Source organism: Camarhynchus parvulus, chromosome Z (assembly GCF_901933205.1).
Source record: "Camarhynchus parvulus chromosome Z, STF_HiC, whole genome shotgun sequence".
In the NCBI taxonomy this organism is placed as follows: Eukaryota; Metazoa; Chordata; class Aves; order Passeriformes; family Thraupidae; genus Camarhynchus; species Camarhynchus parvulus.
The window spans coordinates 5,072,878-5,144,966 of record NC_044601.1 but is presented as its reverse complement, the minus strand read 5'-3'; the positions used below and the strand labels follow the sequence as shown (position 1 = coordinate 5,144,966).

General features: G+C 40.3%; 1 protein-coding gene and 2 non-coding genes across 3 annotated transcripts; all 3 read left to right on the top strand.

The window, feature by feature from the left end:
• The first annotated feature begins 30,006 nt into the window (after positions 1–30,006).
• Positions 30,007–32,260, top strand: LOC115915416 (cytochrome c oxidase subunit 7C, mitochondrial). Its single transcript, XM_030968808.1, has 3 exons — positions 30,007–30,166; positions 31,128–31,273; positions 32,172–32,260. The coding sequence occupies exons 1-2, from the start codon at positions 30,092–30,094 to the stop codon at positions 31,242–31,244; spliced, it is 192 nt and encodes a 63-aa protein (XP_030824668.1). The 5' UTR covers positions 30,007–30,091; the 3' UTR covers positions 31,245–31,273; positions 32,172–32,260.
• On the top strand, positions 30,331–30,393 carry LOC115915834. Its single transcript, XR_004061534.1, has one exon. It is a non-coding gene; the product is annotated as a small nucleolar RNA Z39 (small nucleolar RNA).
• Positions 31,555–31,615, top strand: LOC115915833. The gene has a single exon (XR_004061533.1). It is a non-coding gene; the product is annotated as a small nucleolar RNA Z39 (small nucleolar RNA).
• Positions 32,261–72,089: the final 39,829 nt, after the last annotated feature.

Here is a 72,089-nt window from a genome sequence, read left to right as displayed (position 1 = left end):
AACACACAACAGCTACGGGGTACACTTCTGTTTCCACCTTCCATAACTCTGATCTCTCCTTCCATCACCGGGCCAACCTACAAGAGGAACAGCACTCAGTCCATTAATTCACTTTCAATTGAGGTTATTTCACTTACCCCAGGAAAAAAGTAAAACCACACAAGGTAAAATTAAAAGTCACAGACCATTCACTGTCAAACCCCATGCACTTAACAACCTCAGTTCATTATGAGGCCAGCTAATTAGAAATGTTTCATGGAGACATCAGTAGTTTTAGCATGATCTCTGAAGATTTTTTTGTGGTTGGGTTGTTGGTTGTTTTTCAATTTGGCTAGCTGTTTGAAAATATAATCAACAGGCTAAATAGAATTTCAGCTAAGATATATGCTTTAATTACAGGAACTTCAAAAAAGTTGCCAACTTGGCTTATCTGACAAAAACCTTTTCCAAATTGATTTAGAATATTCTGCCATCACCTTGTTAGTAGTACAGTTAGAATGCATTACTTGGGTCAAAAGAAGCACATGTATTCAAAGACTTCCACAGAAACCCAAAGACAAAACCATTTCAGTTAATGTAATGAGTATCTCAAGAGCTCTAGCAAATTGCCCGATACACAAAAGTGGTAAGCAGCAAAATGTTGGCAAAAGAATAATCCTTGGGGAAAATGTTTTTCTTTGCTCTTACTCATTGTCTTTTTTTTCCTAGCAGAAGATAAGCTTCTAATCTTATGTATTTTCTTAGGGAGAAAGAAACACTTCCATATTTCATTCTTTCAGGTTATGAGTTTGAGACTTGCTTCATTATTCTGAATGTTTGCAGTTTTAAGTGTCTACATCGAAAGATATTAAGGGAACAAGACAATTATATTTGGGTACTCAAGAAACAAAGGCACAAAATCATCGCTTTTCATACTGTGTGCATAGAATGATTCAGTTTTTTGACTTACAGTTTGAAATTTTGATGGAAATTCTAAAGAAGTAAAAGTAGAAGTTTATAACTGATACAGAGCAAAACAACAAAAAATCAGCAGGGTTTTAAAGTTATTTCAGACTTTGCAGTCAATCTCAGGAACGCTGAGGCATCCGTGGTTCAAACCTTGATATTTCCTATGAGATAATATACAGAAGTACAATTTTCTGGAGTGTAATTGCATAAAGCATTTCTAAAAGAGTAATAGAAGAATTTCAGGTTATCTATCAAAGGAAATCTAGTGAAAAATAAAATGCATTTGGTTGAAAATGAGGAGATTCTGTCACATTAGGCACCACTGCCCTCTTCAGTCAGGCAGACATCAATTTCATACACTTGTTCAGAGAACTTTGCCTGATAAATCCCCACCAAAATACCAAGAAGCATGAACTTTATTTTTCCTTTAGGCAATATTTCTCTCCTAATAACAGGATATGATGTGGCATTTCATTAACCTAATGAAGATAGATATTTTGCTGTAATGTTTGATTTGACACGTGGCTTAGACATATATGCACTATGAAGGCAGTGTGTATTTCTCTATGTACTTAACATATATATATATAAATATATGTATATATAGATTTCAGAAATATGGGGGTTTTTTGAGGGGAAAACTGCATCACTAGGAAAACAAGTAATTCATGGTTTTCATTCACTTCATATCTGACAGGACTAGTAAGCAATCACATAACTTCAAAGCAGGACTTCAATAAACTTGCAACAGCTGGTAAATTAACATAAAATCTTACCTGTATATTAAAAAATAAAAAATTAAAACACCTCAATACATCTTCCACAATACTCCCTGACTGGTATGCATGACTTACAATGGGAATTTTTTCCTTAAGGTAAAAACATACCCTTTGCAAGCAAAACATCTGAGATCTGAGAGTTTTCAGGTACACTGGGATGAAAAGGTAGCACTGAAAATCCAAGCAATCCAAAGAGAGGTCTGATGTCAAGAGATTCTTAGCTCAATACTTTTAAAATCATACCACTGAAGAATTGAACCTTAACTTTAAGAGAGTTAATCTTTCAACACATGGCTGCATGAGAATAAACACTAGGTAAAACATTCCTTTTAACCAATGGAAAGAAAAGTCATTTTACTTCTCAGAGCTTCAATTTATTTTCTTTTTCCTTGTTAATAAAATGGGACTAGGTTGTATTTGTTATCATAATTCTGTAATTTGCTTTTCCTGTCTCCACTTTCAAAGATGGTGAAAATTTACAAAATCACAGAATATCCTGAGTTGGATGGGAGCAACAAGAACTGCTGAAGTCCAACTCCAGCCATTCAGGTATTATCTAAAGGCATGTCATACCAAGCAGTGACTTCTGCTTGCAACCTTGAAAGAAATCATTAGAAAAAAGAAAAATAAAATTGCACAGCAGTTTACCTCCAGACTTTAGGAAATATGTCATATCTAGGATCAAAGATGAGCTGTCCTGTAGCCTGCTGAGGCAGTTTAAGCGCCACCTTTTTATTTAGTCTTCATCACAGCTGCATCTGTGTTTAATAGATTTTAAAACTGTATCTCTCTAGCTCATTTATCTCCCTTTCTCCCTATCTTCTTTCCAGTATCTTATTCCATAGTTCCAACTCCTCTCTCACTGCTGTCCCTACTTTCTCTCCCACCATTTTTTGGTGTAAAACATGGGTAGGACAAGGAAAAAGGCCAAACAGAGTATGATTCCGAGAGAGCCAACAGAGCACCAACACAAGATGGTTAGAATGAAAATGTTATTCTTTAATTGTTTGACTGAATACCCATTTGTGATTTCCATGGCAGAAGAAAGTTAACAGCATGAGAAAGCAAAATACACCTAACACATGGATCATTTTAAGCTGTAAAAGGAAATTATGTGCATTTGTACTCCCCTGCACACACCTTCAAGCAAGCCTTCTATCAATTTGAGTACTTGTACAAACTTGTAATGGGCTTTTACATTATACAAATAGTTTTGTAAAAAGAAAAAAAAAAGAGGACCAAACCTGCACTGAAATTTTTTTAAAAATAGAAATGGTAACATCTACAAACTTTTGACTTTGTGGTCCATCATGCTACACCAGTAGGAAAAAATACTCAATAAACACCCCTCCAGAAAAAGTTTTCAAACAACTTTACAACCCTGAAACCATATGAAAATCCGAAGCTTCAACATTGTAATTCATTTTTTGTAAAGACAGCACATGAGAAAAGCTTTTTTTGACATTATTCCATCTCTAATATCATTTTAGAAACCAGCAATAAAGTCAGAATCTGAGAGAAGACAGTGAACTGTGCTCTTAATCACCAGGTTTTACCTGGATCAATAGAGTGGATCTAGATGGAATTTCAAACACCCTATCTGTTTTCCTTCCTCACTAAAATTAAGTACATAGAAGATATTGCTCATATTTACTTAGGAATGCACAGGGCTGCATGAGACCACAGGAAACAACTGAGAGGGCCAGACCAATGGATAATCAGCATCATCATCATCATCATGATCATCATGATCATCATGAATAATAATTAATCCCTAAAATCAGTCTTCCTAAAATCAGTGGAAAAGGAAGACAAGGACCTATTTAAAGTTTTCACTGTTTGCAAATTGACTTTAGATGTTGACACTTCAGAAATTATAAACAGAATTGTAAAATCCTTGTGTTTTAAGAAATCCATTTTATTTTGGCTTTGCACCAAATTTTCAACGAGGTCAAGTGTCTAACTGATTCAAATATATGATTAGGTAATTTTCGCACATAGAAACATGGAATCCCAGAATGGTTTGGGTTGAAAGGGACCTTAAATCCCATCCAGTGCCACCCCAGCCATGGCAGGGACACCTCCCACTGTGCCAGTGTCCAGCCTGGCCTTGGGCACTGCCAGGGATGCAGGGGCAGCCCCAGCTGCTCTGGGCACCCTGTGCCAGGGCCTGCCCACCCTGCCAGGGAACAATTCCTCATTGCCAAGATCCCAGCCAGCCCTGCCCTCTGGCACTGGCAGCCATTCCCTGGCTGCTGTCCTTCCATCCCTTGTCCCCAGTCCCTCTCCAGCTCTCCTGGAGCCCCTTCACGCCCTGGAAGGGGCTCTGAGCTCTCCCTGGAGCCTTCTGCAGGAACACCCTGAGGTCTCCCAACCTGGGTCCAGAGCAGAGGAGCTCCAGCCCACAGAGCATCCCTGTGGCATCCTCTGGACTCTCTCCAGCAGCTCCATGTCTTCCCTATGTTGGAACCTCAGCTGCCAGTGGGGTCTCACAAAAGGGGAGCAGAGATGGAGAATCACATCCCCCAGCTTTCTACTCACACTGATTTTGATGCAGCCCAGCACATGACTGACAATTCTTATCCAGGCAATATTTGAAATTAGCTGTAAAAAAGAATTGGATGCTTTTCTGAAAGCCTATTTTCGTCCTTTATCTCAAAACATCCTTTTGGCCTATCTTCATCATTCAGTTTTACAGATTTCTATTATCATCTAAAGTCTCATTCACTCTATGATCAATATCTGTTCTTCTAGCACTAAAATTGAAAGCAAATTTCTTCCTGTGCTACAAGTGCACCCAAATACCAACACAGATGCATACCTGTGACCAGGAATGACAACAACTTTTCCTCATTGACTAAGGATAAAAATAGGTGTGCACACACACTTTATGTAAAATTTCTCTTTTCTTAATATTTCTTTTTACCTTCCCTTTTAATTATATTTTCTTTCAAAATGATTATTGCAACAAAGACTAGTTTTTATTTATGTTATTCACTAAAAACATAATGAATATGGTGACACTCAAGTGTCACCTGAGTGACAAGTGTCTCTGAGAATGTGTTTATGAAAAGCCAGAAGCAGCTTTAGACATGCCAGGTTTTTTTAGCAGCAACCAAGCGACAAAACCAGTGACTTGGAAAGCCCTGCACAGAGAAATAAAAGCATCTACTGCACTAACAGGAAGGGTAGAAGGAGTCAGGAGGCAAGAGAAAGGTACTCATGATACACTAGGGGGAATTAATGTTGTTTTAAATGACATGACAGTCCTGCACCGCAATTTCTGACCCTGTCTGCTTTCTGGAAACTGGGCAGAAGCAGCACAGGTTAACAGCAGCTCTTAACAAATGCTGCCTGCAGAATTCCGACCTCATCACACACTTGGAAGAAAAATCTTTAACCCAAAAGATCAGTGTGACATTTCGAGCAGAAAATCCCTTCATGGTGATCACCCAAACTCTACACGTATCTTTCAATTCACCTTTCTGTTTCTTGCTGGCAGCATCAGAAGCAGCATTGCAAAGAGCTGACAATCCTTCCTTTCAGGGGAACAAAAGAGAACAAAAGGAAAACCAGACAAGTACTTACCTCTGTGTCCCTGAAAATACAAAATGTGAAGCCAGGGAAAGATTATAGTGAACAGGAATACATTTGTTCAGGAGGGAAACTATAGAAATGTGAAAACTTGTTAACAGCTGCATCAGAAAATTCGTCCTGGCATACACATAGAACAAAGGCAGCATTGGTGAATGGGTCAGCCCAGGTTTGTCTACAGGAAGAGAGAAAGAAAGCCCATGTTTGATATCTGGCTTCTCAGAGGGTTCATTCATTCTTTTAACTAAGAAAAAAGTAACCAGGGAGGCTGAAAGTTGGCAGGATGGGGTTAAAGAGATGCCAATGGCTCTCTGATATTGCAGTGTGGCACTACTCCCAACACAGCATCAAGGTAAATATAAACCATATTTTTTTGCTTATATCAATGTAAAATAGCAGTGTTGGAGCTCAGTTCCATCTTGCTCCTGACCATGTTTTGCAGAAATCTGCTGCAATATTCAGCTGAGTGCTCCAACTTTATGTCCAGCTACAAAACCCCACAGTTCTGCCAGAGGCTGTTACTGACACAGATCCATTGGTGCAACCATATCTAAGCACAGGTTTGCTTCTTCAGCTTCCCCCAGCTCACCTCCAGTTGCAAAGATGTGTCTTAGAATTAGGAGATGCTGCCACTGATGGGAAGGGGTATTCTGAATTACAAAAGGATCTCAGCCATGCTCTGTTTAGAAAGGGATGCAGCAGGACACCAAAAGGGGCAGAGTAAGTTGAAGTCATGCCTGGTACAAACGTCAGGCAGAACACAAATTAGCTCAGACTGCTGCTAAATTCAGGTTCCACTTCTTTTACAAGCAAATCTCCCAACAGTGGAAGGTTTAAGAGTAATGGCTTACCTGAATGTATGGACATAACCCATTGCCTCCATGAAATGGCTGCATATATTTGATCACAGACAAGCAGACCACCTGTACATCACATAAAGAGCTGAGTTAGAGCATGAGCAGGACACTTTCTCTGAGACTCCTGCACATCTGTCATCTCAGAAACCCACAAACAGAAAAAGGCAAAGCAACAGAGCTGCTTTTAAGTGGCGCTACAGTCAAAATAAGCACTAAAGTAAGGTCTGTTTAGCATTTCTGACATCATCAGTAAGAACAGCAAATGAGTTAACTCACCAAAAGCAGACTGAATGTAGCTGGGCCACAGCCAGTGACTGGTGGAGTAGTAAGAATTCACCTCCAAATCTGTGAGCAGATTCTAAGACTTTAAAAGAACAAAACCAGCCTTCCTATGAACTGGTTTAGATTCATCAGTCCATTCCTCTAATGCAGATGAGATCCCTACTTTAAAAAGTGTTGTCCTTTCTCCCTAAAAATGTAGCCACACCTTTGTCACTCTCCCTCTTAGAGTCAGAACAAGAAAACAAAATTAGGGAAAGATGTGCATGTGCTGTAGCTGGAAGGTGCACTGTTGGAATCTTGGATACTGAGAATTTTAAACTTTCTGTTTAAAAGGCACACACCCAGAAGAGAACACGGCATTTCTGAGGTTGTGGAGAAGGTTTCCAAAATTGATTGATAGCACTGGGATTACAGGTGTGTAGTTGGTTAGAGGTGTGTAATATCACAGGGTGGAAAACTTAGAGTTTGGGGTTTAGAATATAGAAATAAATATGAAGCAAGATGGAGATTTTAGGGTGGAGACAGATTGTTCTTCTTCACCTCCTTCTCCATGGGTTTGGGTGGCATTTTGTAACTGGGCAGAAAAGTCTGCATTGCAGCTCTTTGGGATCAGTTATTAGGTTAAAAGGGAAAATAATCCAGGTGTCAGTTCTTAATTGGATAATTTAGTCTTAAAAGGCCTTGTAAAAAGAGATTGTTGGCCATTTTGTGCCTTGTGATGAAAGGCTGCAAAACTCACAGTAGAGACTGCAACACTGATAAGAAACAATAAACAACTGAGCCTGAAAGCGAATTATAGTTTCAAATACCTTCAATCCCAACCTCAACAGAAGTAGAAGAAACAAGCAGAGAACCCACAGTGGTACAGCCATTTCCAAGGCAATTTTAAACTACTTAACCTTTGGTACACCTGGCAGAGAAGGGCTGACACAAAGAAGTGCAGGTGGGCCAACCACCTGAGTGCTTGCAAATTCCAGGGTAAATCTGGGCAAGTATAGAGGGGACAGGGGCAAAGTTGTTGCATGTACCCAGTTTCACAAACTGCACTCAAAGAGGTGAATTAAGTTTGTGTTACCTTTAATTGAACACCAGGTGCAAGGCAAGGGCTGAGCTCACAGTACATTAATATGGACAAGGTAGCTTTGTGTTGCAGGAGGTTTGTTATTACAGGTAAAAACAAGGTAAAAATTGAGCATTTAGAAGTAAAATTCTATCAGACTTCCATAAATCAACCTGTTCTAACTAGAAAAAATTAGTCATCTGCTTTAAATGTGAATGGAAAAACAGTTCCAAACCTATTATTTTCTTTCAAAAGGAATTAAAATTCCTTTGTGTCTTCAAAAAAAAAGTTATAAATTTTATTCTAGAGTTATCTTATACTCTTACCAAAGCAACTGGTATGACTGAAAACCATTTACATTATAGAGAAAAATATGAGAAAAACATGGACCTTTAAATATTAATAGGCTTGACTTTGTGATGTTTTGAAAGAAATCTGTTGCCTAAATATAATCTATCATCATATCTTTGGGAGCCTGGAAACTCCATATGGTAACTGACATATGTCACTGGGAAAATAAATAAATCTGGACGTTTCCTTTTGCTCCACTGAAACATGATTGATGCTGTTGTTTACAATCAATAAGGCTAAAAAACCAAAAATATGAAGGTGTTTTAAGATGCAGAGCTGAATAGCACTGCTCTATTTCAATTTGTCACTATGCAGAAGTAAAAAAGCTCTCTCCTAATGAAAGGGTGGGTTATTAGCTCAAGCACTACGCCTGGCTAATAAACATAATTCTCAGACCAAATTATTGTCTTCACAGAGCTTTCCTTGGTCCCATAGAGACACAAACACTTGGCTGAGGCTCACTCAAGAACAGACAAAATGCCCCACTACATAGCTGAGAAAAATCTGATTTTAAGATCTCAAGTAGTCAGTGGGTACTTTCCAGCAAGTTAGTTGTGTTTAACTTGTTTATATTTTTTCTTCCACTTGTTTTTCTCTCAAGCAAATACTGTACATTGCAAAAGCCCAGGGACCAATGGCAAGCTCTTCCACCGCTCTGGCAGGAACACAGCCCTGCAAAGGGTGAAGTAAGAAATCACAGCATGCTGAAAAGGATTGTGAGTTTTAAATCAGTCAGGAGGGACAAAGAAATGAGTCAGTGCTCCATAAGTCACAGAATTGAGGAAGGCAAATGGAAGCAGTCTTAGAGGCCACCTAAGGCACCACCTCGCCCAAGAGCAGGGGAAATGGCATGAATTTTCATACAAAACTTGTTTTACATGTTCTTAAAATCTCTTACAGTTGTTAAAACAGAGGGCCTGCAATTATGTGGCACCCTAAGTGATCTCTTTAGAGAGCTTGTTAATTCCCAAGCAGTGGCAAAACAAAAGGTTACAAGAGGCTTTAAAAAAAAGTTTAAAAAAAAACTGCAATGCAATGAAACCAGCACAATTTTAACTCTCTGGGCTTCTATTTTTCTTTTAAATAATTCCCAATTTGTTTTTTTAATTTTTTGGGACACCCTGAGTCAGGATATCTACTCAAACTACAGCAACCACTGATGTCAAGAACTGAGAAGTATCCAGATGATTTATGTTTCACGGTCAATTGGGTGTTTTAGGAATCTGAATCTATATTGTGAATGAAAAAGTTAGATTCTTACTTAAATGCTCCAAACCAAACTCTCTGTGTCCTTACAGAGCTCCACATTGGTTTAGATCTGATCTTGTCAGCAGTGGAAATCTTCCAGCTTTTAATACTCAGACTCTTTAGCAATAACAGTTGCCACCCCTGCATGCCAGAGAATTATCCTGTTTGCCTTCCTTCCTCCAGTGCTGCCCAAGATCATCCTCAATAGCGTGGCAGCATGGAATAGAACCCATCCAGCTTCTGGTCCCAAGCAAATTCTCCAGAAAGGAAAGAGGAAGACAGCAAACACATTCAGAGAAATGAACCTGTGCAGACATAAGTGCTCTGTGCACATGAGTGGAAAAGAAAGAAACTAGATTTTTTTTATTATTATTACTATTACTATTATTGGGGTTTTTATGTTTATGTTTATGTTTAGGACAAGGATTAACGGTCATTTTTTACACCAACAGAGAACATGTTTCTGAAAAAAACTGCAGCTGGGGCCAGGGTGGGAAATCTCTCCAGATAATTGCAATTGTCCCATTTGTGATATTCCCCCTCTCCGAGAATCAGTGCAGTTAACAGGGACAGGCTTCTGTGATTCCATGCATGACTCACACTGATGCCAAGGAAGCACTCTCTGCCAAGCAACATTCACTTATTTCCCAGCAAACTCATTTAAGCTCCATAAAATGTGCATCCACTTCTCCCCTTTGCAGGGGGGAAAGAATGAAATATTGAGATTGGTTTCCAAACCCATTGCTTTTCATTCCTCCCTCCTTTTCTCCCAGTGCAGGTGATGAAAGAGCATCATTCCCGGCTGTGTCTCGTTCACCAAAGCGTTAAATAAAATCGTAAAGTCAACTTTCTCGTATGATGAAACAAAATATAATGCAGATGTCATGTGTCTAGCTAATCTTACCTACACGATGCTGCCCAAGCAGACACCACCACTCACACATGAGGGGAACACATTTCCAAAGCATTGCCTGAGCTGTTTAGTATCATTGCCACTTCCTCAGGCATCCAGGTTAGTGAACAGGCACAGCTCAAAATCACACCACTGAAAGGATCAGAAATTAAACTGATGAACAACCCTACTGGCTGCCTGTCTCACTGACAGGGGATCAAGGATTCCACCTCAAACTTTTACCCTCTGTAACATGTAAAATATATTTTTAATCTTAGTTTACTATTCTTAATTTCTTTGGCAATTGACAATAAATTATGCTTCCTGACAAGAAGTTACAGATTAAAATTAAGGAGAATTAATCTGCAAGTAATATTTTAAATCCAAGGAATCACCTCTAGAATGAAGTCCTACAGATATTTCAGAAAATTATTGTTTGGGGTAAGATCTTGCCAGTACTGGCAAAATTCCCATCACTTCTCATCACAAAAGGGTCCAGGACTTCAGTTTATTCCAGTCAGTTTGTCTCCAACATCTGCTGGTAGAATTACTTGACCCCAAAACAAAAACAAAAAAACAAACAAACAAAAAAAACCAAACAAACAAACAAAAAAGGGCAGTAATTAATAGTTATCTCTACACTTGCAATCAATTTTCACCTCTTAATCTGTCAAAATTCCCTTGGTGTCAGTAAAATCTTTTGAAGGTTCAGACTCCTAAACTAAGAGATCACCAGAAATTTGCCCTGCATACGTTGGATGAGTTACCATTTAAATCCTCAGATTTCTGGGAGCATTTTGCAGACAACATGATAGGATTTCTTTCTCACTTGAAAATAAAAATGAAACAAAACAAAAACACACAAAACCCCCCAAAATAATCCAGCAAACCAAACAAAACCTTTGCTACATTTGGGAAACCTCCAAGAGCCCATTCAGATTGCAGACAATACAAATCTCACTGCCAATCTTTACTTTTGCAAATAAATTAGTGAAATCCTTAATGACTTTGCAGATCCTCTATGCCTTTACTCCAGTTTATACACAAGCATGATTTTAAGAAGTTTATAGCAATGGAAAATTTCATACTTAATGGAAGTGTAAGAATGTCAATAGCACACTCTTGAGAAAGAAAACATCCATAAGGAAGGACATGGCAAAACATGTGAATGCTTCTTCAGGCTAGTAATTTCTGTCACATCCTTAAAAACAGATTATTTGTGTCATGGGGCAATTACATTTGTGTACTAACAGTTTTGATGTCTTCCCTCCAGCTGAAGTAATCTGGCTTTTTTCTATTTTCTCATTTTTCTTGCCTTCTTCAAGAAAAGCTTCCTCCTTTTCATGCTGTGCCGGATCTCATTTTCTAGTCTTTTGTTTATTTTTCAATTCATTCAAACTTCATTTCTAGAAGAAAAAGACAGTCAAATGTATATTATCAATGTCATGCTAAGACAGTAAAGCTGGTCTACAAAACATAAACACTTAAACACATCCCTGATGTTGAAAATATTTAAATCTAAATAACAGCTTTAAAATGTGTAAAGGCAAAAAAAGAGCATCATTTCAATAAATTAGCAAAAAAGGAGCCATTACAGTTATAAAATTGCAAAGCCTAATTTGTTTAACACAAATAAGCCAAACCAGCTGCAGATATTGTAATTTACAAGATCCTCAAGTGTCCAACATCTTTCTTTGCTATCTAGTTTCACAGAATATAAATCTACATTTAAAGAAAGGTAAAAAGAACAGCAATAATTATTTGTTATCTTTTTTCTCTGTCCTTGCTGTTAATTGAATTTCCTCTGGCTAAGGCTTAGGCTGGAAACAGCAATTCAGTCACACTTAATTTTAATGAGAACTGTGATATGTAAATGCAAAATAAACAAAAAAAATACAAATAAGGATTTGGGCATTTAAGGATAGTTGGGTGATAGTATCTTCTCTCTCCATTGCCTTAAATATTAATTCCCTCTCCATTATAAGAGTTTAATTTTTATTGCCTCTCACACTCTGGCATTTCTTTACTTCCTCCTCCTTCCTGAAAAAAAAAGCTGATAGAAAACAAAATTAAAAAAGGTTAAAATGACCAAGAAATTTCTCCGACATTTACCAATTTTGTACCTGGTTGGGAAATAATCAGAACCAGGAATATTTTTCTCCTGTACTTGCCCCAGCTAGGCAATCTGATCCATTTCCTAGTCTTACAGAAACTCATATATTTTTTCACCCTTGATTAATCCACCCAAAAAGAAACAACTAATACTGACAGCACCTGTTAATTTGAGGTCAAAAATATTACATTAGTAACCCCATGGTATTCTGCTCTGAAATGAAACTAGAGAAATGTAGGCATGCAACAAAAAATCACAAAGGTATCAAAATAACACATATTCATAATTTTATATTAGTGCTAAGGAACACTTTTACAATTTGTTAAGTTGATATAATTTCTAATTTCTTTCCTGTCACGGGGCACCACTAAAATGAGGGTAGCTTCCTTCTCTTTGCACCCTCCTTCAGGTATTTATACTTTCATGAGTTCTCTCTGGACCTTCTCTTCTGCAGGCTAAGCCATCCCAGCTCTCTCAGCCTTTTCCCAAAAAGAAATGCTCCAGTCCCATCATCATCATCATCATCATCATCATCATCATCATCATCATCATCATCATCATCATCATCATCATCATCAGACAATCATGGCCTTTTGTGGGACATGCATCCAGCATATCCCTTTCTCTCATGTGCTGAGGGTATGTAAACACATATTGTCCCACATAATTTCAAACTGATTTTAAAAACGTTTCATTTCCTTACCCTAAGATCCATTATTTTGCACCCATTTTCAGAAACGCTTACAACCAATGAAAAACTTATCAGATTTACTTCAAAACTAAAAATATTTCAATAGTCAATAAAGAAAATATTTGGACTTTATTATTCTGCATAACTTCGCACATAATGTGACTAAATTTAAACACAAAAATCAATTCAACTTTATGTGTAGTGCTGCTTTCTCTGCATGCTGGGAGTGAGAAAAAGAAAGTAACTGCTGTCCATCCAGATGGCAAAACACATCTCATGCTGACTGAGACACGTTTTGCTTTTGAAATGAAAGAGCATCCACACACACTGAGCCTCCAGGCACCGAGCTCTTCTCTTCACCCCAGAAGAGCAAAAACTGCTTCCTACCCTGGAACTGTGTGTTCCTCCAGCGCACCATGGCAAAAATGATCCTCAAATCTCGAGTCTACTTATAACAGCTTCAAAAAAGAGTTTCCTGCCAATGGCTGAAGCAAAAGAACAGCAGGCAACTGGTGCTTTTGGACTAAGTTGTTGGCATGACCATGAAATTTGGCAATTGCATGGGTCAGTCAAGCTGGAGACACTCAAGTTTAGACCAGAAGCAGTCATGAATATGGCTTACAGCTAGAGCACCACTCAGCTGTCTTTCTACCACTTGAAAACTTAGCAGCAAGGTTCTCTCTTTCATCTTGCAACTGAAATGTGCTTTGGGGATGCTTGTTCAGTATCATTTGCAAACAAATGCAAGAAAAGGTGTACACACAGCAGTGGTGTGTATATATACATACATAGAGATATCAAAATGAGAAGGAAAGCAACAGTCTAATTAAACTTCAAAAAATCCCAGTGTAGCACTTTATGCATAAATTTAGGAATTCCTTGTGATTGTGGCAGTACCTGCTCATGAAGCAACATTCAAAAGAGCTTACATTCAAGACTTTTTACAAGTAGAACAGGTAATGAATACAAATGGAAATAGTCTCCAAGTCTCAATTTTTCTTAGAAAAACCAACCTCTATTTTCAAGCCAAATGGAGAACCCAACTGCTTCCATGTTATTATCAATTACATATAAGTGGACTTGTACTATCACCTAGCTGTGAAAGGAGAATTCTGAAAAATATCATCAAGTTCAGAAATACATAGGAATGTTTTAAGATAATTTAATAAAATAACAGGATGCTTTGGGTTGGGAGGGACCTTAAATCCCATCCAGTGCCACCCTCTGCCACGGCAGGGACACCTCCCACTGTGCCAGTGTGCAGCCTGGCCTTGGGCACTGCCAGGGATGCAGGGGCAGCCCCAGCTGCTCTGGGCACCCTGTGCCAGGGCCTGCCCACCCTGCCAGGGAACAATTCCTCATTGCCAAGATCCCAGCCAGCCCTGCCCTCTGGCACTGGCAGCCATTCCCTGGCTGCTGTCCCCGCAGCCCTTGGCAATTGTCTGTGTCCATCTTTGCTGCAGCCCCTTGAGGCCCCGCAAGGCCACCCTGAGCTCAGGCCAAAGCTTCTCCTGCCCAGGTGAGCAATGGCAGCTGTGGCAGCCTTTGCTGCCAGCAGAGCTGCTCCATGCCTGTGCCCATGCTGGAGCCTCCTCCTGCTGGCCGCTCCTCCTGGCTGGCAGGGCAGCTCTGCAGGTCCTTAGCAAGGCTGGCGCTGGCCCACGGGGCTGGGCCCGCACGCTCTGCAGGTGGGCTCTGCCTGAGGGGCACTGGGCGGGCCCAGCATGGCCCCTGCCCTGCTGCCCACGCTGGGCTGGGCCCAGCACGGGGCTCTGGGGTCACCCAGCACGGGGCTCTGGGCTCCGGGCCCAGCACAGGGTTTGGGGTCCCAGCTCTGCCCCACAGCACCCCCAGGGCTCCTCCAGGGCTGCTATCCCTTCTCTACCCAGCCTGGATTCATGCTTTAGATTGTTGAACATTTTCTGCATTTACCAGTTGCAATTTCTGTATATTTATCAGTATATTCCTATTAAAAAGATGTAATTTTAACAAAAACATGCAATTTCTTTTCTGACATGGCGTGAAATTGGTGCTTTGCACCTTAAAACATGCTTCTTGAACACCTGAACGAAAAAAATAGCGAAAGTATTCAACTAAACTATTCCCATGGCCATAGTCAAGGGCTGATATAAATTTTATCACTTTTATCCTTACATTTGCACAAGTACAGCTACATGTCACACACTGCAATATGTATGTGTGTATGGCTTAATCCACACTGACACTTTTCATCTGTTTCCTCCTTTTTAATTGTGGGAACTAGGCTATTACATTTTGTATTTTTAATTCTCTATCTGAACTTAAAATGATTAAAGAACATTTTAGATGTGGAAAACCACAAACCTAATTTCAGCAAAGACTCTATGACACTAGTAGAGAACTCAGCTTATATAGATTTATACTGAGAGTAGTTCAGAGAGCTCTTCTGTATCTTCTAAAGACACAAATTTATTTAACAAGAAGCTTCCAGCTCATGAAGCACTATCAAGAGTTTTTTTCCCTGTTGATCTTCAAAATGTTTCTATAGGGCACCACTTCATATGGTACAATTTGTGTGGTAGTACAGAATGTCACAGCCTTGATACCAAATTAAAAACATAGATTTCCAATTTAAGAAAAATATTATGAATTAGAGTCTTACTGTGGTCAGTACAAGATCCCTAAGTGAGATGGGAAAAAAAGCAATATTTACCCAGTACCATATGATGTGAAAAGACATGTATAAGTGTACACATAAACTCAACAGGAGAATAAGCATCAGAGGGAGGGAAATGCACACACAAATTCTTTTACTTAAATCCTCTAAAGGAACTTCCAGACAAATGTTGGTGGTAAGCAGGACTTCTCTCAGTAATCAACAGGTTTTTCTCTGACTGATTTCACTACCATTTAGTTTTTAACCCTGAACTGAGACACCATGAACTCCTTCTCATGTGCTATCCCTCTGCCTCCCCTTTAAAAGAAAAAGTCCCTACATATACTTAATACGCTTCTTACAAAAAGTTTTCATTTCTTAAGAGCCTAATCTTTCTGGTTTTCCAAACATAAACTTATGAAAGAGGTTTCTTGGGTTCCAGGGTTAATTGGCTACTTGGATGTGCACACAGCACCCTCAGGAAGAAGAGAATTACAGTTTCTAGTTTCTTTCATACTGATCTGTATTCAGAAATAAAGAGAGGGAAACAATACACAATAATTTATTTTTATGAATGTCAGGAATGACAGTGCACTTCAATTTTTTTATCCATCCCAAATTATATCTGAGCCAAATATTTCATTTTAAGAGTCTTGTTAAATGTTTTCAAAGGCCTTGTTCTATGTGTTCATGAAATAACTCACTACTTTTTAGCTTTCAGGAATGGTAATTGCTGTAAATCTTGCAAATTAGCATGAGTAGTACCAGCAAGACACTCTGTTAAAATTCATCTATATTGTTGCTGGAATATTTATTAGGTACTAAAATAGTTAAAGGAAATCTACAACTACTACAATTCAAATTTCATTTCACCTAAGAAGGCCTTTCTTACAGCAGTTAATATTATTGTTTTGCCACTGTGTGAGAAAGTGCCTAATCCAACCACTATCTTGAGTGGAAAGACTTCTTTACATTCGATGGCTGAATGAAACCATTATATTAACTGGATATTCCCTATTGTGTTTTATCAGTTTGCACAAGTAAATTGCAGTGCTCATTGTAGTAATTGACATTTCCAGCATTTGCAGACACAATAGAAATGTTAGCATCATTTATAAGCTAGTTGGGTCTTGATGGATTGGTGACCTTCAGAGGTCCTTCAGCATGAGTTTTCTCTAGCTGCTGCTGCAGCAGCTGGGGAGATCACCTCACCCATTTCCTCATTATGATCAACTGCTTTCCAGCATCCCTTTTGTGTTGGCATCTCCTAACTACTAATAGTCCTACTGTAACGGATGCCTACTATTTAAATTTTTTAACATTCACCCCACTCCTTCCTCACTTCCCCCTTTGCTTCTTGGAAAGCTCATTTGTATTCCCTGCTCCAGCTCATGGTGACAGGAGCTGAGGTTTTCAGCTGGAGATGCACAGACCACAGACCAATTCCTTCACATGCTAAAAGACGTTACTGTGTAAAGGCCAACCTCACAAACTGCAATCTCTCTCCTTTATGAGAAACTGACTTGAGAAAAGAGCTCCATATACAGACCTGACCTCTTCTGTTGGTCATCCGAATCAATATATAGCCTAGGAAACGGCAGAAACTAACAGAATTTGGCTTGGTACAAAGAAAATTATTAACATAACATATATTATTCTGTGGGTCTATTCCTATTTGCAGTTGGTATAGGAGCAAAACCTACTGAAAACAGAGCTGACTGGAGATAACACACGTAACAACTTCTCTTGTCTAAAATGAGTAGCAATTCAAACTCACAATGAAATGAACACCTCATATCTTTTCAGGGGTAAGAAAAGATATAAGCATTTTGCAGACAAAATAATCACATTGCCCATTTTTTGTTGAAAGGCAAAAACACATATATTTTTAAGAGACAATACACCATTGTATAAGATGTTCCTCTTTAAACTATTTGCACAACCCTTATAGTTTTGGTGTTTGATTAAAGAAACACGAGCCACAAAAACTAACAAATAAAAAAAACCAACCAGTACAACAAAACTCCAAACAAACAGAAACCAAACTGAGAGTCCTGATGTTGTTATGCATGTATTGCTACTTCGCAGGGAAGAACAGCTCTCAAAATGCTCTGCCATAAGCTGCCATGGGATGGCCCACAGGATCTTGGTACTTGCCCTCAGGGTCCTGGAGGAAGTCTGTTCTCTTGTGGTTGTCATGGCTGTGAAGCAGAGACATTTTTACAGGCCTTAAAAATAAGTAATCTTGAAGGAAAACAGAACTCAGCCAAACTAAAAGAGATCCTGTCATGTAACATTCATCTTTCATTTCTTCCCTGTAAAGGTAAGAAGAGACCAGAGGGCAAGAAGTCACCGGTTCTGAGATTCTCTGCTCTCTAAAACATTGATGCACGATTTCATTGCAAACAATATAAAGCAGCAGTGGGAAAGTCTGGGTGAGATGCTTAAAACATTTTCCCAGGGAATTTCTCTAGCTTCAGTTTCAGCAAAGGAATACCTTCATACAAAGAAAGGTTCTGACAGGAAATATCCAAGTTGCTTTCCTAGCTGCTTATGTTTCTGTAGCTGTACCCAAACACATTGTGTATATATACAGTATCTATACATGTTTATATACACACCCAACAGCACCTCCTTTATCATTCCCTCACGCATGAATATAAGGTGTTCCTTCTGCTTTCTCATGCTTCCTGGTCTATCTTTTGGATTTTTTCATAACACTCCCATGCCCCTAACCACTCCAGGCAGATGTGGACAACTACTAGCACCATACTGAGGCTGAAGCCAAGTGAGACAGGCTCCACACCAGGATCAGAAGCAGGAAACCAACCCACTCCTTTTGCCATGGAGTGAGGGGAAAATGCATTCTGCAGCAGAGACACAGATTCCTGACCTACACAAAAAACCCAAGGCTTGGAGCAAACACACTGAAATAGCAGTAAAAAACTTAAAACTGCAGTTACAGCAAAGCAGTGACCACCTTACACACACACTGCAAGCTTAGGGGAAAAAATTGACAGGTTATTCCTCACTGGATCAGGTTTATTCCAATATATCAGCCAGTAAATAAAGGATATAATTTGCAGGGCTCAAATTAAAGTAGTCTCAGACACCACCCTGAAACTACCAAGGAGAATTTATACAATCTGACTCTGACAGCAAACTGATTGATAGTCAAATTTCAGAACAATCCTGGTCCCAATGAAATCAATGCAAAATTGTTATTTTGAAGGTTTTTGGTACTTGTAAGTTTTAGATTAGTTCTGTGAGCTCTAACTCTATACAACATTGCATAAGGACTCTAGACTTCTCAGTACTCATCACATTTTCCTGTAGCACAATGTTCTGAGACAAGATTATAAAAACAAAATATTCCATGTTAAAAAAAGGGTTTTTTATTTGTTACTTATGTCTTTATCCATTTAGTGTTCCTCTGTAGTGACAGCTCGGGTCGTGCACAGCAGAACTTGTGGTAAGTACAAGTCTCATGTCAATATTATCTCACAAATTCCCTGTCCCTTTGGAAGTCCTGAAGTTAAGGTACTTAACACCGAATAACCAGGACATAGCTTTGCTGTCAGACTATCATGACCATGGAAAAAACTCTTCACAAGCCCTTGCACCATGCCAAATACAGACTGTAAGATATCTCTTTGCATGCACTCACATAAAGGATTGACTTTTCCTCCTTCTCTAGAAGCAGATTCAATGAATAGAAATAAGAAAAATTCATTTTCTTCTGATAACTTATCATTTTAGTTTCCTCAGTCAAATTAACAGGGTTATAAAATGTCTGTATGCAAGCAGAAATAGCCAATAACCCTGACACACTGCTTAGAGAAACTGTCGTGGGATTTTTAAATTTCTTTATTTACAATTTCTCCAGAAAAGAGAATCACTACAATACATTGTTGAGGGCAGTTTTCACTTAGAGGAAGGACTAACACATATTAGGAAAGGCACTAAACAGCAGCATAATCCTCCTTGGACCTGCATTTTCTCTAGAATTCCTGTGGACCACTGCTGGATAATCTCTGTGACACTGATTTTGACAAGAGCTTCTTCCAAAGACCACACAGCCACAGGCACAAGACCAAGAAAAACAGTAGGATCATTCTTCTTGTCGATCAAAGAGAATAAATTAGTATAGGCAGGACCTGCTGCTGACCCCTTCAGATCTAAATCATAGATTTCATCCAGATTTGGACTTTGTCTCCGCAGCTCATCTCTCTTTGCTTGCCATAAATTCAAGCATAACTTGGAAAATGGTCCATATTTTAGCTTTATGTGGAACCAACATGATTCTCAACAAAAGCCTCCTAAGGCTAAAGCCACTGTGGGACTCCTGAGCAAGTGATTTAACATCTCCTTTAAGTACTTTAAAGGCTGTGTAATCTTCTTTGTTGATCATGCCAGGGCTAGCTCTTAAAGAACAGTTGTGTCATCTTGGATACAACTTCTGAAAAAAAAAAAAGCTAAATGGTCATAAAATGCCTTCACAAAGTCCATAAAGTAAATTAGGGAGGCAGAATTGCAGAGAATGTTAAGGTTGTTCAGAACAGTTAACAGATATTTCAAGAGTGCGAGGACATGCACAAAATACGTCAAAAAAAATTAAGAACTAAAACTATCTTAAGTATACATTGTCATCATCACGTGTTTGGTGTGGACATGTAGGATATATGATGTATCACATAACTAACACTAGTATGCCTCTGCACAGCTCATCCAGGACAACAATTTGCTGCTTGAATGTTTTACTGGAAGAGGAGAATGACAGCTGTGAAAACATATGTATCCTCTCAACAAATCTAATAGCCTCAGTAGGAGGCAAAAGAATAAACATCACACAAGGCACAGTAAATACAAACTGAAAGTGTTTATTATATTGTCACTTCTAATTCGAAGAGATTTAACAGATATTTCCTTATAACATTCACATGCCCTTTGGAAACTGTGATGATAGAATGATGTGTTACTGCCTTCCTTTTATCAAAACACCAAATCACATGCATCGGATGAAAACATGGGCTCACTTGTAAAGCCAATCCCAGTTTGGGACGCACTTCAGCACATTCTGGAGCACAATCCAGCATCATGCACTTGAACCCCAAAGAGCCTTGCTGAGTATGGTAGCACAGCACATAGAGCTGATGCTGTTATCTCATGGATACGTTATCAAATTCCCTATATCTTTTTTCACTCGTCATCGACCTTTTCCCTATTTGTTTTCAGCCCCAGTCCTTTGCTTCCTTCCAACCTTCTCTCCAAATCACTGTTTGTGGTATTTACTGGGTCCCCAGGATGAAGGAGGAATTGAGAATCTGACTCCATGTTCTTAGAAGGTTAATTTATTATAATATTATTATATTATTATATTTATTATATTTTATTTATTATATTAAAAGAATACTACACTAAAACTATACTAAAGAATAGAGAAAGGATACAGACAGAAGGCTACAAAGAATGATCATGAAAACTCATGACTGCTTCCAGAGTCCTGACACAGCTGATGGTGATTGGTCATTAAGTCAAAACAATTCACATGAAACCAATCAAACAACAACCTGTTGGTAAACAATCTCCAAACCACATTCCAAAGCAGCCAAACAGGGACAAGCAATCACATAAGTATTGTTTTCATTCTTCTCTGAGGCTTCTCAGTTTCCCAGAAGAAGAAATCCTGGCAGAGGGATTTTTCCAAAAATATGACAGTGACACCTGTTCATGCATCAAATACTCAAGAACTGCAGTTTAAGGCAATCCTGTAAAACATCCACAGATTAAAAGGCCTCAAGGGATCTGCCAAGAAAGCCTAGAAAGAAACTTCAGATTTGAGAAAAAAGGATAAGTATCAGAACAACTTTTGGCTCTTGTGATATGACTTGCAAGTATTTCCCCAGAAAGAAATAAATTTTTGGAAAGAAATCCCAGAAATACAGAGCAGAGGCAAGAACTGGGATGAAGTTGTGGCACGCACCCTCAGTCTCAAGAGACAAGAAACTTCAGTGTTCTCATCCTACATGTGCAATTCTCACACTTTAGGCATAATCTAGGAGAAAGTGTGATTGGTGACAAAAATTTTGTATGAGAAGTTGAAGTGTGACATTTTGCATGTCAGTAAAAGCTGTGGGAGAAGTGAGTTTCTTAGAGAAACTTTGTGTATTTGCCCCATATTCCTACAGGCTGTCCCTGAATTCTCACTCACGGAGCTGAAACTTCAAGAATGTGTCCACCCATGCTGCCTATTTATCTGAAAAACTGTTTCAAAAGAAGTTCTACAAGCAGTTTCAAGCAAGACTCAGCAACAGGTACCCAGCCATGTGCTTGTCCTTCCAAAACAAAGGCACCATTCCCTGCAGAAATTCATGTCCCAGCTGTCCCAGCCCTGTTCCCTCCTCTGAGGAACCATAAGGGAACACTTTTACTAGATTACACTGTGCTGTGTGCTACCAGAACAGTAGGAAACAAATAAGTACAATGGGCCATCAATTTGCTCAGTTTTGTGCAATTTTAAATAAGAATTAGCCATTCATAATCTTAATTTCTAATTAAGACAAGCAATAAATAACCCTTGATTCAACCTGAGTAGGTTTAGGCAAATGACATTTTTCTGTTTCACATTTCCATTACTTCAGCCTGGTTATTTTCAAAGACAAGAACCACTTGCTCTACAATAACGTGACACTCTTGAGCTGAATTAAACATGCTGTATTCTTGCAAAGTTAGCTATTTTTACACTCGAATAGTCAAAGCAAAAATTGGCAGTATCATACAGGTCTAGTCAGGAGTCAAGTTTCCAACTGTGAAATGAAATTCCGTGAAGCAATTGAGTATGTGCAATAGGAAAAAAAAATCCACTGCTATCCCCATGTCTAGTTGATAATGATTTCCTTTTATAAAATGTATTGAATTGCCATTTATAAAATGAACTATTATAAAGGAGAGAGCTGAGTCCCAGTGACAAGCTGCTGAAGTTATCAAATTCTTCAGGGAAGGTTTTGCACACATCTCTTCAAGACATAGAACAAGACAAAGATGAGACATGAAAAAAAAAGATAACCTTTTGAGCAAAAGAAATTGTTCAAGTTATTTGATAAATACATCAAACATCTGATAAAGTTTGGAGCCACAGAGGATTAAAAATGACAGTAAGTCCACCTAATATGAGTGTGTTTCTCCAGACATTTAAGAGGACTTTTTTAATCTCAGGAACAAATATTAAGCTGATAAAAAAATATTTTTTAAAATGTTCAAGTCCTGAATAAGGATCTTGGAGTTAGGCGACTTGAGAGGAGGCAAAAGGAGTGCAGGGAGAGTCAAGTTCATGAATTCCAAGGTAAGGAGGGCAAATGTAAATTTTCCTAACACAGGCTGGCTGTTTCAGGACCTCATTCTGCAGCCCTCCACTCCCAGAACCTTGCCACATAAACCTGATAGAGCAGGAAATTCTCCCATGGAGCCTCAGAGCGGACCAAACAAACAGTATTGGTTTGTAAAAATCCAGTTTTAGGTGAGAAGGAGAGCACACAGAACATTCCAACACAGGAACCTACACACTATCAAAATCCAGCTTATGTTCCACTAAAATGTTTCGATATGTCACAGAAGCAGATCCACTGCCAAATGATGTGGCAAAAAATTTGAGATTTGGGAAAATAGTGGTTACTCAGCATTTGCAGCTGGCAGCTTGGCACAAACTTTGTTTTGGATACCTAGTAACCTATTGTAAGGCAGTGGCTGCAAACAGTTTGAAAATGCCACTCTATAAAATAACCCTTCTTGTTATCCCATCATGAGAAGTTTGTCAGTAAAATATTTCCTCCTACTCATCTGACTGGTAAAACTTGACCCTAGATTTTCTAGCAGAGTGACCTTGTTAGTGTTTATCATGAAGATGATGTGAGTGCTCATCACTGTCACTTCATTTAAAGTTCATATTTAAAGTGAATGAGTCAGCACAGCCTGAATTGCATAGAAAATACACAACAAAGTCCAAGACTAAATATTCACTGCACTTTCAGCATGCCTGAGTGCTGACCAAGCAACCAGTTCTGACACAAAAAATGTCTGTGTTGTGGCAGACGTTGGCTCTTTGTTGACCTCATAAACAAGGGGATAATGTTGATGCACAATGAATATAAACTAGAGGTACCAGCAGACTTCACATCCAACATTTCAAACTAACTATTTCATTATAATGATCACTGATAGGTGACACACTATATTTCACTAGCATATTACAAAAACATTCTGAAAAACTAAGTCTGGAGAAGAAATCAGTGAACAGGTCACTGGAGGAGCTGACAGGCTCATGTGTAAATAAAATAGTTTAGCTAGACTAAACTGGAATGTTACTAATGAATCAAAATATCATAAGAAACATTCACAGTTTCTTGTCATGTATTTGCAGGAAGGTGAAATATTACCCAGTTCCCTCAGGACCTGTGGATGCATCTCATCAGGTCCCATGAACACATGCACCTTCAGCTACTTTCAGCAGCTTCAGAAGTTCCAGCTTTGAGCTCTAAGAACTAAGATGATAAATCATTTTTACATCCTCACTGATGTCAAAATTGAAATTACACAATTTCACCTCTTGTCAACACTGGCATGTCTGTGTATGGTACCTGAGAATGGATTATAAAAACATCAGTTACTGTTCTTTCATCATGGTAAGTCAGCAGTAACCACACTTCCAGGCATCCTTGTTGTAAAAGACACAGTTAAAAACTGTTGTCACAAGTGAATTTCTAGTCTAACAACATATTAACAAGAAAAATTACAGCAACACTTCCTAGGCAGCTAAACCATCTGCCATAACTTGAGAGAGAAAGTAATAGTACAGAGAGCTTGTGCTTAAGCGAACTAGATCTTCAAATTGATCTTCAATAGTTAAAAGCAATTTTTTGCATAAAAAGTACCTAAGAGAAAAGCATTCCTCCCTTCACCTTTATTTCTCTCTAACTGCTGTATTTCTTTTGGCATTGTCTCACAGAAACCCTCAGCACTGGGAATCTCTCAGAGCATGCCTGCAATGACTGAAAATAAAAAAAACCACCACACTAGGCAAGTGCTCCTCAATTTTTGGTTCTTATGCTTGGTCACCCCTTTTCATGGAAATTACAGTAATTTGGTATCTTAGCATACCACTTTACAATATATACAGTTGGACATGTTGTCTACACAAAAAAGCCCTTTGCAATTCATTGTACATTAACTGCTTGACTTGGTATTTTGAGCGTAATTTGTTCTTTTAAGTTGTAAAAAAAAAACCTGGGTAGGTTAAACACCTGCTTCAAAACTCAGCAGCATGAGTTTCATTTATGGGTTAGCCCAATATGTCACAAATTTTAGCCTATTTAAAGAATACATTTCTCTAGGAAACATTCACAATATCTAGCATGGCTTTGGAAACAATTACTATCTTGTTGACAACACTGACTCTATTAAATGGGGGTCTATCCCTCAGCATTTCTTCCCAAGATTAAGGGACAAAAAAATTGATCTTTTTTTTTTTTTTTAACTCCATTTTAAATTTTTTTAAGACACATGCAAGTCTCTCACTTACCTCAGTCATGGTTACAATATATATAGCTGTGAACAGCTAGGAACAAGGCAGAAGTGGAAAATATTATAAATAATAGGTTTTACAAATCATACAGGTATATGAATATATTAAAAAGAAGGGAAAAGACATAATGTGTGACAAGTATGTGAATCATATATATCATATGTATATTGGAATAACTTTATTTGGAGGGCTCTTTTTTACTCCCATATTTTGAACTACATGCAGTCCTCCAGATGGAGAAACCAATAAGAGTTTAAAAAAAAAAAACAAACTTTTCAAATGATAGAAAAAATAAAAAAAATAAGCATAAATAGGGCAGAAAAATTAAGGGCATTTTTTTGCTTTTATCACCAAGTAAACCGAGTATTGCACCTGCAAGGACAAATGGTGATTTCAGGGTTCCTAAGATATTCCTACACACAAAAGCTCTTCAAGCAAAAGCTTTAGCAACCAAGCAATGGCTGGTTACAATGAGGCAGTTTAAAATGCAAGTAATTATAACGCTGCTTGCTGTAATTGCAAACCAACTGTCTTGGTGTCTATGATAAAAATACAGAGCTTTGCATAGTCCATTTTAGAGAAAGACAAAGTAAATAATGCAAAGTGGCTCTTACTCACTGTGCAAGTGTAAATCCTTGTTCAAGTGTAAATCCTTGTGCAAGTGTAAAACCTTGGAATAGGTTCTGTGTAACCAACCTTCCCTTACGTATTCTAAACAGTCTTTTGGGAGATTTAATTAATGCTGCAAAAGACTAATGGAAAAAGTGATTCTATGAGGGTAAAATATTATTGTTAGGCACTTATTTCAGCTGCTGAAATACTGATAGTACATACAAATGAGACTCTGCTTCCATACGGAATTGCTTACATAAAGGGACAATTTTTGAACTATTTCACATAACGTGATAATAAATTTATCTAGGTACATTGCCAAAACTGTGATTTTGTCACTATGCACATCCAGTTTAGCTGCTTTCATAAGTAACACTCAACCTATAAATTTGTGCTCAACTTTTCACAGTACCTGTGTTTTTCACTAAAAAAATGACACCAATAACCAGAGACACAGCAAAGAAGTTCCTACAGCACTTTTATATTCATAATGTCTTAAAAGTGTGAATTACACAGGTACTGTGTTACTTTCCCCCACAATCCTACTGGCAAACCAAATGATACAACCAGACTTAACGGGTAAAATCTGGATGCACAGACCCACTTTTTGGTTTAAAACAGATGCAAAAATAATAGTATTTTAATTCAGGTTGAGAGCAGTAACTTGAGCTGCGTATGTTAACTCTCTTGTTAGCATGTTAACTGTAAAAGGTTAAAAATGTTAATTATACAGTCTCAAAGACAATTTGTGGAGCGATGGCTGACAAAATGACAACAGCAGATCATCAGGAAGATGATTGCACATAAAGATATTATAGTACAAAACAAAACTTCCAATCCTTTTGTTCTCTGGTTTATAACATATCATCATACACTGAAATCTTTTCAGTGTATCATGATATGTTATAAACCAGAGAACAGAAGGATTGGAAGTTTCATTTCTTAAGTAATATTTTAATTCTTTTTAAGTAATATTTTAATACCTACCACCTTATCTTGAATATCATCATGAATGATGCTGGGAAATAAGATTAATAAACACACTAGGCATTAGCAGTATCTGGGTCTCAGGAAAGAGTTTTATTTTTCTCATATGACAATTTTCTCATGCCCCAGTACCAAATAATATATGTGTATTCTGCAGTAAAGCTGCAGTTGGACAAGCTCTCTTTCTGCCAATATAAACTGATGTTGCTGCCAAGAAAAGCACTAATTCTATACATCTATTTCCACCTTTTAATGCTACAACAGTTTCACACCTTCCTGTGGGCCAGTTGAGCCTCTGCGCCCCTACACCCTGAACTGGATCTGTGAGAGGATCCAGTCCAAAGAACAGCTGGGGGAGGAAAGTGCCCTTTGAACTGTGCCCTGGAAAAAAAATTATTTTCAGTGCATATTTGCATTTGAAAGTAACTCAGTGTCACACCTTAGGGAATGCTTGCCCATTTGGAAGCTTGACTGGTTTTAACAACTATAATAGAAGACTAAAAGATGCTCCTTCTCCTAAGAGACTCGTCCAATGGCATCCTGTTGCTGTCAACGTCTGCAACAAATCTGTAAATGCTTCCACAGGAAAATTCTTTTTACTACTTTGCTTCACTTGCCTGAGACTTATGTGGGCTCTCTGAAATCAAGGCAATGAAATTGAGAAATTAACCCAAAGTTTTGCTAAAAAACATATAATTAATATCCATTATAAAATGTCCCTCCAGCTTCTACTCACCCTTTCTCTTTCATTACTTAGAATTTAATGACTGCTTCATCTTATGGTTAATACCTGACCTTATGACTGAAGGGAGATTAATTCCTAAATTGAATGCAAGACAAAATAATTTATCATGTCAGCAAAAACAGAGGATAATTTCTGTAGGAAAGCAATGTTTTTGTGTCACCAATGAGTTATTTTGTCTCCTAAGCCCTCTGCCCACAACAGTAACAAAACACTTTAGGGAGTTTATGCTATCAAAAAGTTTTTGTGAAGTACACATATCTGAACTTGACCATACATAATTTCAGCATTTAAAAACAGCTGTTTACTTACTCATAAAAGAGGATTTTAAAGGCCAGTATGACTTTTATCTTGGTTCTGTCACTGTACCTCAGTGATTGGCAGTTTCAACCCCCAAAGTCTGGCCCTGTGTATTCCGTAAAACATACACTAAGCTTTCTGTGCTTCTTTCTTCCATAAAGATCATAAAATATAGATCCTGTGCATTACTTTCTTTACCTACCCGTGTTTCTTTCTTATTTGTATTTTTTGGCATCTAGATCAAGAAGAGAAGCATTCCTTGTGGAGAAAAGTGAGTAAGAAAGCAGCACCTGAAAGAACTCATCACCAAATCATATTCACAGCAGCAAAATGTAATTATTGAAGGCGAAAAAGATAACCTGGCAAAAAGTAATAGGTTTTTAAAGAAAGGAAAAATAGTTGAAATAAAAGATGCATGTGAACAAACAGGTTAAATTCAAAGATTCATAGATTTAAAGGTGGGAGGTACCAGTACAATCACCCATTCTGATCCCATGCTTGGCCCAGGCCAGGGAATCTCACTCAGTAACTAATTCTGTAACTCCCACAGTTTGTGTGTGAGTCAGGGTGCCCTTTTATACAGGCACAGAGTGCAGCACTTGGCATCTCCTGCAAAAAAATCTGCCCTGCTACCTGATTACCCATAATTAGAGTAAATCGTATTTCTAACACTTTAGAAAATATTATCTTTCATTCCTTTGCCAAAATTCCAACCAACGCCATACTCTAAACTCCTCCCCCATGGCTTTCTGGGGCAAGCACTTACTTTGTATCAGTTTATGCTTTAAAGGAGAACAGACCTGAGTGCTCAGCTCTATTTCTCCAGCTGTAAAACAACTCTAGATGTCTACCGCTCTCTAATCATATTTACCTAGAGATTCCCCAATTCTGCCTACAATGAAAAACATCTGCGGAGCATCAAGGATTAAACTGCTGCTGCTGATGCAACTGTGTAACAGGAATCTTTATGCCTCCCTTCAGCATCTCCTCTGCGGCAACACCATAAAATCCACTGCAGGATGAGAAGAGCTACATTAAAACAAGAACATTTGTTATAAAGATGATAAAGCAGATTGCAGAGCACTATCGTGCCATAAATTCCAATTAGAAAATGCTTTGAGAAAGGGGAAGCAGAGGGGGGAGGAGGCCTGGCTGCCTGAGCAGCAATGGAATTCAGCAAGAATAGGAAAGCGTCTTTCAACAGACCTCAGAATTAGAAAATAGAGAGGGAAAGAAGTATTGCAAACTCTGACAAATAAAAATAAAAGTGTATCTAAACAAAGCGGAAAAAAAACCTAAAAAACAATTAGCTAAAGAAATCACAGGTAGAGCCACAAGTAACGACAAAAGGTGTCCTATGAGCTGTTAGCAGTCTAGGACCACCAACAAATGTAATTAAGCCTCACTTCTCAAAGTCATTTTAACCTGTTTTTATTCAAGTATTACTTTGGTGAGCATAAAAATCCTGGTTTTCTATCCTTTTGCATACACACGCAGAAAGGCTATGAAAAAAAAAAAATTGCAACACTGAAATGGCAGCATCAACCTTCTTTTCCCGAAAAGTTTGTCTTTAAAATAATACATGTAAGAAAACAGATGAAGACCACCAATTCTGGAAGTAACTTTGCTATTCCTTTCACAAATGTGAAGGGTACTGGGGGGGAGTCTTTCTTTTCCTTCGCATTATAAAGTTTAAATGGGCCACAATATAGTAACTGAAGTCAGTGATACCATATAAATAAGCCATGTACGTATCACCACCATCCATCATGACAGAGAGGAATCCTTTAAAAAGAAGACCATGGAGGGACAGAAGGGGGAATGGATGCAGAGTAGGATAGGGCAGGGCTGGCTGGGATCTTGGCAATGAGGAATTGTTCCCTGGCAGGGTGGGCAGGCCGTGGCACAGGGTGCCCAGAGCAGCTGGGGCTGCCCCTGCATCCCTGGCTGGACATTGGGGCTGGGAGCTGCCTGGCACACTGGAAGGTGTCCCTGCCCGTAGGGGGCCGGGGAGCGTAGAACCGGATGAGCTTTAAGGTCCTTCCCTACATAAGCCCTTCTGTTACTGCATTTTTCGTTCATTTAGCGGGATCCATGAGCTCTACATTTAAACTGGTCCAGTGCAGCTTGTAAAACGCAGTTCACCCTCAGGCCCCCTCAGCCGCGCTCCCGCCATTTCCCGCCGCCCCATCAGACGCCACAAAATGTCGGCGGGGCCGAGCGGCACTCCCGGGAGCGCGCGCGGGGCTCGACCAATCGCAGGGTGTCGTTTGGCACCACGTGACCACCAGGAACTACAACTCCCGTCGTGCCCACGGCGCTCCCTTCCTCCTTTCCGGTTCCGGTTCCGGCTCCCGTCAGCCGCGCCACCCTGAGGAAGGTCGCGCAGGGCGGACGAGTGGCCGCTGCCTCCTGTCCCTATCATGCTGTCCGCCGGTGTCCGCCGCTTCGCCACCTCCGCCATCCGCCGCAGCCATGTTGAGGAGGGACCCGGGAAGGTGGGCAGCAGCGTCCTGGCCCGCTGAAGGTCGCGGGGTGGGGGTTGATGGCTGCCCTGCGCTTGGCTGTGGTGTGTGGGCTTTGGGGTGGCGCGGTGATGCTGGTACAGGCGCAGCAGCGCAGATCGTGTGGGGGCAGAACCCCAGCTCCCTTCCCTGCGGTGGTACAGATGATGAGCATTGCCGTATGAGGGGTAACAATGATACTGTAAACGCTTTCTGATGTACCTGGCCGGTTTTCTCAAGCCTTCGGTCTGAAGGGTTAATTTTATATGCATAACTGATGCGAGGAAGTTCTTCACGGTGGCGATAATGAAATACCAGAACACTCGGGGGGCTGTAGGTGTGTATCCTCAGAGATTTTGTAATCGATTGCATGAGACCTGCAGCAAACTGGCCTCACCTTGGGCAGGACGGGAAGGAGAAGAGAGGACGAGGTGACCTCCAGAGGTCACGTGCAGGTTGAAATCATGGAGTGTTTGGTGGGAAGGAGCCTTAAAAATCATTTTATTCCACCCCCTGCCATGGCAGGGACATCTCCCACCATCCCAGGCTGCTCCCAGCCCCAGTGTCCAGCCTGGCCTTGGGCACTGCCAGGGATGCAGGGGCAGCCCCAGCTCCTCTGGGCACCCTGTGCCAGGGCCTGCCCACCCTGCCAGGGAACAATTTCTGTATAGTACCCACCTGAAATTTCTCTGCTTTCGCTTAGAATCTGTTCTTTCTTGTCGTGTCTCTATCATTCTTCATGAAGAATCCATCTCCAAATTCACTGTAGGTACCTTTCAAATACAGGAAGGTTATTTATTACCCTAAATATTGTATTTCTTGCCCTGAGAAATATTGAAAATGCTTTGAAACTGCCTATTTGTTTTGTTCTGAGATTCTTACCACTTCTAAATGTGTTAGAAAGGAATTAATGCTTGGTTTGCAAAGGCTAAAACTCTCTTTTTTTCCCCTCCAGAACCTCCCTTTCTCTGTGGACAACAAGTGGAGGCTGCTGGCGATGATGTGTGTGTTCTTGGGGAGTGGATTTGGTGCCCCTTTCTTCATAGTCAGACACCAGCTCCTGAAGAAATGAAGGGATCAGGCTGCAGCTGCTCCAGCTGGGTAACTGCTTCTGTTGGATTTCCTAGTGCAGTGGAATTCAGGGAGCCTGCCCTGCTCAGAATTTCACAGTTCTCAGCCCAGGTGGTCTGCAGTTGTGTAATAGTAGCTGGGAGCGTGAGCAAGTGTAAGTTTGTGTCCCAGAGCTGCTGCACTCGGTGGTTTGTGACCTTTGCCTCCCCAGAGGCCACTCCTCTCTGCCTGCAGCTCCTGGCTGTGCCCAGAACCACGTCTGCTTCCTCCCCTGAGGGGGTGAGAAGGTGCAGCTGGTGAGGGAGGCCCTGGCACGTGTGATGTGACACCACAGGATGAGGAACTGTGATGCTGTAAACGCTTTCTGATGTGCCAGATAGAGCTCAGGGGAAAATTACATTTTCTTGAGCCTGTATCAAAACAGTCTTGCCATCTACATCATTCACAGGTTACTGTGCAATTAAGGTAAAGTCATTAACAGGAATTAATTGGTGCTTGCTGATGATCCTAACAAAGCCTCAGACTATGCAGCCATGCCACTTCAGTTTGTCTAAAGGTGGTTCCACTTTGGAAATACCTGTTATTGTCTGTGACCTGAGAAACTATAAACATTTTTCAGGAGCGTCAGTGACCCAGGGGGTTCTTGGAAGGAAATAACAGTCCTCATTGGAAGCTCAGAATTAGAACAAATTGAGTAATTCCTTTGCCAGTTTGATGTTTGTTCCACCCTCAACTGAGGAGAAAACCAGAATCAGCAGATGTGTATTGAAGTTGGGCATTTAGAGCTGGGGGGTTTCATGCAAGCTGAGGCCTCTGATGCAAAACCAGACAGTGGATGAAGCAAAGTCCTCAAATAAATCAAAAGTTCAAATTAAAACATACGTTTATTACAGGGCTCTAAAGTTTCTTCAATTTCTTTTTCTTGCAGAGTTGAAGTCTTCTGCACAGCATCGTTCAATGGGGATATGGTAGCTGCAACCCATGCTGGATGTCTCTAAATAAAATCTTAAACCCCAAGGCCTTGGCCTGTGTGTTTTGTGAAACTCCTGAAGTGCTTTTGACACCTGGTGTGTACTGAGAGCCCCTTCCAATTTCAGTGTATTGCCCTTAAATTAAACACTTAATTGTCATAATGTATAAGAACAGAGGATTGGGAAAATGACTTTTCAGAACAGGGATTGGGCTGAACTTCTTTTGCTGCTGAGAATAATGACAGTTTATAGCAGTGGGTATCCTGTCACCATAATCCATGCTGCAGAATTTTTAACTTCACTTTTCTGTGGCTTTTCTTCCAGGCTCAGCAGTTCTGAAGAGCTGCTGTTCCCTGATCTCTGTAGCATAAGCTCTGAGCAGGGACTTGGGCTCTGCCCCAAAGGTTTTGTGAGCCTTCAGGCTCAGGGGGTGACATGGGCAGAAAAAAAATATTGGTAATAATCTGTAGTTACCAAAACTGAACCTGCTGCAGATTTCCTGGTGTTTGGAAGAAACTGGTTGCTTTCTGTTGGTGCTTTTCAGTGAACCTTTCTGGTTTGCTTTTTCGCCCTACTCAGACACCCTCCTGCTGCAGCACAGTGCATTTAGTGTGGCTTGAACTGAACAGTTCCATGAAACTTTGAATTCTTTTCTTGCCACTCTAATCTGTGTTGATGCCAGTTTCTCATCCAACTCCCTCAGCAGAAATATGTGGGAGTGGTAACACGCTGCTTGTAGCAGAACAGCTCCTGAGTGCCACATTTCTCTCTTCTGGGGAGAGTCTGAAGTGCTGATGACTGTTCCCCCTTACTTTAGAATCCCTGATTGTCAGATTTCATAATTGTATTCCTCTAAAATAGCTAGTTTTATTTTAAAAGCCATCTTTTAAAACTTATTTCTAGCTCTACTTCTCTCCCAGCAATATCTTACTCTTAACATTTCTAAGTCAACATTTCTTATCTTAAAGTTTACATACAAATACATGCTGTATAAACCTTCTATCAGACTTTAAAAATTCTCCACAAATCCATTTCCCACCCCTGATGTGTTTGGAAGGAGCACACATCACCTCTGAAGGTTCACCCTGTGGGAGAGGCCAACCAGTTCCTTCACTGTGCTTAAAAACAAGGTCCCCTTTCTGAATTCCACCCTTTTCTTGTGGATCTCAAAGGTAGTTTTGAGCACAGGGTGATTAAACTTGGAGGAATTATTTTTGGGTAAAATGGTAGATACTTGAGAAGTGTTCTAAAGCTGTAATCGTCTCTTCTCACAGTGCTGTTACCCTGATGGATCATGTTCAGGAGCAGAAAGGTCCTGGGGGCTCCCAGTTATGAGATGCCACTAAATCATGAACTGTTTCCAAACCTGCCACCAGCTTGGGTAAATAGATCACTGATGTGGAGCATAGTACCTGTAACCTTTCCTCTGCTGATTTTTACATGATATCCATGGCTGAGGGAATGGAAGAGCTGAGCCTCCTCTGTGCTGCCACCCCCCATATAATCCCAGTTTTTGTGTGCCAGTACAAATCATGCAAAAATGAAACAGCATCAGCCCTGCTTCGTGTGAGGGCTGACTGAACACATCATGTTAGTCTTAAACTGTTTGATAAACCAGTGCTTGTGGTGTGATGCTACTCTCATTTACAAAGAAAACGTGGTACAGTTTTGTAGCCTTCACTAATACAGTCAGTTAATTCAAGGTTCCTTGAGTGTAGGAAGTTGTTAATTTGTATTTTTGATAAAACACTTGCACACTGTGAGTTGGAAAATAAGGACTTCTGTTCTCCACTCACGGCAAACTCTGTTACTTCTGCTGTAATTAGTCCCTTTAGAACTGGGTTGTTCCCTTGCATGAGGTGCTTGGGCAGTTTTCAGCAGTTTTTGAGCCCCAGCAATTACCAAGTCCGTAAGTTTCCTGCCTGACTTAAGTAATTGGTTCCCTCAGGATCCCGGAAGTTTTCACTCCTGCAGCAGAAATGCCTTAATAGATCTGTGCTGCTCTCTCTGTTAATGCAAAATGGGGCAGCCTGCATTCTACCCAAGGGCATTTTTTACTCCTAGATTATCTGTGATTTCGTCACTGTTCAGTAAAGCAAAGTCTGAAATGAGTTATTTTGGTTGTCTGGGTGGAAAATACAGGTTGTCAGTGAGAGAGATGTGGCTCCTGTCATTAATACCAGGTGTTTGACTGTGTTTCAATTTCACAGAGGCCCAACTCCAGATGGCTTTTTTTCTTTGCTCTTATGAGAAGATCACTGCATTCAGCCAACACTTCCTCAACCATACTTATTTGTTTATTCATGTAACGGCCCGTTTTTTTCCATTTACACCCCAAATTTACCTTGGTCTTAATCTTTTGTAGTTTACCCATTCCATGGTTTATTGTTTTAAGCCCTCCTCGTCCATTGTTTCTTTACTGACTGCTGAAGAGATGAGCCAGAGAAACTCAGATTTTTTTTTTTCCTCACCTCATTTTCTCATTTTGCAACGACTTCTCTAAACACAATCCCACCACAGATCCTAGCATGGAAATACCCAGCCCTGAGTGATTCTAGAGACAGATGTGTCACTATAAATATAAATGAATTAACTGATATTTCATGGTATTAAGAGGAATGGGTCAGATTCATTAAAGCCCATGAGATGCAGAATTAAGTTGTGCAAAAACATAACAGTGTGTCCCATCACACTCAGATATATGATAGTTTGTGTACCCAATGAAATATTTATTTTAAAATAGCCTTTTGGGTTCCCTTTAGGGCACCTTGACTTGGTAGAAGATAAATCAGTTGAGAATAGGAAAAAAGCAATGTGTACGTGGTGCTCCTCTGGCATTAAAATTGTATGAAGGAAACAAGGCAGTGGTTAAAGGACCTCTGGGAAATAACACATCTGTGTGAATGACTGTATTTTTTTGCTTGCCAGATGCCAATTTTAAGGAAAATCATTAATGATCCCTGATTTTTTTTCCAACTTCCCTGTTATAATTTTCACCTTCATGTTTCTTGTTTTGGCACAAACTCAAAACCGCTCTGTTTTGCTTCCAGAGAGCTTTGCAGCTTACCATTTTAATTATGTCAGGTATAGTCTTCAAGCAGTTTCTGAATTAAATCTGAGCAGATGTGAATTAGATGTCCTTATGCGTCAATATTTTGTAGGTTTTCAGTTTGTGGATCTTCTTTTCTTACTCTGGAACACTCCCTATTCCAGAGGGACAAGTCTGGAAGGGCTTGGGTTCAATTACATTGAATGGGGTCTTTTGATACAGTGAAAATTAATACATTCTTTTTCAAATCAAATTATTCTAGAATTTCTGTTCAATTAATTTGATAGTGTATCCTTTTCTTATCCACTCTTCACAAAGCAATGGGAATTAGATTTTTCTTTTTTTTCCTCCCCAGAGAACAGAAATTTCAATTCTTGTTCAGTTGTGTTTTGAAACATCTGGCATTAATCCACGTTGGAAATAAGATGCTGGCTTGGATGAGCCCCACTTCTGAATTATTGTGGGGAACCCTTGCATAATTGATCTAAGTACAACAGAAACCTGGAATAAGTTTTTCTTCCTTTAAATTGTGACCCCTTTACAGAGGTGTTGCCCTGTACAGCAGTTGACAGTGTGAGTTACTTACGAAAATTGCTTTAAGATCCTTTTACTGCTAATTAAATAGTAGGGGAAAAATTCAAAATATTTTCTAATATAAGTTATCAGCCACTCTTTTCTTGTTTCTTTCTAGCCTGAGATTTGTATTACTGTCTGAACATGAAACAGTTTAGAGGTTTATAAACAATTAGGGTTGGAGAATGAAAATATGAAAGCAGAACTTAGTATTGCATGGGCTAGCACATTCAAACTGGTTTTATCCTGTAAAGGTAAAGATCATCTATAAATTGCAATTCATACTTTGGTTGAATTTTCAGTGCAGGAACATCAATGGTTTGGGTTTTTTTTTTAATTAAATAGAATTATTGCATAGAAAGAAGAGAAGGAAAAAAATTGCTGCCTACATGAAAAAGAAAGTAGTTGTTCTCAATTTCATGATCAAGAAAATAAAGTTGTGTAAAGGTCAAACAATACACCCAATAGGGGATATCAGAGCTGGGACACAATATCCAGTGCTATAAAATATTCCTGCCTGTTCCCACCTCAGTGGAGTACATCAAACAGCTATGAGAACTTTCTTGTAATCATAATTTTAATGTGTGAAAATACACATTAGGCTAGAAATAGGACAAAACAGTTTCTGGGTTGCTTCATTGGAAGTTGGAATGTGTATCAGAGGAGCAGAATAACACAGTGATTTCTTGGTAAAAGCGTCATAATTACAACTTCAATTATCACCAAAAAAAAAAAGTTGAGAAATAAGGAGGAATGGTGCAAGTTTAGGGAATGTGTTACTGGAAAAACACTTTGGAGTAGCACAGAGTGGCTTATGGCAGGTCAAGAGGGAAAGACAATGACTGTGAGACCCTCTGTGGTGCAATTAACCACTGTTTCAATTAAAACATAAGGGTGGGCTCTGCCCCCTGCCCTCTCCATGGGTTTTCCAGAGGCAGCCCCTTCTGCAAACAGCCCAGCTCCTGTTTGCCCTGCTTGCACAGGGAAGATAAATGTTAGTTTCTCTCTGGGATGATATGCTCAATAAGTTTGACTTGAATTTAAATTAGTTTAAAATAATAGTATTTGCTGAAATTAATGTGATCCACTGTTCCATTTTCTCCTTTGGTATTCCATGAATAACATTAAGTTCTTTTCTGTGGTTGTGCCACCTTTTTCCATTAGCTATGTAGAGCGTGCAGCTCTTTGAAAAATGTCACTGTATAAATAGTGTTGCAGAGAACCTGACTAAGGCACAGCCAGCAACAAAATGTGGAAATGTACCTTGCTGGTGAAAAAAAAAAAAAAAGTGTAAAAATCATGCATGTGAAAATGTGCATAAATGCATATAAAAATTCTGAGGAGTGATGGAAGGATGGATATGAGAGGGAAGAGTGTGGTCTGAGGTTTTGTTTCTTTTTTGTAAAATTTTGTTTGCACCACTAAAATTCATAACTCTTGAGAGATCTTTAGACTAAGTTTAACAAAAAAACAAACAAACAAAAAAAAAAACCAACAAAACACAGCTCTGTAATTCTGGATTAAATGTAGTTTTGAAAAGACAAGAAGATCTCTCCCTCAAGGGAGGAAAAACCAAATAAAAATTAGATATTTGGCTAAATGGGGCTTTGCTGTGAACCAAAGCTATTTCCTAAAACAGTGGCAGAATGGACTGTTGGGGAAAAAACACAAACATAAATATACAGGCCATTGCTATGAGTGAGAAATCCTTTTTGCTTGCCTCCATGAGCCATCCAGGTAATTGAAAGTGAAAACTGGAGAAGATGTGCCTCCCTACAGAAGACCCATCTCTCCAAGACCTTCTTTTCTGACAGCCCGGAGCAGATTTGGGGAACAACTAATTGGAAACTTTTCTGGAAATGTGCACACCCCTCTGCTCCAGCACCGTGCTGTCACTTCTCTTTCCTGTTTGTTTCTCCTCGTCGTGGCGCTGCCCTCTGAATCCAGTTCTGCAGAGAATTGTTTTTGGCCAAAGAGCAGGAGGTCGGTTGTTAACTCAGTGCTGTCTCAACCCACTGCCAGGAGCAGTAAGTGCCTCCTTGTAGCTCATTTGGGAATATTTTAGTGCTGGTATGATGGAGCTGGGTGTGGAAGGGATGGGGTTTTTTTGGAGGGGTCAAGGGGAAAGCTGGATACCCCTAAGCAAGATCCTTTATCCTGATATTCTGTCGTGGCAGCACAAATGGGGAGGTATTCTGGAAATACCTGCACAATTTAAATTGTTAGGCACAGCTGAAGTTCTCCTGCCCACTACATAATCCAAAAGCAGTGTGTGGGCACCTGACAGCCTACCTGCATTACAGCTGAAGGTGTCACTTCAAAGTTACCTAAATTTTATTTAATTTCCTCTTTGACGCTGCTTTGAAATTAAAGCAACGCAGCAGCAATTCAATTGGAATTTACCTCTGAAATCAAACTATGTAAAACAATTTGCCAGCTACTCTAATCCTAGGTAGGTCAGCAAAACCTAGGCAAGTAAGACTTTAGGTAAGTCTAAGTTAAATTTAAGTTTATTCAAGTTATTATTCCTGCTATGTAGGCAACCCCAAGACTGGGAAATGAAAAGCCCAGAAAGCCAAGCAGAGCATCAGCACCAGGAAAGGACCAATCCCAAGGACAGGGCTCAGACCCCCATGCTTTTATGTTTTATGTCTCTCTCAAAGAGAGCCCACAAAGCTGATAGTCAGCCTAATTTCATGTGAGAGAAGACTGGACTTCCAGCACTTGCTCAAAATTATTAAATACAATTGTATATAATTATTATTTTTTATTTACTAGTACACTAACTCAGGCTCATTCTTGTTGGATTATGCTCTTTTGTGACTTAGAGATGGGGTAACTGAGAGGTGTTTTAAAAACTTTTATTCCATTTTCAGTCTCATGAGAAGGGTATAGATGAGACAATACAGATGTTATAATTCACACTATTACAATTACAAGTCAACTATTTCTTAATTACAATACACTATAAGTGTTTCTTGGCCTATCAGCTTTTGCCACACCAGACTGCAATTGCTTTAAGAGTAATTATCTAAAATTACCTCTTGTGGGTGTTTAATATAATGAATCTTTCATAGTTTTGTTTCTCCAAAGTATCAAGTCATTTTTGTAAGGTCATCCTTTGAAACTTTGAAACTTGTTCCTAGTTCCATCTCTTTCAACAATGTCTGTCCTATTCCATGGCCTTTCCAAGTTAACATTTCTTATCTCAAAGTTTACATACAGATATATACTATGTGAACATTCTGTCAAGTTTTGAGGATTTTCTACAGATCCATTTCCCACAATTCTCTCCCAGTAAAATTCCACGACCCCCCCTCCTATGCCATAAACAATCCCTGAAAAGTGGAATAGCAGCTCAGACTGTGTGGATTAAAGCAACACCCCTGGGAAGCCACCACAGATCACGTGAAACTGAGCCTGGGCCTCTCATTTTCTGCACAACAGCTGACCTGGATGGAAGGTGACCACACACCTCTCCTTTCTCCAGCTAAATTTAGATACCACTCCAGCAGCCAGGTGAGCACCCTTTAAATCAGGTCATGCAGGAGAGGAAATAACCACAGGTTCTGCTTTTGGAAATGGCATTATTGCCAGAGACATGCTCTAAAAGATGTTTCCTGAAATTGCAGGAGAGGAAAAACACAATGTGTAATCAGGGACTGAAAATGGTCATTTATTAAAAGCCCCTAGCAATTTTCGTGTGAGATTGCTAAATGAAATCTTTGTTCTCCCTTAGGAATCAATGACCTTTGAAAAATTAGTGACCGAAGAGAAATAGAAGACAATTCAAGGTAAGTCTATTGACAAAAGAGGAAAAAGAAGGGTTCAAACTCTCTCCCTGAAGATGAAATAGTGGAGGGTGCTGCTGGGTGAGAGGTACTAAGTGAAGGTTAAAATGTCTCACGTCTGCCACAAATCACAGTTAAGAAAATCTGCCCACCAAAGGGTGCTTGGCCACCTGCCAGGTGCATAAAACTAGGGAGAAGAACCTAAATTCTCCCAGGTATTTCTCCTCACTGGTTTGAGTTGTGCCAGGTGGGGTCAGAGGTTCACGGTTTTAAACCCCAAACACACATGAGAGGGAGAACAGGTTCTGATAGCTGTGTGCCAAAAAAAAAATGGATATTGTTTCATTTTCCTGAAGAAACATAAATCAGGATTCCCATCGACACTTTAAATGCTGCGTTACCTGCTAGTGAATTAAGCCTTTTATAATTGCAGAAGGGTTTTAAAAATAAAGCATCAGCCATGGATCTCCTTATTCTGGTTCTGCATTTCCTGCAGCATTTATGACCCCAGGCATGCAGTTCTGAGTATCCAAGCTCAAATGATTCAGATAGAATATTTTTTTAGCAAAAGTATTCCAACCCAGAATTTTGTTAACACCAGATTAGTGGCAGATTTTGGGAATTCATACTCCCAAAGTAGAAGTCTTTAAACTAAAATTAATTCAGGATTTATCAGCCCACACACTAAAGAAATATATGTTGTTGGTTACCCTTCATCCCAACAGTGTCCTTCTCAAAAATTTGCATTATGTCATTAGCCACTCTGTAAAACTACAGTTTCTCAATTTCTTGCTGTTAATACCCTATGACTCTTCAACACTGGTTCTATCAGTGCTGATACCTATTAATTAAATTCAACTAATTAAAATTAGTTAAATACCTATTTGACAATCCCGTTTAGCTGCTAATACTTCAAAATTTTCCAGTTTTTTTGTAAAATGCAGAAATAATTCAGAAGGCAATGCACCATCTGGCCTCATAATATCTCTGTTAGTTTTCCAGGTTATCAAAAATTCAGTGCCCCCTCTCTCTCCTTCATAATCTTCTCCATGTTTTCTCTCACAGTCAGTTTCTTTTTATCACCAAAAGATTGTAGGTTTAGAAAGCATTCAAAACCCCAAAAAGAGCCAAAGCTCTATGGTACTGTAAGGGTTGTAAAACAGATGTGGTTTTAAGGCAGGAAGGATGGCACCGCTGATGTGACACAAAGCAGACATTTACAACAGAAGCTCAGGTTTTCCTTATTGAGTCTTTACAGACCTTGTAAATATATTTGCATTACTTAAAATACAGATATATTTTTTTAAAAAATTGAGAAGTCCTAGCAAAAGGTTCTGTGGGGTTCGTTTTGACAGGGAAGCCATAAAACAGCAGTTGGATATAGTCGAAGTCTATCCAATTAGGAAATTCTTTTGAATATCAAATTAACTGAAAAACTTATGTAGATATGATAAAAAAACCAAAACTGTGGGGAAAAAAATGTCAGCTTTTTGTTACACCATTTTATTTAGCTTTATGTAATGCATCTTTTACTAGTTATTGGTTTACATCCATTTTTTATGTATATGTATGATGGTGTACAGGTAAAAATTAATAAAAATGTAAATGCTTGGAGTTCCTTTCTGTTCAAGTGGAAAATAATATTTGTTACCTGGGAATGAATATGCACAGAATGAAGAAATTAAAACTATTTCTAAAACTTTTCCATTACATTTCCTTGTATTCTGTACTTCTTAGCTGTAAAACCTAATTCCTTTAACTTCAGTCTTTGCACAGAATTATTATTTATATAGTGCTGCAATGTCTGAATAAATATTGTGTAATTCTTCATTTATTTGCTCAGTTCAAGTGGTCTCACACAAATGTCCAAAGGACTGTAATCATTCCCTTACCTCATTTTCTCAACAAGGCAGTGTTTTCACAGTGCTCTGTTGCTATAATAGGTATTATAGTGGAAGAAAATTGAAATGCTTGCTCAAACATTTGCCAAAAAATTAGAAATTCTGGACTGCCACCAAGTAAATGAAAAGAATTCCCAGTCATACATCCATCAGCTGCTCCCCATCCATCCAGAGAGCACCCAAGGGAGCAGGATACTCCTTGGTTTGGTGAGCCCTGTAAAATTCAGGAGAACCCAAATTAGATGGCTTTTCACGCGGTTTTGTGCCAATGCTCGATTTCTCTGCAATGCCTGGAAGTAATTTGTTAAATGTCTCACTCTTCCATGAGGTACTGCTGGTGCCTAAAACATCACCCATCAGAAAGGAATGACCTTTCCACGAAGGAAAAAAAAAATAAATTAAAAAAGCACTGCTTATGTCTTTTTAAAAGCTGATAAACTTAGGTGGCACCAATAACCCCATCAAGATTTATTGAGCAATACCCTCCAGTATATAAGCACCATCAGGTAGCTTTGCATTCTCTGATGAATAAACAATTGAAGTCGTAATTGTTTGTGCATTCCTGAAAATGTCAACAAAATCAAACATCTGTCATGCCAGATAAGGAAACACGGCTCGTTTAATACACTTAGTGCTCTGCTCAGCCTTGAAAAGGTCACTTCAGTTTCAGCAAGCAGGGTGTAATTTATTGGCTCCCACTAAATGACCATGTAGTGACAGCAGAGCTGTGGCCGTGTTTGGTTACCCTTCAAACGAGGTATTTGATTGAGATGGCGCATCACATTTAGCACAATCTGTTTAATGTTGCTCTTGGATGCGCTCTCACCCTCTCAATTACAACCAACTGTGACACGAAACCACTTTCACCAAAGCAACACTCACAGCCCCCAGCCCCAGCCCACCACAGCAAAGCCAGAAGGACGGCCTTGAAATCCGCCCATTTAAGACAACAAACAGCACACAAAGGCAGCATTCACTCCTCTGCCATCTTCAGTGGCAACAAACAAAACCCACACGCAGCTCCGCTGCAGACTGGAGCCATCTCCAGCACACAGGTGGTGCCTGTCTGCCAAGAAGGGCTGGACATGTGGAGGTAAAGAAAATGTGTCTATTTACATAACAGGTATCTGAGACACATCTGGAGGTAAAAAAAAAATAGCTAGGAAATTGTTTTTCTAACTCTGCTCTGGCCTCCTGGATCCTGAATCCCTTCACAAATAAGTCATGGCAAAGCGCTGCTTGTTCTCCCTGCTGGCTGCACCAAAAGGCTGTGGGGACAGCCCAGGGATGCCTCATTTTGCACAGACCTTTCTTTAGCTGAACACTGATCTCTTGGAACCACTCTCTGTGAGCTCCATTATTCTCCTGTTGGCCTGTGCTCCAAAGATTTGCTAATGTCAGTGAGAGGGAGATAATTTGGGGTGAATATGGACACAGTGTGGCATAGGGGATCCTGACTCCTTCAACACACTGCCTTGAAGCACAGTCAATTTTTCGCCTGGTGGCTGTTGTAACCTAAGAGTGCAGTGCATTCAGCGTCATTTGGCCCTAAAAACCCTGAAAAAGTGTTAATTATTGGTGCTGATGGGTTGGGTCTGTCCCTCTTTAAGCTGAGAGGCCTAATCCTGCAGGATACCATGGTGTGGGAGATCCAAATAAGCAGTGTGTTTCCCAGACTGGCTGGCAGGTCAGAGCCAGCACAGATGCACAAATGTGTTGATCACATCACTGGACAGCTGGTGGGAGCTGGCCCAGCTCTCTTCCCTCTGTTCTTCCCCCAAGCATTTGACTCCTGAGCCAATTCTGTGAACTGGCTCCAGGAATTTATTTATAATCCATGGAGGTGATTTGGGGTGAGAAGACAATACTCTTAGAAGGTTTGTGCTTTTAGGGAAAGGTGAATTTGAGGTGCTTTGAATGTCTAAATTATGTAAGACCTTAAACAAAAGAGGATAAAAGGTATGGACTGTTCTTCCTTTCCTTTATTTTTTGTACACAAGAGAGTCACAAGGCCAAGTGAGGATTATGCTACTGAGGTTTTTTTCATCTCAACAGGATTACAAAATGCTTTATGAAGTGTCAGTTTGTTTCATGCCTGCCAGGAATGGAAAATGGGGATTTACAGCCCTCTTTGCAAAGGTTGATCACTGCTCCCCTGAGCAGGGACAAGTGGGTCTGTGTATCCAGATCAATCCTGAAGGACTCCTGTGGGAAAATAAGATTGGATTTTGGCTGTCTGAGTAACCAGGCTTTACACAGGGTTGTTACTAGGCTCTCCCACAGCCTATTTTCAGAGTTTGGGTTCACCTGACCCTTTCTACTTACAAATACATGTCATGTAAGGACATCAAGCAGAATTCACTCCTGAGGCACAACATGGCATCACTGTGAGGGAGTGGATCACCCATTCTCATGATCAGCTGTCATGATTTATGTGAGACATAGTTCAACACCAACCAGAAAGTCACCCCCACCCTGCCCTGGTGGGATCAGGGAGAGAATTGGAGGGCAAAAAGTGATAAACCCGTGGGCTGAGATAAAGACAGTTTAACACGCAAAGGAAAAGCCATGCACACAGCAGAGAAAAACAAAGAATCCATTCCTCATTTTCCACAGGTGTTCAGCCATCCCAGGACAGCAGGGCTCTGTCGCATGTCATGGTGACTTTGGATAACAAACACCAGCACTCCAAATGTCCCCCACCTCCTCCTTGTCCCCACAGCTCTACATGCAGAGCATGATGCTGCAAGGTCTTGGATGTCCCTTGGGTTGATTTGGGTCACTGTCCTGGCTGTGCCCTCCCCCAAATCCTTGTGCACTCCCAGCCTGTGCCCTGGTGGGGTGGAAGGAGGAAGAGGAATGTTTTTGTGCTGGCTCAGCAAGAACAAAAACATCCCTGTGTTGCCAACACTCTACCACAGACCCAAACCAGCTGCTGTGAACAAAATTCACCTTGCCCAAGCCAAAATCAATCCATTCTGCCCTCCTCTTCTGTGCCCAGGCCACACACTCTCCAATACACCCTCATTAACCACCACCCCTCTTTCCATCCTTTAATGTGGCACAGAGACATTGTCCCCTTAGTCTATGAACCACTTTTGTAAAATGTCCTTGAAATGTCTAAAACGTCCACAGAATTCTCACTGAATCCATTTATTCCATGGCTTTGGGGTCCATCTGAGGAGCAGCAGTGTTGGTGTGGAACAGCCTCTGTCCTTCTGTCCCAAAATCTGGGTGGCTCAAAAGCTCAGACTCTGAATTCAGCGCCTAACCAAAAATCTCAGCTCTGCTCCTGCCAGCAACCTCCTGCTAAGCAGGAACCAAACAGCATTTCCCATCATGGGCTGGGGGCGCCCAAAACAAACAGAGGGAAATAATCATCTTGCAGATTGCATAATCCCACTGTGGAACACATTGCTGCAAAATGTGTGAAGGAGTGAGGGAAGGATCAGACAATCCCAAAGAGCCCAGGCACGTCAGTGTGAAACCACCAGGAGGGTCCACAGAAAATGTGAATTCTGGGCTATGAAGCAGAAAGAAAGGGGAGATGTCCAAAAAAAGCACCTATATGTAATGCCGCATTTGGTACCTCTCCAAAATTCTGTTGTTTCCTGTTTCTTTTGTTCGTGTGTCTGCTGCTGGTTGATCTCAGGGAGAGCCCGTGGTCTGAGCCAGCAAGGACCAGGCTGAATATTGCCTTAAACAACCTTTCAGATGCACCTTTAAAAACCTAATTGTGTTTCAGACCTGCCAAGTGTTCGGCTGATCTTGGTCATAAAGATATATTCCTCTTTGGTTTGTGTTTTTAATCATAATTAAGTCAATTTTTCTACACTTGGCCTTATTGCTATTTCATTTACTTAAGCTGTAATGATTAAATCTAATTTACTACTCTGTGAAATCTTAATCCTTCTGAAAAGTAATGGGCAAAGTACACAGGTCAGTTAAGAAACTGATTCACCACATAACCTCCATTTAGTAATTCCATTTATTTCAATAAAACTAGCTGGCACATGAAAGAAAGACTCTACAGTGGCCTTTAGTCTCCAGAAAATCATAGAATTTTTAATACAAGCGCTGAAGAGATGTCTTGACCTCTTCCTGAATGTATCATTTTTCATGGGAAAAAATCCAAAACAAACCCAGCTCATAAAATCTCTCTAAAGAAAGCTACCTACATTTTGTGCTTGTTCTTATTTTACAAGTACAACATTATCCTTTTCAAATATACAAAATGTCAGCTTGATAATACAGGGGAAAGGGCTTCCATATCCACAGTGAACATGATTTCTCTAAAAAACAATAAATGAAAAGCCTATTACTAATGCAGTATTCTCATTTAATCACATTTGTTCATTACTACCGTATTTTAGGTGATATAAAAGGAGGAACAATTATTGCCTTGTTCACTTTGATTTATTTGGCTCAGTGCCTCCTTACCCAGGTAATGTAAAATAAACTGTGCTACATGGGTCATTTATGATGTGATTTAATAAGATGCTTTTTATTTCTAGCCTCTAGGGAAGCATATTATTTTGGAAGCACCCAGCAAAAAGAAAAATAAAAAGAAAAAATAAAAAGAACCCTAAACAAAATCAAAACCAAAACACCCAACAACATTTCTTTTGTTCATTTTCTATTTCCACTCAGTAGACTCCAGCCTAGAAGTTAATTTAAAGCAGGTTTTCCATGGTGGTAATGTACTAAAACAGGGCTTCAAAACCCACAGCAGGAAACAGTGCCTGGATGTCAAAATAAGGGAAGTTGTAGCTACAAGCTTGACCAGCTCCTAACTTCCTTTGGGTATTTCCGTGTAAATTAAGACTTGTTCCTTTTCACTGGCTGAAACAGGCTAATGTTTTTTGCTTAGCAGCAAATGCTGTCTACAAACAAAGTTATATTTATGTAACAGGTATCTGAGACACATCTGGAGGTAAAAAAATTAGCTAGGAAATTGTTTTTCCACAGACACAGTGAGAAAGTTTACCACGCTGAAACTTACCAAAAACTTGCAGGAATTTGGGACCAGTTTCTATGGCTTTTAAGTTTTTTGATGATTCACTTATAGCCATTCTATGAGAACAATGTTAACTCAAAACTCTGCAGATGGCACAAAGTTAAAGGAGCTGGTATTTGAAAATCCTGTGTGGGGATATTCCATATATTGTAAGTGGAAGAGCTGATGCTGATGACAAAGCACTGCAGCAAAGATCTACCTGTTTCCAGTATAAATCCCCGGGGTTTGTCACTCAAAATTTTCATTTTAATTTGAAGCAATACTGTTTGCCTTAACGATCTCTCCGGAAAGAGATTCATGAGTGAGGAGAGGTTAAAAAAGCTTTAGAAACCCAATGATTGCACCATTTTTTCTATTTCTAAAAATTAGGAGCACTTTACCAGATAACTGCACAAGGAAATCTTCAGCTGACTCCTTTTTTGGGCGTGGGTCTTTATCTCAGCTCTAGTGTTTGTCTGTAGTTACCGTTGTATCCATGTATCTAGCATTGGATTTTTAATTAAGTTTATTCCCCCCCTTAATAAAATTCTGCATTTCCTGGTATGCAGTCTCCATCAAAGTTAAAAGAACAAGCAGGAAACCTTTCACTGTAGCTTGAGAAATCCCAACCAACAAAAAGCTCCACCAAATGAAGCCCTAAAAAGCTCTACCAGAAACCCTAAAATTCAGCATATTTAGTCACCTGAATTTTAGAAACTTTGCAGCATCACCATGTGGAAGAGACAGGGAGGCTCAGGAGGTGGTGCAGGGTTCAGTCCCTGTGAAGCGTTTGGGAGGAATTTAAGCAACAACACAAAACTGTGAGAACTGAGTCCCCCTGGAAATTTAGATTTGCATGGCAGGAGTACACACCATTTTATCTGTGCTTTGTGAGACACCCTTGGATGTTCTGAAATGTAGAACATAAGAACAGGTAGAAAAAGGAACAGGCAAGGTGCTGAAAAGTACTGATGGTTTAAAGTCACCTGTGATCCCCCTGTAGCTGAAATCTTTGTAGCTGTACCTGTACAGCAGCTCAGATTGTGCTGCACAGATGGCCTCCTACAACAGGAAAGAAAAATTGTGTCATTATCCTGAGCAGAAATTCAAATTTCATGTTTACAATGGTGTTCTTGAATGTTTTAATTTTTTTTTTTTTTTTAGGTAAAAAATACGCACATCTCAGAGGGATACAAACATGCCTCCAGCTCTCCAGGGGTCCCAGCCCAGCAAGGAGCTGGAGCTGCTGCAGCCAGGCCACAGGAGGCTCCAGCATGGGCACAGGCATGGAGCAGCTCTGCTGGCAGCAAAGGCTGCCACAGCTGCCATTGCTCACCTGGGCAGGAGAAGCTTTGGCCTGAGCTCAGGGTGGCCTTGCGGGGCCTCAAGGGGCTGCAGCAAAGATGGACACAGACAATTGCCAAGGGCTGCGGGGACAGCAGCCAGGGAATGGCTGCCAGTGCCAGAGGGCAGGGCTGGCTGGGATCTTGGCAATGAGGAATTGTTCCCTGGCAGGGTGGGCAGGCCCTGGCACAGGGTGCCCAGAGCAGCTGGGGCTGCCCCTGCATCCCTGGCAGTGCCCAAGGCCAGGCTGCACACTGGCACAGTGGGAGGTGTCCCTGCCGTGGCTGGGGTGACACTGAATGGGATTTAAGGTCCTTCCCAACCCAAAGAGTTTCATTATTCTGTGATTCCTAGTATACGTGCAAAGGATTAACACATCTCCAGTTATAAATTGTTTTCAGCATGAGGCTTTCAAGACAATTTCTACCTCTGCTGCTGCAGTGATAACATCTGATGCTGTGTCTTCTGGCAGTATTTAGGCATGAGAAGTAAAGCACTTACCTAATTGCATATGAGGGTAGTACATCAATACAGCCACATAATCCATAAACATTTCCCTTTCAAAAGCTCTTATCGCATTACCACTGATTATTTAGGGGGCAGAAATCATTAGTGTTATGTGGCATCCTTCCCTTTATTATTTTTAGCCTTTAATGAGGTTAAAATATGGCAAGGAGCAGGAATTTAAGGTGGGGAGCAATAAGAGTGGAAATTGAGTGATTGGAACCACTTCAAGGATGTGCACAGAGATGTTGTAGCTCTATTTCACAAGCTGCAGCCTGGATATAGCTGGTCCAGGCATGGGTGGGAGGGAGTGTCACAGTGTTCCAAGAGCTGCATTTGCCAATCCATTTGCCATTCTGAATGGCTAAGGCAGCACAGTTCACCACTCAAAGGGCTGTCTGGGAAAGACTGAGCCAAAATGACATTAATTTAGATGGTTTTTGAGCTGTGGAAGCAGAGATGCTGAAGATGATCGAACAACTTGAGAGATTCCATAAAGAAAAATTGTCTCATTGACTCAACTTGCTCAAAAAGTGTTCATGAAAAACATCTCTTGATGCAAATCGCCAAGAATCACACTGACTCCTCTGTAAGATCATGCTTCATTACCTACTTAAATTAGCAAAATTACTTCTCTTAGCTCCAGAGGCACAATCAATTGAGGAACTTGTGAATGTGATGAAGCTGCTCCTACACAGGCAACAAAAGATGATGTTTTGTGGTTTTGTTATATAGCCAACCTGACTGCAGTAGAAGACCTAAGGGACCTAAGACAAATGGTTGTAAGAAATTATTTATGGGTAGCTTTTGTGTCATCTCTCTCGTGCCTGCTGACATAGTAGGTTTACTTTAATAAAAACATAGAAAAAGATCTTAGTATCTGGTTTAAAGGTTATTATTGTTCTTTCAGAGAATCTAATCTTATCCTGGGCTCCCTGCTGAGCTATATTAACTAATAAAATTTTCTTTTGTGCCTTTTTAAGGACGCTGCCACGCCACGTGCAGTTCAGTGAAAACACTTACTTTTTGTATTATAAACTTGGTTTATAGACTTGCCATTAGTCTTGGGCTTCCATAAAGAAAGGGCTTGGTGATAGCAAGGAGCCTGCTTAAATCTTGTAGCAGCACACACTGCATGGGGAGCACAACACAGCAAAAAGAACGTGCTCTGCTCACCCTGATGCCTTAGAATTTTACCTTGTACATTTTTCATATATTTGTAATCCTGCAATTCTTTAGTGTATAACTCTAAACTCCACATTCAGTGTCAGCTGCTGCTGTCCCATTTTGGGCAGACACAACAATTCCTCTCCAGGCCTGGCAATCAAGGACACCTCACTGCCTCAGGGCCCAGAAATGCAAACAAAAGTGAGTTGGGGGGAGAAACTTGGGGTAAATGACTTCATTACCTGAACATGTAATTGTTAGATTAATCCCCAATATGCAAAAGGACCAAACTTACACAAGTGTGAAAGCCCATGACTCGCCATCCATTTTTTGGGCGTAGCCCCGAGGGGGCTTTGCCAGCCCAAAACGTATCTGAAGGCCTTTCAATAAAATTACAACTGTTTTTTATTCCCTTAATTTTGCCTGGCCTCTGTTTTTAGGTTGCCCCAAAAGGCATCAACCCGTGAGCCTTCGGTGTTGCTCATCATGGTGTGGGATGAGAGAACGAGGGGATCTGCCCCTGGCAGCGGCCAGGAGAATGTGTCAGCCCTGGGACAGCTATTAGGAAAATGTGTTTTTTGAGAGCAAAAGGAGAAAGGCTGGAAAAGGGCTTGAAGTCTGTAATTTAGATGTCAGAAAGTGTCAGATATATCACTGTCAAACTTGATCTGTTACCACTGAGTATAAAATTTACCCACAGAAGTTCTCCTCCAGGCAGTCAGTGGCCTGCAGTCAGTGCTGGGAGTAGATCCAGCCCTTCTGGAATGAGACTTTAAAAGTGGCCTGGATTTCTGCCCTCACAAAGCCAGGACCTCTGGGGTTTTCTGTGCTGCTCTGTTCTTCTCTCACCTTCACAAAACGAAAGGAAATACAACTTTATCAATGTTTGGTTGCTTATGTTGCTGCTTCAGTGGAAGTCCATAAAGATTACAATAGTCATAACCACTGATTCACACAGATTTCCAGAACAAAACAAAGGTGATACCAAGCTAAGTGGGGTCCAAGAAATAAACCTGTTCAAACTCTGCAACAATTCCCCCTGCTAAGTTCCTTTGAGGCTGGATGGAGATAGGATTAAATGGCCACCACTTGCAGACCTGCTGCCTTAGTTGTGAACAGCTGCCAAGCAAACCCTACATCCCACCTTAGCACAGTGACTAGGCTGTTCTGGGGCATTCCCTCTATTCCCTTACCTCTGCAGACTAAACCCATGTTGATTTCTCCATGCAGAAACAATATATTCACAGTTTCAGTCACAAATCCCTGACAAATTTATTTCAGCTGCCTGTATCAGAAGGAGGTTCTGCAGATGCTGTTGACTGCCAGCTCAGGCTGTGGTTACAGAGGATGAACCTTCCTGTCCTCTTTACTGAGCACTCACAGTGATCAGAGAGTCAGTCTGTTATTGCAGAAAATCAGAGTTTAATGCAGAAATAAAAAAGAGACATTAGCACTCCTACTAAAACTAACATTGCATTGCTGCATAGGGAAATCTCACAAGCATCTCTCTGCCATTCTCCCAACATCCTTCACTCAAAAAGACAAATAAACTACACCAAATGTTTCATCCTGAAAGAAGCTGCAAAGCAGCCCTCCCTCCAAAGTACATGTGGGAAACCTCATAGGTGCACAGGCTTATTTACCAATTTTCCATGTTTACAGTCTTTTATTCCACTGCTTAGGAATCAGCCAACTTGCTGTTGCATCATTGGCCTGTTTATACCATTGTCAGAGTCCAAATGATCCTACAAGTATCTGCTTAAAACCTTCTTAAATGCAGGCATTTGACTCTTAACAAGTCGGTACATCAAAATTTTGTATTACTTCATGCAATGTTTAAAAAGCAAACTCTTTCTCCATCAGGGGAAAATCATCTTATTTGGAATGGGCTGACTGTTATTCCAGGCAGGAATTAGTTTTCCAGAGAAGCTGTGGCTGCCCCTGGATCCCTGGAAGTGTCCAAGGCCAGGCTGGACAGGGCTTGGAGCCACCTGGGATAGTGGAAAATGTCCTCGCCCATGGCAGGGGGAGGCACTGGAGAAGATTTAAGGTCCCTTCCAATCCCACCCATTCTACAAATTTATTATTTCACTTAGATAAACACATTTCCCAGATAGTTTGACCTAATTTTTAAATGCTCTTAAAATCAAAATAAACCTGCACATGAAGAAGAGCATATATTTCTTTATTAATTTCATACAACACAGAGCAAACAAGAGGTTGAAGAACCTGTGTGGTAAATCCCTGTGTTTGGTGGAGTGGGGATGAAAAGGAAGTAGTAAATTTCTGTGAGGCATGGTGAGCTTATATTGTGCTCCAGTAACACAGTGATATGATTTCATATTGGCTCAAATGCAGAATAATTACTCTTGTTAACAGAACACAACAGGTTATATGGCTTGGAAATCCATTGTGGAGGTGGTGTCTTGTGGCTGGACCAACAGGCAGATTTTCCTGATCAATGTAATTGAAAGATCCCAAGACAGAGGGTCTGCAGGCTACAATCAAATCTAATTCATTGAGTTTATCAGCAACAGATAAAAATCTGACCAGTGCAGCCTAAATTGGAGATAGTGGTTCCTTTCAAAACAACACTCATAAAATTGATCTGATTGCATCTTCCTGGCATTTTTAATTCAGCCAGGCAATAACCCAGCACAAGGCTGCTGGAAACAGCTCCTGCTGATGGAATGGGGCAGGTTGCATTGCTGTGGCAGAGCCGGGAGAGAAAATCATTCCCCAGCCCTGTGCAGGTGCAGGAGCTGAACCACCAAAACCTGTTGGGATCACACTCACACTGCTTTCCCTGGAAAGAAGAGGAGCATCATCCTCACCTCGCTGCAGACCAGTGAGAATCCAACACAAATGTACGCTGAGCAGAAGGGATTTGTCCTTTCTTTGGTACACTAGGTGCTCTGCAAGTCTCATAAATAATTTTTAAAGCTACCTACTGTGATAAAATATGCAGCCGGGCTGTGACTGGAATACTGTGAGAGGCTGGTATTGGGAGTTCTGTGCCTTACAACTCCTTCTCAATCCTCTCACCTGGTGTCTCCCCACCTCCCTTCTAACCCCCCACGAAAATTTTGAATTGTTTTATCGTGTAAAATCCATTGGGGAGTTTACAAGATGCAGATTGTCACCAGCAGGATGGTTGGGTTTAAATTAACACAAAAAAAAATGCCCTATGTGCTGCAGGGACTGATATGCTCATCTTCTCTGGGAACACTAAAAACAGTGAACTTGACCAACTTATCTGGTTTGGTTATTTTATTAGTGCCAGGGTGGGGGTTTTTGGGCAGATTTTGTCTGGTTTTTGTTCTGTTTTGTTTTTTTTTTCTGTTTTGTCTTGATTTTGTGGAAAGCTACAGTATAATATTAGTCTTGGTGAAAATATATTTTTACTTTCTTTCATTTTCCAACAATTTATTTCAGACAAGGAAAAAAGAAACCCTCAAAATATAAAAACTGTCTGTCTCAGACACAACTTTGCATCAGATATCATTCTCTTTGTAAATATTATTTCCTTCCTGGAAAAATAAAAATTGAGTGAGTGCACATTATCCTGAGGAAACTCAGGATAAAGACATTCCCAGATCAATGAACCTGGGGAGGGAAAAACCTGAATGGAATCCTTGCCTCTTACCTGATTAAAATGAGTAAAAACTAGATGGATCAAGGCACCCTATGTGGTTTTATAAGCGTGGTTCATTCCTTAACCCCCAACCCTGTCACTATTTTAATTTTCTTTGTAAATGGTGCCCTCTGCAGCATCCCTTCGACTCTTGCAAGGCTCTCAGCACTCTGACTGAGCCTTAGTGCATCACAGGCAAGGGATATGGTGCCAAAATACAGAATTCCAGCAAATCTGCATCACTTTTGTGTTGCTTTACAGTGTTTGCTGCAGGTCGAATGTTTCCCAGGCTGCAGCCAGCATCAAGAAGAGGTTTTACTAAATCTGGGAGAGAGACAGCATCTGTAAAGAAGCCAAAGCTGGACACATGCAAAGAAAGGGGAAAAAAAAAGTCCTGCTCATTAAAGCAGTTCGAAGAATATTATTTGGAAAACTCCCATATGTGACTTTTTCCTAGTATTAATAGCATTCACTTGTATGATATCTTTCAGCCAAGGATTTAATTTAATAAGCATTAACTATTTATTCCTATGGGATTTGCAAAGAACATGAGACATGTTATTAACACCATTTAAGGTATAATTGATTAAGTTTTTTTACATTTATTTTGATTTTATCAAGGGTTTTTAAAATCTCAGCGTATGCTGCAAGGTGTAACTATTTAATCCTGAATTCATTATAAAGAAGACCTGGTAATGTAATGACAGCAGTTTCTAGGTCAGACGTTTTCCCTTCTGAAATTCTCCCTTGTCTGCTGCACATAATTTGTCTTACACCCTACAGTCTCTTTTTCAAAGGGAACTTTTAATCTTTTATGGAGACTTGATAGCTCCTGAATCATAAAAGAGTAAGTTCAGCCAGAGAATTAAAAAATGCTGGGATGAGAAAAATAAGAGCTAGACAAACATCTGTCAGGAATGGCTTAACTTTAACTGGGGCAAAACATCAACTAGGTGACTTCATGAGATCATCGTTGTCTCCATTCCCATTTTTTTATTAGTCTATGAATAACCTTGGTTGATAGGATCTTGTCTCTTTTCTAAGGCATTTAACCTTGTATTTTGGGGACATTTCAACCAATTCCCAGCTTCAGAAAATACACTTTGAAGTACAGGTGCTTAATAAACATTATTATAATAATTTATTTTAAATAAATATTATTATAATAAATATTATGTGTTTAATTAATTAATTTAGTTAATTACTTAAATATGTGTAACATTTCCCTATTCTGTCAAATCCAGCAAAAAAGGCATGCACAGTTCCTGGGTAGGTGCTCCTGGAGTTTTTTGGGATATCACCACCCAGAACAAATACGTAGCTATGGGACTTCTCATAGGGATGGGACTTAACATGTCTAAAAGATTGACAATATTCAAAAAATTTATGGAATCTTGGGATTGTTTGGGCTGGAAGGGCCTTAAATCCCATCCATTCCACCCCAGCCATGGCAGGGACACCTCCCACTGTGCCAGTGTGCAGCCTGGCCTTGGGCACTGCCAGGGATGCAGGGGCAGCCCCAGCTGCTCTGGGCACCCTGTGCCAGGGCCTGCCCACCCTGCCAGGGAACAATTCCTCATTGCCAAGATCCCAGCCAGCCCTGCCCTCTGGCACTGGCAGCCATTCCCTGGCTGCTGTCCTTCCATCCCTTGGCAATTGTCTGTGTCCATCTTTGCTGCAGCCCCTTGAGGCCCCTGCAAGGCCACCCTGAGCTCAGGCCAAATCCTCCTCTCCAGGCTGAACAATCCCAATTCTCCACGTGTTCTGCAGTCACTGCCATTTCCTCACAGGAAGGCGTTTCCGTGGTTTGGAGCACTGTGATCTCATCCATACCCTTTCAAGACATCACTGAGCATCATCTGATCTTTTATTGCACGGCCTGACCTCAGCTGAGGTAATTCCTAAATCACCAGGCAGCAACAGAACCCTGAGCCTGGTCTGCCTCACATTTCTGGCCTGATATATTAACATTCCATTTGTAATCTACCTGTGTCCAGTCTCAAGGCACGAGAGATGGGAGACTTTTCCCAAGTCCAGGTCAGTATAAATTGCTAGACCTACACAACTCCCTCCCTTTCCCTCCCTGCCAAGCAAAGATGCAGTTATTTTAACTTGCAGGATTCCGCCAATTGTTTTCTGTTTGGTTTGATAATTCATCCACTTGAAAACAGTTCACCAAGTGAGAGATAAAAGCTGTTGGATGAAGAAAATGACTGTGAATTGTTCACTTGGTCTGTGGATGACCAGAAGTGTCATCAGCAGTCAATATTGGCGAAAAAAAATTACTGATTACTGCAGTAAAGTATTCCAGAGTCATTGGACTTTCAGGGTGTTTGGTTCTGTAGCTCAAGACAAGATAATTTCACCTTGAATTTTCAGCTGTGAATATGCATTTGTGGAGGAAAAAAAAAGAAAGAAGCTATTCCTGCTGTCATGTCCTAAAAATTTAATTACATGGGTGGTGCAGTACCTGTGCTGTAATGCCAGGTAGAAGGCAGGAGAAAGAGGGACAAGATGATTACTGAATGAATCATTGCTTTTCAGATTGTTCCTTCTTTATTCTTCCTTTCCCAAATTAGGAGCCTGCAAGTAGATAAAGGAATCACATGGAGACAAATAAATAGTTTTTCATATTCTACATGCCACACACTTGCCCTTCTGAGAATTTTGAATGGATTAAAAAATGTATCCATTTTCTCTGGGATGCTGTAGGAACATTTTTAGCCATTCAGATAAAGGACCTGTGGTTTTTTCCCCACCATATCCACACTGCCACACTCATCACGTGTCAAACAGCTTCACAGCTGATCTGTGGCATCAAGAAGGGGGATTTTGAAGGTGGTGCTTCAAATTTAGGAGTGCTGCTGTGCCAAAGGTGCAGCAGATCTGGCTGCTGGGATCTCCCTGGGTCATGAAAGGCTCTTTTATCATTGTTGGGACTGGGTACAGGAAGCCTGGAAAAGGCTGAGAACTCACAGGATGCAGAGTTACCAGAAGTTAAATTTATCCCTGATATTTGCTTTTGGCATTTTAGAGACTTATGAGGAAATTTGCTCTTAACCTTTAGTTTTAATCTAGTCTAAGTTGTTCTTAAGAAAAGGAGCAAGAAGGAAAAAATAATAAAAGAAATGTTAAGCTCGTAGCATATTTTTTTCCTTTTTTTCTTTTTTTTTCTCTCCTGAGGAGTACATATATTTTATGGATTTAATGCCTGAGAAGAACTAGATTCACTGAACCCTCCTAGTTCACACAAACATAATTTCTGGAAATACCTAATGCAAGCCTGCATTACCATCACTCCCAGCATATTCCTTGCTGCCTGTAATTAATGGCAGCTAAAAAAACAGATTGGGAAAACTCATCTATTTCATACAGGTTTTACAGGTTTTTTCCCAATTAGCCAAGAAACTCTTAAAGGCTTCTGGCCTGCCCGGGAAATCTGTTATCCTGCTTGCACAAGTAGGTTCCTTTAATGCCTATACAATCTTGCTTAGACCTATCAAAGTGGATTATTAAAAAAAAAACCTCCTTTTTTGTTTTTTGTGGTTTTTTTACCTTTGGTTTGTTGTTGTTGTTGTTGTTGTTGTTTTGAAAGAAAAATTCAGAGATTTAGGTCTCAGTCGGAAGGTCTTACTAAATATCTTTCAGTGGCATGGCTCCATAGCAAATCTTTCTCCTTCCTTGTGAGGCAATTCCACCCATTTGTCAGGGCACAGAGGAAACTGGATAAATTCTGGAATTGTCTCAGTCTGTTGCAATGCCATGATCATTGTATTAATGCCTTTAATCAGGTCTTACTTAGGTGATCTTCACAAGTGCTTCACATTCTGAGGGTTTAATGAAAATGTTCTCTTTAACTGTCCAGTGTTATTCCATCAGGATTTTATGGAGTTGGTATATGGCTTCATCTTTCAATCTCTTCCTGTGGACACATGGGTAATAAATGTATATGTGTTAGAATTTGTCCTTAATAAGAGCCATATATTTGACTGAGGCAGGACTCTAAGAGCAGACAAGTTCATTTACACATTTCAAAGGGACCTATAAAAACCTGCTCATCTGACTTAATTATGCCAGTGCTGAGACTTGGATTTAGCATTCCTTCATAAATACCACTTAAAATTTAATTTCAGGTGTTCTGCATGGAGTACACTTAAAAATTAAGGCTTGCAGAACTTACAGCTTCATATCAATCCAGCCTTCCAACGACCTGCACTAAAATCACTGCAGTCCTGATAGAGAGACTGAAAGATACTTTTTATTTTTTAAAACATCATGAGAACAATAATGAGTAAGTGAGTGTGAAAAGCTCTGAGTCTTTTGCAGAGTCCTGCAGATATCTCTGCAATATGGATGATAATTCTGGCAAGAGGTTCAATTTTGCTAAGTTTTATAACAAACTTACCTACAAATGAGTCCCTGGTACTCTTCCAGCAGCACTCAATTCCTTACTTCCTCCTTACAGTAAAATGGATGTGGTCCAAGTTATTCCAGTGCAGAGAACTCTTCCTGGAAAAACTGAGGAAAAAATATTTTCCACTCATTTATTTTAAGATCTTTACTGCTTTGGTGGCTGAGCAACAACTTCAGCTCTCAAGTTACAGAGAAAAACAGCATCCCTTCCTTTGCTCTTCCACTTGGAGAAGGGGTTTTTATCAGACAATGGCAGATTATCCCAAACATTCCTTGAATTTCCCTGTTAATGAATTTGTTTCTTGCTATTATTTTTGAGTGGTTATGGACAAGTTTCTATCTTCACCTCTTGAAAAAAAACCTTTTTTTTCTTTCAGCCATTGCCATTTTAATTTGGCTAAACTAGATAGAAACTGCTGTTCTTAGGTAAAAGAGAAATTCTGTCAAAATCTCTCATTGTCATTTATTAATTACCATTTTTAAGGTGTGGGAGCTTGTTTCTTTGCTTGTTTCTGATAAGTAGACATGTTGATTTAGAAAGCCAACTTTGACTATAAGATCCCTCTCAAATCAGAGCCCACAAATCACTGAATGAATTTATCAACACCTAAATTAAGCTCTTTTTCTTTTAAATATATAAAAACAATGCAGAATACAGAAGAATATCTCATAAAGCAGCAAAGGGCAACCCCTGTAGCAGTTGTATATTCAAAAGTACTCCATTTAATCAGGTTAAGAGATCTTGAAGTAGTTGTCTTGCTGGGGTAGGGACAGTAAACCTGCTTTAAAATGCATTATCACGGCAAGAACATATCACAGAAACTGCTTTTCACTGACAGTAATTTAATCTTTCTTGAAGCTAGTAGCTAAACTTCAAAGAAGCTAGAATTCTTTTAAATATTTCCTTAAGTTTAATCACTTCTCCCAATTTAGAATACAGGTAAAAATTGTATTTTTAAAGGGAAGGATTGTAGCCATGAGGTTGCTATTTTGTAAAGGGGACCAACAAAGAAAAAACACACACAGGGAACTGGAGTCTCAAGAAAATGGAAAAAAAATACATTTTCAAAAGACCTGGTGCAGCTCTTGGTGCAATGTGCAGAAATCATAAACAACTGCTCCTACCACACTGTATGAAAAGTACAGTTTGGAAAGTGCTGTAGATGAGATTTACAAGCCATAATTTTTATGGGATTCAAATGCACCACACAGCATCTTATGTGCTGGACCCCCCTAACCTGTGGCTAAAAGGGATAATCAAGACACATGAAACAACTCTCATCAGCAGGCAAGAAGAAGAGCTGCAAAAATGAGGATGCAAATGTCTCTCCTGTCTCTGAATAGCATCCTGTATCCTTCTCTGCATAAAAACAAGGTGCACATTTGTCCCTGAAGCATTTGGCAGAAATGGTGTTTGGCATTATCCAGGCTTTCCTCTTCCTGCTTGAGGAACGTGCGGTCTTTGACTCATGACTTCCCTCTCCCCATCACCCTTGTGGGAATTTAAAAAATTAGAGACTTTTGGGAAAGCTGCAAAATGCAGGTCTCAGTGACAGTGAAACTGTGATTAGAGCTAAGCACCAGCCATGAGATAAGCCAGCAGGAAAATTATTTAAACTGTAGAAAAGCAAGGACAAATAGAACAATGGTCTGTGTATTAACACTTGTCTAGAATAACTCTCTAAGCTACAGAAAAGTTTATCTAGTGAGACATTAGGAAGTTTGAAGCTTAATAATGGAGCTCTGTGCATTGTGTTTTAAGGCTCACAAGCAGGTATTGTATTTGAAATAAGCAAGCATTGTTTTAACCAAAGTTGGATAGAACTACTGTCAATGTGCTTTTGCTTTGTGTGATTGGTCAAAAAACTTACTATAAAGTAAGTTGTAGCATTAAATTCTTAGTCTGCTGCCTGAGATGTGAGCTGCTGACATCTTCCCACTGTCATAACCATGGAATGAGACTGATGCTGGAAAATAAAACAGCTCAAAGTATGTTCCTCAGCAGTCCCATCCCGTTTGTGATTTGTACATAGACCCCAGCCAGCATCAACCCTGATGCTTTTTCAGAAACTCTTCCATAGGAGTAATTCCTGGGGGAGGCCAACATGGCCCTGGGGCTGCGGAGCCCTCATCCAGCAGTGTGGTGGGAGGGGAAAGGGAAAAAGGAAAAGGCCTCAGGAAGAAGCAACACCCAGAGGCTGTCTCAAGTAAGCAGCTTTTTATTTTCTCTTTTCTGACTAAAGAAAATCCTGCTCGTGTCGCCAATGTGGCCCGAGGGCTCTCTGCTTCCGGGGTCATCACGATGCCATGGTTGAGGGGTCCCTGCCCAGACTGGGACCAGGGGCCCTGCAGCCACCGCCACCTCCCTGTTCTCCTTCTAGGGCTGCTCTGGCTCTGCAGGGACGCTCCCACATGAGCTGGGGCTCCCTTCGAGGCCTTCCCCGACGAAGCGCCGGCCTCGTGCTCCGCGCTGGATTCCTGCGGCCCACACGAGGCAGGAGCACCCCCAGGGCAGGCTGAGGGACCGGAGTTGGCCCCGGGGCTCTCGGCCTCCTCTGGGGCAGCGTGGCAGCCCCACAGCCTGCGCACCTCTTGGCTGCACTGCGTCTCGATGATGCTGAGCACGCCGTGCACCAGCAGCACGGTGTAGTGCCGCAGGCGAGGCTGCAGCCGCTGCACCAGCACCTCCCTGTTGGGGCCGAAGATGCACAGGGCCAGCAGGATGCTGCTCTCCGCAGTCTTCACCTGCCACCACCGCTCCCTGTAGATCTTCTGCAGCCACTGCTGCAGCCAGGCCCTCACGGGGTCCAGGAGGTTCCATCTCCTCCGGAAAAGCTCTGCCCAGAGCTCGGGCAGGATGCCACCCACGGCATCCTGTGGCCCCGCCGCGCCCTGCTCCGCCGGGGACAGCGAGGCAGAGGCGGGGGGTGTCACAAGGCTGCAGGTGCTCTGTCCATCCCTGCTGCCACCAGCGCTCCCAGAGGCCTCTCTGGGGTGTCTGATGATGCACTGCAGGCAGTCCTCCTCCTTCTCCGAGAAGCTGACGGTGGAGATGAGTCTCCTGCAGAGAGGGCAGGTGCGGATGGCCCGCAGCCAGCGCAGGATGCAGCCCAGGCAGAACTGGTGGCGGCAGGGCAGGGCGTGGGCGATGTCCCCTGGCACCTCGCAGCAGATGGGGCAGCTCCACTCCCTCCTCCCGCTGGCCATGTCACCTTCTTGCTTCTTGCTTCAGCTCTGCCACGCAAAATCTGCATGGCCAGGGTCATAATCCACCTACCAGTGATGTCAGAATGCAGCACGAGTTCGTGTTGCCCTTGGCCGCCCAGTGATGTCACAATGGGACAATCACTTGGCATAGTTGACTGGAAAAGCCTCACAACTAAAATTCACAGTTGCTTAAACACTTTCAGGAACTCTACCTAGAGCGTTCATGCTGTCTGCAAGTGTTTTTAAGGCTACCTAAAAGTGTTTTTAAAGAAAAAAATCCCAAAACAACCAAACCACTCACACAGAAAAGTGCCCATTCAGCAATGTACCCTACTTGCATTGCCCTGAAAATGTGGGAGAAATCCCTCTGAGTCACAGGACTGCTGAGTTTATTTTGCATAATTTTACCTGAGTCACATCCAGCCATTTTCACCATGTTTTGGTCCAAAACTGCAGCTACTGGAGATCAGACAGCAAATAAAGTTCAGTGTTGTACCACTACCCACCCTCAAAAAACCCAAAAAACATGGTGTAAAATGTTTTGGTATCTTGACATTTGAAGAAATATTATGACTCATGTTCCTGAAGAGTTTAATTTCTTACCTCAGCTGTGAACTCATCAGGAATTAAGATCTGATTGACAAATGTAATTTCTACAGATTAGCCAAACTTTTTAAAAAATCAAGAGCTTTGAAAATGCAGCTGCAGTGGGAGTTCAGATTTAAATAATATTTGCCAAAGAGTTGTTACCTTTCACAGGTTTCAGCTGATCCAATTCCAGCAGTTCCTAAGACAGTATAAATTACATATATAACCTAACACAAAATAGTGTCACAATTATATTTATCAGAATATCATTGCAGGTCTTGCTGGAAACTACGATCCATCAGGGATAAAATTAATGAGATCAAAATATTTAACCCCGAAGAAGGAAAATTAAAGGAAATTAACATTATGTGTTTAAGGAAAGTGGTACACAACATCACAACTGAACCCAAAATAGCTGTTCAGACCATGAACTGCATTTACTAACAAATGGGCAGTGCTTACCTCTCAGAATTAACCTACATTTTACATAAAAGTCAGTAGTTTAAGAAACAGATTGTACCACTTGAGAGAAAATTTGACAGAAGAACAGCAAGACAATTGAACCCCAACAGATTTTACTTTAGTTTGTGCTTTTAAATGTACAGTGATGGACCCTCTAATTTCTGTACTTCTTGGTTAAGAAATCTCTCACAGGCCAGCTGTAGTTGGAAAACCTGGAATGCTCATCACAAGAGTAAAGACAGTTCTGTGAAGCTAATAAAAAACCTTCCCCACACACTTAAGGTCACTTATATTTCTGATTAAATCATTAAATCAGTATTAGAATATATGTTAGCATATCTACTAGGGTCTGTTCAATTTGTTATTAAGAATTTGCCTCATGCTGCTCTAAAAATAATTTCCAATTAAACACTTTATAACCACGTCCTTGTGTGCTCTCTTCAATTTTCAGCACATTTAAAATAATGAAAATGTAATGTATTTAAAGCAGCAACAAGAAATACCAGGATCAGCAGATACCAGCATCAGAGTAGTGACCCCTTTTCCACCATCCTGATCCAGGTAACAGCAGCTCCCACACCACAGAGATCTTTATTAATTGGCATGGGGATATTTGATGGTGTAGAAGGACAAAAAGGAAGTGTCATGGAATTGTTTCATCCAGCAGCTCCTGGCTCAAGCTCTTCTGCCCTTCTGTGCTTGTTGACTCCACCTATTTGTGGCAATTGCATCCCTGTGCAGGACCTGATTTCCAAGGAGAAGTCTTTAATGAAACCACTAAACAAAGCTGTCTGACTTTCAATGCACTTGAACTCCTCAAAAATTCTGAAGGGCAGGCTTTGGTTATTTGTCCACACATTAAACATAAAGCTGTTTGGGCATTTAGTAAGATAAAAAATGTGAAAGTGTTTGACATCATTTTGTTTCTTATTTCAACCCAACTACCTCTGTGAGTTAAGCCACATTTAGGCAGCATTTCATGCAAAGGCAGCCTTTCATTTGCTAAAGATAAAGGTATAACATTAAAACAAATGAGTATGTTAGTGCTGTGGGGGAAGAAAAAAGGTCACACTTGAGCAGTCTTTAATGCATCAAAAATGAAACTTAAAAATTGCCTCTCAATCATGACTCATTTAATTCAGGGCAAAACTGAGCCATTTATGACCAACGCATTGCTCTTCTAATGAACTTCTGTTACTGCATTGCACCACCAGCTACCAACCTGACATTTCAAAATTTGTCAGATTTCCACTAATAGCTTCATTTACAAAAGCAGTAGAAAGCCTCAAACATTGCTAGCAGCAAGTTAGCACTTTTCTCATACACTTCTGTCTGGATTCTTTTGGGGGAACAAAAATTTTCTTCTAAGTCTTAAATGGGTCTCAATGAGAAGAAATCTATTTTAGTTGCAGGACCATAAGCAAACAGGTGGCCATAATTCTCCTGGTTTTTTTGTCACTTGGAGTGGGAAAAATCTAACTCACTGGTACTGAATGCTTAAATATTAGACCAGTGAAGCCCACCCATGTCTGGGGATGTCTGGGGCCCCTTACACTGACATTAATAAAATTAGGAGCATGTTCAGATATTTGCTAAGAAATGGGCAGATTACACACCAGAGAGCAGCTTGATCTGGGCAGAGACAGAACCATATCTAAATCCAAAGGATATGTTGGAAGCACAGCCAGACAAATTCACTAACAGGCAAACTCCTGCTTTATTCCAAAAGAACTCTCATTTTAAATGAACCACTTAGAGCCCAGCAAAGATGAGTATTGCAATAATATTAGCACAGAAAAAGCAAGGAAAAGTGTCCTAGACCTTCCTATCTAGGTCTAAATTACACTTTTTTTTCTGTTTAGTGCTATCCATTAAACAGTATGCCCAATACTGTAATTATAGGCTTGGAAAAAGAAAAAAAATACCTAAGAAATATTTTAGGAATTACTGGTTTTAGCTATGAGTCCTGCTTATGCTTCCTTAAACATAGGACCTTTTTTTTTTTTTAACTAGCTACCAAAAAAAATCTTTCTTTAGGGTGAAAACTGTCTTCAAACTGTCCAAAAGGTGTAATATAAATTCATATGGAATTTGCAGGAATTTCCAAACAAGTGTTCAGGGACACATGTTCAGATTATGGATTTATGACTTGGTAGGAAGCATTTTTCCCAAAGCAAGTCTACCAAATAATTTCTTAATAAAACCTTTAATCCAGATGGGAAAGATCATAATCCAGGTGTTTCTTTGCTGTACATATGGTCACTCTTAACCACAGACATACTTTTATATTATTACCAAACACAAAGATTAAGGTAAATTGAAAATATTCAAAAGACAAGTGGTAAAAGTAGGAAGCGGTAACACAAACATTGAGTTTCTCATTTGTCTTTGGTGAAACAAGACTTCCAAGGAAGTCAAAACAGGGCTACCTGAAGGGGCTGCAGGAAAGACAGAGAGAAATAATTTATGGGTGGAGTGATTTATGGATGGAATAACAGGACAAGGGGGGAATGGCTCTCACTGCCTGGCAGGGCTGGCTGGGATCTTGGCAATGAGGAATTGTTCCCTGGCCGGGTGGGCAGGGCCTGGGACGGGGTGCCCAGAGCAGCTGGGGCTGCCCCTGCATCCCTGGCAGTGCCCAAGGCCAGGATGGGCACTGGCACAGTGGGAGGTGTCCCTGCCATGGCTGGGGTGGCACTGGATGGGATTTAAGGTCCCTCCCAACCCAAACCCTTCCATAATTCTATGATTCTATAAAAAAAAAAAATTAAAAGTGTTAAGTGATTTACACTTTGCATTGCTCCATATCCCAACTTTAATCGTTACAAATGATCATTGACATGAGAGATTTAAATTCCTGCCTGTGATGTAAGAAAAATCCGTGAAGTCAGCCCAGCGTGCATGAAAGTCCACAGAAGAGCTGCCATTAGCAGCAGCAAGCTTTGAATTAAGCCTTGCAGTAACTCATCAGACAAAGGCTGGGAGAAGCTCTTTGAACCTTCAGGCACCTTTTTAGCCTGCTGTGACTTTCTTGCAAAGCAGAAATGCCTTTCAGTGTGACAGAATGCTAACCATGCAGACAAATCTCCCACCCCTCTGGCCTCCTCAGAAGGATGTGACATTTTCTGCAGCAGAGCAAAGGAAGGGGTAGATCTGAACCAGGAACTTTCCCATTATTTGTGTGAGATGGCACGCTTGCACGTATTTCAGTGAAACATTTAGAGAAAAAGACACCACCACACCTGATACACCTTTCCTGGCTTTTCATGTGGGTGTCACCTTCTCAAGTCACCTGGAATACTAGGACAGGGGAGAGATAACCCAGCAAACACAAAACCTGCATCGTCAAAGATTAGCTTTGGCCATCCCCAAACCTCTTGTCTTACCAAAAAAAGTACATTTTTGGGATGCACACCCGCAGCACACGGGTGATATGCACAACCCCTGACCACCATTAGTTCCTTTACTGCTGGTGCACAGCTGGATCATGAGAAGGTAAAAAAAAAAAATAGTTCCATGGTGAGAAAGGAAAGGAAAAATAGGTCACTTCTGCAGAGCAGATTGTGAGGAAGTCAGGAAAAATCCGACGAAGGCACAAGAGATATTGGACTGCACAGATCTAACACCACGTGTGTCTTTATTGAGGCTGTTCACACAGGGATTTAATCAGTTTTTATTTAACACACAGGCTGAATCCGGTGAAATGCAGGGCCCTACAGAGACTCTTAAATCTTTACTTTTTCAATTCTCGTGAAAAGACATGAAATCCATAGAGTAAGACCCAAAAGTAATTCTTTTTTTCCTCTGTCTGTTAAAAAGCCTGAAATGTTCAGCCATAAAAAGCTGAAATGTACTTTGATCTAGGAAAGATGTAGAGGATTGATACCTGAATTTTCTGTTTTGAACATGGTTTATAGGACTTTCCAAATAATCACCTTACCAGCCTTCTTACTAAGAAACCGACATTTTAATTAAGTTATCTTGAAAAAAGAAAAAAAAAACTGACAATCACATATTCATCACAGGATTTCACTCTTCTCTATAGTCTGCAAATGTGTCCAATTACTTAATTTGAGTAACTGATGTAGCATAACAACTTCAATCCTTATCAGCAGTGTGTTTTCTCCTCTTCCAAAGGTCAAGATTGAGGCAGATGTTTGAAAAAATTATCCTCTCCAACAATTTTCAGCCCATCTGGCAGCTGTTTTTTCAGGGACATTTTCAATCTTTTAATTATTCCTTTTTAAATTATGAAAACGAAAATGAATTTGATAACTGAAAATCATTAAGATTAAAAAAAAAACTGTGTAAGTAACTAAAAACTAATCTTTTAAAGCTTCCCTTTGATCAAGAAAGGACAATTTGCTGGAACAATTATATTTTCACACTGGTATTTCACAGAAAATGGCACATAGGAGACCTGTCCCATGAAGACTGACATGCACAATTAGAAGTCATGAAGAACTACAAGTAAAGCCTGGAGTGATAAGGCACTTAGCTCAGTAGTAAATAAGAAAAATAAGAACTGGGCCTTTGAGAGACATTTTCCTTTTGAAATGCATGAATTATTCTTCTAAAGAAGAGGGCAGCTGGAGAGCCTTCAATATGCCCTCAGAAGAGCATTTTTAATCTCCCTCAGGGTTTAATCTGTTGGATTTGGTGCAGCAGGAATGCAGAAAAGTGATTTTCCTCTGCCTGGACCTGTGTCTGCCAGCACAGCAATCCAGAGAGAAGCAGAGTTCTGGGAACAGGACAATATGGACCATGAGTCTGGATGTGAAGTGGGGTTATCTTTCCATGGGTTTTTGCTTAGTTTACAACTTTTTCCCTTTTTTTTTTTTCCTAAATGTTCCAGAGAGGACTTCAAAGTCCTCTCCTGGGACACTCCATTGCATCTGCAGTTGTCCCAGTGGAAGCAAAGCAACTTAGTTTGACTAAAGAGGCACATTAATTTACTTATTATTAATTACATATCATTAATCCTTATATCTCACTCTCTCTAGAGGGAGATAGAAAGACACTGAGGTGGTTTCCTTTCCAGTTCCCAAATTGCTCTGGAGCTACAGAGCTTTCCACAAATGCTGCTTTTACTAAGCCCCACAAAATATGTCACAGAACTCACAGAATTTCACAAAATATGTCGTGAAATAATTTAATTTACATGGTAGTTGTCATTGGGTTTTGTCAAATGTTTCCAGCTGGTAATGTTCTCTCATGCTAGAGACATCATAAGGCAAGAGGGGCCTGGAAATTTCACATTTTCAGGGCTGGATTTCCAGAATGCAGCCTGTGCACTGCTTTGAGTTCTGCATTCACAGCCAAAATTCAATGAAGCTGTAAATGTGGAACTTACATTTGGAGAGGCAAAAAGAAGCTGGTGTTTCAGTAGAGAGCCTGAAGACCATGCTGGTGGCTCAGGAGTGTGTGGGTTTATGTTTGTAAATTTTCCTTGCCTGCCAAATTTCATTAAAAGACCACTGTGCTTGCTAAAAAGCTGTGTTCTCACAAAAAAAAAATCTCATGAACAGGTTAAATTCTTAAATACAAACAAACAAAAAAAAGAATAAAATTTAGTCCTTAAGAGAAAAGCAACACGTGATATTGTATGGCTGCGATCCCCTAAACACCTTAAACCTGAGCTCTTGAATTTCAGGACCTGAGTTTGGAATGAACCTGTGCCTGAAATTTTGACTGTCCCCCTTTGAACAACTCGTGCTGAACTCTTTCAAACTGCCCCTAAAACAACAAGATGATTTACAGGTGCTTTGTTTGGGGCTAAGGAGTGTCCAGAAACTGTCGCCATTTCCAAGGGAAACACCTGAAAAATCAGAGCAATTTGCTTTGCTGTGTTTTGGTGCTGGACCCAGACCAAATTTCCAGCCTACCCTGACGTAGGACCAGAAAATCTGCATCACCTCCTTGGCTGCCCTGGGATCCTTCCCACCCTAGGCCATGCCAGTAGGAATATATGTATATAGAAAAGAGAATACCCTTTACTGTGGAGGGGATCATACACTGCCTGTGCTTCTTGACTTAAGGAACAGAGTAGGGAAAAAAAAACCACACAACCAAACAAACAAATAAACAAACAAAACAAGAAAAAACCAAAACAACAACAACAACAAAAACCTCAAACAACTACCCAAGCAATTTTTTTTAAACTTGGCAGTAAACTATTAGACTGAATCTGCACAACTACCACAGATTAAATTCTAATTAGAATTAAGTAAAGTAGGCAGAGGCAGAGAAGTCGTGCTTTCGGTGTAAGGAGGAGAAGTTAAACACAATACAGAAATAACATTAAAATATAGGTAAAACATATGCTCTTAATTCTTTTAAAAATAATGTTTTTACAGTGTGGCAGCACATTGTTTGGATAGAGCCCTCATGAGCTCAGGAATTATTATCAACAATGGAATTTATTTCATAGGTAACAGACATACTGCAGTCTGTGCTGCTTGACCTCACCCCAACTTCACTACATTAGTTTCTCTCATTATTACCAAAAGAGCTAAACTTAGAATAAACCATTACTTACTGATTTTTTCACCAGTGCACATCAGTTTGTCAACAGCACACAGTGAAAAATTTAGAGAAATTAGAACATAACAATGTGACTGGCTTAGACAATGTGGGAAATTTATGATGCAACAGTTGGAGGCAACAGAATGGCGTTGAAATTATCTAAACCACAGCATTAAATCTGCTGATTTTGGAGCAATCTTAGTGAGCCTAAAAGAAACTTCATCAGAAGAATAAAGAATCCATTCAGCCAATTGGATTCTCGGTCTCACAGGAGCTGCTGATGCTCACCGTAGCACCAACTGCAGTGAAATTCAAATTTGTGAGTCAGAGTACTGAGGTTGTGAGTTGATGTGGATATTGATGCCCAGTGAGTGACTGTACACTAAACTTGGGTTTTCCCTTGTTAATCATCCCAGAGTCACTCCCAGAGAAAGGGACATTAATTTTTTTTCTCTCATCCCAAGAACACCTGTGAGAAGGAAAGTAATAAAACCCCTGAAGTCTAATGCGGATGTTTCATAGGAAAAATATAAATAAAAGAACCAACTGTGCTCACGTGGTCCTCGCCATAGCTCACAGCAGACTACAATGGGGTGGATTGTGCGCTCTGTATTTCACAGAGCATCTTCAGGGGATGAGAACTAGCACCCTGCACACCACCAAACACCTGCAAGCAGGCCCAGGCAAACAAAGAAGGCTCTCAGGGTCCTGGATGATAACTTGGATGTGTTTTGGATTTTTGAAAGGAGTGTTTGTGCAGGGAAGGATGATGAAGGCTGGGCAGATGTAGCGCAGCTGCGAATTTCCAGGGAGGTTTGATGCTTTGCAGTCGTAGGCTGGAGAGGAGAACAAGGTGGTGCCACAGAGATCAAGATTAAAGGTCTGGGAGCCTGTTTGGTTTGGCTGTGATTCATTGCCAACATGAATGAACACTTCTGTTTATTTTAACAGTTCTAGCTATGCTCTGTTTATGGCTCTAATATTTCCCTAACATTATTTCCTCCCTTCTCTTCAACTCTCCCTCCCATCCTCTTCTCTTACCCCTTTCTCTTTACCAGCTCACAGGGCACTTTTTCCACTTACTCTCATTTCCCAAGCACTGCCTTTGCCATTTTCTGTCACAGCAGAATCTCTAAGTCAATAAAGTGATCTCGTGTACAAGGTCAAATTACAGCAGCCAGTGTAAAAACTGTTCAAGTCAGGGGTTAGTGCATGAAATCCTTTCTCAGCTCATAAATAAATATTATAACCATTTCTTAGTTGGATTTTTTTTTTTCACAGTTTAGTATGATGTACTTTAAATGTCACTTGGGAGAGAATTCAGTACAGGTAGCAATATCCCCCTGATGTTTCCTCACTCTGGGACAGAAAGTTCAGCACTGGAGTAAATTTCCACACTATTATGTGTTGGCAACCTCATCAAAATCAATGCAATTCCATCCATAATTTTAAAAAGTGAATTACCAAGGACTTAACCACACTTAAAGTATGTATTAATGCTCACATCTTCAATTTTTATACCTGAGAGATGAACAGTTGGAGATTGACAGTTCCTATGGCAACAGCTAATTTTGGTGGCTAATTTCACAAACTTAACAGCTGAACAGAAAATCATCAAGGACATAATGAAAGTCAATAATTAACCAAACTCACAGGTTGGAAAGCATTCACACAAACTTCTAATTGCATTTTGTGAGCACAACATTATTTTAAATGCATTTTAGCCATGGAAATTGTAGTCAGAAAAGAATACTAGCACACATTCACATCCAATACTACTTTTGTGTATGCAAGTGAACTTGGGAAAACAGTTGTCTTCTTGTCTCCAAATGTCTGAATACCAGGAATTACTTCATCTAGGTTCAAATATCTTCTTGCACAAGTTTATAAGCTGTGCATAAGTGATGTCTTTAGGACCACTATATAGTAGGTTTATTGTGTAGAAACTGAGAAGAAAATAAATTAGTTAGGTCAATTTTGTAATTGTCTATGTATTCAGAAAGATTTTTAAGAGACTTGAAAAGCAAGAAAATTATTTAATTTATAATTAATAATTTTGGTTTTGCCTTGCCTGTAATGACATAGCTTCCTACACAAATTATTGGATTTCTCTGTCATTGGGAAATTGTTCTTAATTTTCATGAAAATACAATGACAGTGGCTCTTACAATAAAATACACGGGTTTTATGTATATAGTACCAATATAATGGCAAGATAAATATCTAAAGAACTGACAGACGTGGTTTAGGCATTTTAATTGCCACAATCATATCATGGTGGCAATAACAGATAAGATCTGTGTCTTGTCTTGCTGGAAATGCATTGCTGTTCTCAACTCTTCACCATTTCTGTCTTCACATTCTCACCCCAGAACTTCTCAGATCTGGGGCTCATGAAGTAATGAAATCCAAATGTCCCTAGGAGACCTATTGCAAAGGGGAATTATTAAGTAATAATAGCATAATTCATGTGCATAAAAGCTGGTAGCACAATATATGAGAGGTACAGCTTTACATGGTGTGTTCTGACACAGCTTTGATCACCCCTCCCACCTGTTAATGCTCACCAGACACCAGGGATTTATCATTATGGATACACAGCTCTAAGCAGCTGGTTTGGATTTGACTAATATCAAATTACTTTTGATAATTATGGTCAGTTTTTCACCCCTGAGTTCACCAGTGTGTGGTTCCTTGTCCTGTTTGCCTGAGAAGGCCGGGTTCTCTCCAGTGGTTTGGGGAATGGAGGAAGCCTAATCTCATTTCCACCTGGATTTTACCACATTTGTGCTGCTGCTTTAGGACAAAACTCAGCTCAGAGGAAGATGTGTCCCTCCTGCCCTCACTGACCCCTCCAGAACTGCTCTTTCCTAGTGAAATCAAAGATGTTTACCTGTAATACCCCTCAGAGCCAAGATCTCAAGAGCAGCGGGTCGTGCCTCAGAGCGCCGTTCTGAGAGCTTTATTAACCCAATTTCTACAGATCTGTGGCTGACTCAGAAACTTCAGAGAGCCTGCTCTCCTCCTGGTGTGCAGCTCTGGCAGGGAATCAAATTTCCCTAAACTGCTTCTGAATTATTATCATGAACTTTTGCACTCGGCGGCTGCAATCGCTGCAACACACAGTCATCATCTGCTGCAGTTAATTATTCAAACTGAATTTGCACATCTGTACTGGCTTTATACGGCTTGGCTCCAGGCAGGTTGGTTGGGAACTGCTGGAGATGGAGGATAGATTTGCTCCAAAGAGGTTGTTTCAAATTGGAATTGAAGAGCCTCCCGCTCTATTTTTCTCCATGTATAATGCATGACCTGTCAGCACATACTGCACAGCTTTTACTGCTGTTTTCTTCTGCACTCACACAGCTCAGAGTGAAGCCTGGGAGGGACAAGGAAAAAGTCTTTTGGGCTAAGGAGTCTCATTAGAAAATCAATTTCACAGAGGTGATTATTAAATTAGTTGAGTCAGGATGACCTTTGGACAACGCTGGAAATATTTTCTTTTCTCAGTAAACTTCTGAACCATAAACAGAAGAGGCTTTTGGGGGGTTTTGGGTTATTTTGTTTTGGGGGTTTTTTGTGGTTTTTGTTTGTTTGTTTGGTTGGTTGGTTTTTTTGTTTGGTTTGTTTGTTTTTTGGGTTTCTGGTTGTTGTTGTTGTTTATGTTGTTGTTGGGGTTTTTGTTTGTAGTTTTTTTGTTTTGTTTTGTTTTTAATTTGAA

Bases quoted from the DNA above. Each gene is read 5' to 3' on its own strand.
- LOC115915416 (XM_030968808.1), top strand. From the start codon at position 30,092: ATGCTGTCCGCCGGTGTCCGCCGCTTCGCCACCTCCGCCATCCGCCGC. The intron at 30,167-31,127 runs GTGGGCAGCAGC...TTTCCCCTCCAG, and splicing joins TTGAGGAGGGACCCGGGAAG to AACCTCCCTTTCTCTGTGGA.